This window comes from Canis lupus, chromosome 17 (genome assembly GCF_048164855.1).
Source record: "Canis lupus baileyi chromosome 17, mCanLup2.hap1, whole genome shotgun sequence".
In the NCBI taxonomy this organism is placed as follows: domain Eukaryota; kingdom Metazoa; phylum Chordata; class Mammalia; order Carnivora; family Canidae; genus Canis; species Canis lupus.
Genome location: NC_132854.1, coordinates 27,748,382 through 27,820,470, shown reverse-complemented (window position 1 = coordinate 27,820,470; position 72,089 = coordinate 27,748,382). Strand labels below are relative to the sequence as shown.

Below are 72,089 nucleotides of genomic sequence, written 5' to 3'. Positions count from 1 at the left end.
GGAGCTTGTCCCACTTGGTTGGTAGATGTAAAGGAGTAGGACAGGAGTGTTAGCTTCCTCTAAAAGGCCAAGGTTAAGATGCCCTGTTCATGCTATTTCTGTACCTTTGCTGAAGTATGAAATCTATACACATTTTAGCAGAAAACTCTTTGTGACAGGATAACATTCCTTCTTTCTTTTGTTACAGTTCTTTAATTTTCTTTACTTTTTCTAATTTTATGTTAACCCTACCCCTTTGAATCCAGATGGATGGATATGATCCAGGAACAGACAATTAGTGTATTCGGCCACAGTGATTCAGAGATGGCAGTGAGACTCAGTGAAGCCCATGAGTCTCAATACTGGAACATTCATTTGAGCCTTTGAGAAAAAGGTCATACTTACAACTAAAGTTTCTGGAATGGCTGGCAGGCATTTGTCATTGTTTAAATCTGCCAGCGAATGGAGCCAATGCAGAGGAAATCAATGTTATTTCTAGATTTTTCACTTTAATGAGGAAACCATTTCTTTTCTTTCCTTCTTCCTTCCTTCTTTCTTTCCTTCCTTAGTCCTTTTATTTTTTTAACTTAGGTTACACTTATGTCACTCTTGGCTAATAAAAGTTTGCTACACATCATGTTTACCAGATGAACTACCTATTTTAATTGCACATATTTGGAAAATGCTTTACGTATTTTATTCACATATGCTATTTGGGGGAATCTATAGGTTATGTTGGGCACAGAGTCCAGAGCCCACTCTCAGTAATCAAGGTTATGGAAAAGAACTCTCATAAGTAGGGAACTTAAGCTCCAGAGTAGCATTCATTGATTTCAGGAAATTTACCCTGATGTATTTGTCATTTCTGTCATTCTTCTAAGATTAATGTTACTTTTGTTACTCTCTTCTCTTTGAGGTTTTCTCTTCTATGAAATAGCAGAACTACCTGCATCTCAGTTTCATTCATTAACTGAATTTGTTCAATATAGCCCAGAGGACTGTTTTGCTGTCATTTGTGGTACAACCTTTGGAAAATGTTCCAGATTATTATTATTTTTTTTGCACTCTCTATTATGCCATTAAATTCAATTCTCTCATTATATGATCCACTCTGTGCGAAGCTTGGGACCCATGAACAAGCATCGGTATCTATATTGCTTTCCTCAGGCCTTGAACTTAGAGTTGGCAGGACATCTAACCAACACTTAATAGAGTATATGCCTGTGAGACATATATCCATGGTGAACAAGTGAACCTTAAATACGTGCTTGAAGCTTTTCAATGAATTGGAACCAAGAACTTCAACTTGTGGGTGCATTAAGTCTCATAATTTTGAGTCCCCGGTTGGCAAAACTGAAGGGTTCCTAGAGGCATTGTTTTCTGAATAAAATGCTTCTCTCCAAAACCTTGTAACAGCTTAAGTTGCTTTCTTGGACACAGGGGAAACATAATGTCAGGAGTGAACTAAGTTATCTTAAACTCTGAAGACTTGCCTTTCTGTCCAGAATATTCTGCTTGCCAGGGTCACTTGCCGCACTCTGCTCTCTTTGTCTGAGTGCTCTTCTCTGCCCTAATCCTGCTTCTCTCTGTTCCTACAGTTAATCTGACAGAGAGTTAGAAGCTTCCTCTCACTTTATAGAAAAGCTTCCCCCATAGACTACCCTAAATTTGCAGTAGAAAACCAGACCAGCCCATATTATTTGCTCTGTAGTAAATAACATGGGAATTCTGTGAGCTTTGGGGTTTGGTGAATGCCCTGATACTCCAGCACCCTGAAAAATCAGCCAAAGTTCTCTCTTAACTTCCTACTAAGCCTGAATTTAGAACAGTCTAAATCATCAGTTTCCAATATTTCTATTCCCCAGATACTCCTTGGGGGATTTTGGATTTCATGAGCTTAGAAAAATCACACAGAGAAGCATATGATTTTTCCATTCTTCCACATATTTGTTCATATTTTAGACATAAGATGTCAACACAGCCTGAAGCAGCCCCCTCATCACTGAAAAAGGGGCCTCCAAACCTGCTCTTCTGTGGACTTTTGCATTTTCTATGTATACAAGTCCTCTAACAATTTAGATTTTATTTTGATATATTATGTCCTATTATCATACATATTGAAGGAACAATAAAGCTAGGATCACATATTATTTTAAAGCTAGTAAGATATGCTTATCCAATATTGTCTTTTGTGAAACAAAAATATAAAAAAAATTTAAGTGATTTCATGCCTGTAAAACTTAGTCATATGATTTTTTTTCATGTGTTTATGTCATTAACCAGGTAAGATTTGAGTATTTCTATTTTGTAGCAAAATCTGACCTTTAGGACCCATTCTCTTATCTCAAAGTTTTACTATTAGGTTTACATAGCATCCTTCAGGTTTTTTTTTTTTTTTAATTTGACTATGGAAAACTCTGTCCCCAAGTTTCCAGATGTTTGAGCCCATGACTATCTGCCCAGTAGTTTATGATGAGTAGTGACTAGAAGATATGCCAAAATAGGAAATGGGCAAATCTTTCAGGCTGACTTTCCCCCACTTGTCACTGCATAAAGAATCTGTTGTGATCTCACTTCCTGATATTTAGTCTCAATTTACTAGAATCCAGCTGTTCCAAACACTGTGCCTTCCCATTGCTTACTTGGATTCTGGAGCTTAATTCAAAATTTCCCTTGGGAGCTCCTGGGAACTGAGATCATCCTGGTTAGTGAGGTGCTGCTAGAAAACCCAAAGATGGAGTTGCACATCCCCAGAAATATGGGACTTTCATGTCTGAAGTGATCAAGCAATTCTTAAAGGCTAAGCTAGCTGCTAACTATCAGCACTGGCTTGACACCTTTGAACTTGAAATCAGAATGAACCAGATCACATGTGTTGCTTAAAATTCAAGGCCAGGCATCTTGGGCCTTGTGAAAACTAGGTGAGTGTACTCTGTTCTTCATGCACACTTACTACTGCACTGGATTCTTCATCCTGGGGCATGGGATGGGACATGTGGATTTAGAGGGAAATGCCTAGTTGAAGAAGACTAAGTGTTATCAAAGATCCTTCCAAGTCTTAAAGAAATATGTGGGGTTATTTGGATACAAGTTGGAAAGATTTTAGAAACCCTTTTTTCTCACTAATAAATGCTCACTGTAGAAAATGCAGGGGGAAGGAGCTAAATCTCATTAGGATATATCTTTATTTTTTTTTTCTAAAAGAAAGAAAAAGAAAAAGCCTATCTCTTTCTTTTTATAGCCCACCTTGTACCCAAGAGGCAATGTTGTAGTGAAGAAAATTAATGTCATTGAGAATAATATGCTGAAGTTAGCATGAGTCCAAACTCATTTTATGACTTCAACCTTCATGTCCAAATGGAAAGAAAAGATACATGGACTTACTGCTCAGCAGTATCAAGTAAGTACTGTACATTGAGTTGTATGTCTAAGATGTAAGATATAAGAAATTTCTGGAATAAGAGTCACTGTTTAGTGTTTATTATTGGGAAATTATTGGGACAAAGTAGCTAAAGCAGTCCTTGGAAAATCTGGTGAGCAGTGCTACCATATTGTTGATGAAAGAGATTCAGAGGGGTTGATATATCTTTACCATGACACTACTACAGTGCAAAGTTTGTGATATTCTATTGGTTAATTAAATCTGTAGATCTAGAAGTAAAGTGTTATTCACAGAGAAAATAGGTGTCAGGCTTTGGTTTCCCTTTAATTTGCTTTTATTCATTTGTTCTCATTCATTTGACCATTCATTCAAAAATATTTACTAAGTGCCTCTTACAAGGCAGATTATCTGAGACAAATATGCAGAAAATGGTCCTTAAACTTTGAAGGTGATCAAAATTCCCTGGGATACATGTTAAACATGCAAACACCCAGGTTCCAGATTTAGTATATTAAACATTTTAGGGGAGAGGATGCACATACCTTGACAGCAAACTCTCTAGTTGATTATGGATTACTATTACAGTAATAACATATTATAATCTCAGCAGATAAACAAAAATTTTACTAACATTTGAAATTTCATAAGTTAATGCTACCACAGCTCTTTAAGATGTTATAATATTTAATTTATGTTATACAAATTTATGCTAGTTTCTCTTCTTGGTGAATTCTTTAGCTGATAGCCTTGGTGTTTCAATCAAGCCCTCTAAAAATCTCAGTGCAGGGCACCATAGTGGCTTAGATGGTGGGGTGTCTGCCTTCGTCTCTGGTCGGGTCATGTTCTCCGGGTCCTGGGGTTGGAGGCCCACGACTGCTCCAGTTCAGCAGGGCATCTACTTCTCCTTTTCTCTCTGCCCCTCCCTCTTCTCATGCTCTTTCTCTCTGTATCTCTCTGTCACAAATGAATAAATAAAATCTATAAAAAAACAAAAATCTCAATGCAGGAAGAGAGAAAAATCATGTTACCTGTAATTTAATAAGAATCAGATTTGCTTCCAACTAAAGACACAATTCTTGTGTCTCCAAAACTTCTTAAGGAAGAATAAACTTCTTAGGGAAAAATATTTTGATCTAAAGTTCTATATTCAGCTAGACTAACTTTTAAGTGTGACAGTGTGTTTTACACATATTCAGATATGCAAGGTAAGATATGCTGCCTATTATTCTTTCTGAAAAAATGACTAGTGTAGTTACTTCATAAATATCAAAAAGAAATCCTAAAATAAGAAAACATTACCAAAACAGATGGCCATGAAAATAAATCCTAAGGAGTTACCCGAAGAATACAGGAAAATTACATAATTTGTGGTCATAGCTCAGGTCCTTATTCCAAGGGATCCACATTTCCCCTCAATTAACATAGGACTACCTTATGTTTAGAAACTTGGTCTGAAGCTATGAATTTCCACTCTAGTGACTCAGGTCACTTTCTACTCATCAGACCTAGAGTTTTGTTTTGTATCATATTTTTTTTAAAGATTCCATTTATTTACTCATGAAAGACACAGAGAGAGAGGCAGAGACATAGGAAGAGGGAGTAGCAGGCTCCCTGCAGGGAGCCCAATGCAGTACTCCATCTCAGGAGCCCGGAATCGTGACCTGAGCCAAAGGCAGACACTCAACCACTGAGCACCCAGGCACCCTGGTTTTTTATCATATTTGTCAGGATATACTTGACATATCTTCTCATGTTAGATTCTTAGAGGCATAGTGGTTAATCAGCCACAAGCACAGATCCTTCCAGATCAGAAGCTGTTTCTTCTATTATAGTAATTGTTCCTATTTTATATGTGACCGTTAGATGAGATCTCTGGTCCCTGCTTCTGTGGGATTCTCTCACACCTAATGTAATCAGTGAGCTCGATTCAGTGGTAGCATCTCCAGTACGTAGAGGACAGTCACCACTAAGCTTTACAAAGAGGCTGATGCCCCCAACCCAATGTCTTCATGAAAGAAGTCTCCTCTGAATCCTCTTGGATGGATATGATTGATGCTGCTGAATATGTTGCACATATTTGACTCACCTCAACATTTCCATTTTCTTGAGCCTTCAGATTTTCTCCTGTACAGGATGCCAAGGAAGTTTCAGTATCTCAGACACATTGAATAGAGGCCATTATTGAGACTAGGCTTCAATTAACCAACCAAACTGCCACTAATCACTATTCAAAATTTACACCTAAATCTAGAATTGCAATGAGAGCACCTATGATTTTATTCAAATAAATCTAACCTTATGCTCCATCTCATTTGATTATAATTTTCAGAAATCATTCATACACATATTCCCCAGACTTGTGTTGATATATATTAATGAGGTCTTATAAGCTCTTTGGCATATTCACTATCTTTTACTGGATAGCGTATATACCAAATCCTTTCTCCTACTGGGATATACTAGAATATGATTTTTGGTCTTAACAAATCTGAGGTAGTGAGGAGTGGTGGAACCTGAATGAGAAGTTAGGATAAGGCTTTCTTTGGGGGCACAACTAATGAAAGTATTTAATGAAAGGAAAGCAGTTTCACTTGGGCATGTGAGGAGGTGGCTGCTTCTGGCAAAGGTGGCTTGGATAGATTTGGGAGAAAATGTTTCTCAGACTTGTCTCTGACTGCCCAAATGTTCTCATTCCAAGAATAAGGGCCATATTCCTTTGAAACCAGTGCCCATCCTTGGTATGGAAGACTTGGTGAGTCAGACATTTAACAAGCTTGTAATTTTGCAAACTACATAATTATATTTGGAGCTTTATCCTTAGCCATTATGTAGATAGAATAATGGTCCTCAAAGATGTTCATGTCCTTATGCCCAAAATTTGTGAATTTGTTACCTTACATGGTAAAGGGATTTTGCAGATGTGACTAAGTAATGATTTTGAGATGTAGAGATTATTCAGGAGAATCAAGGTAGGCTCACTGTAATCATGAGTTCTCATGAACGAAGGAAGCATGAAAGTTAAGGCCAGAGTCAGAAAGAGAGATTTGGGATGTGACTGGCTAACTTTAAAGAGGAAGGAAGTGGCCTCTAACCTGAAATGAAGGAGGTGTTTAGAAGCTAGAAAAAGCAAGGGAACATATTTTCCCTAGACTCTCCAGAAAGAACACAGCCCTGCTAACACACCTTGATTTTAGTGCAGTCTGACCCATTTCAGACATCTGATCTCTAAATCCATAAGATAAAAAAATTTATATTGTTTCAAGTGGTTAAATTTGTGGCTATTTGTTACATAAGTAAAAGGGAACTAAATACCTCTGTGTTTTCCCTGCAGGGATTATTATCAAGCCATCATAGAAATTTTTCTGCCTTCCCAGAAGTACCTTGAGTTGGTGGTTGAAGTCTGAGGCTATCACTTTGATTTTGTCATCTTTACCGGGATAGGGAGCCTATCTCTTCTCTCTCACAACATTCGTCATCACCATTGGTGCCAAAGTGGTCTTAATCTTCCACTAGTTGGTCACCGAAAGCCTTGACCTCCACTGGTATTTTATCCCACACCAGTGTGATGATTTCTAAGTAATCACAATGCCTTGGTGCCAGAAATTTCTCATGATGCATTTTTGCTGGACAAGCGTGTCATCCTTGTGTTCACCATAAAACAGCCTTATCTTTTCATCTAATTTAAAAGACTTTGTTTCATTCCTAGAGCCCCTCCTGATACTAAATACTATGCCATTCCAGGGCTTGGCAGAAAATAGAATTCAGATGTTTTGAATGGGCTATGTTAAGGGACAAAGCACTGAGAGAATAGAAATATCAGAAAGCTGTGGATGGATGGATAGATAAAGGAACCAGGAGAGAAAAAATAGCCAATGGAATTCAAGGAAGACTGTACATGTTAAGGATCGGCTGGCTACCAGTTGGTTAGAGATTCTGGATCAATTTGGAGGGATGAATGGATAGAAAAAAGTCAGCCTCTCTCTTTTCCCACCCACTGATCTCCAATGTGTTTCTTGTTGGCCAATTTCAACCAGAATCAAGCTGGCATTTTGGTTTAAAAAAATGCATCCATGGAAATCAGCTTCAGAGGGTACAGAGAAAGACAATAAAGAGTGGGAAAAGGATCAGAAGTGTATCTTGAATAACTAGAATATTGTATAAACATACTATTTAGAATCCACATAGTAACTAATAAAATAAATAAAAACAAACATGGTAAATAGAGTGTCATCAAGAGATTGTGACTCAGAGGGTTATGGAAGCTTGAGAAGAAATGGAGCAGGGCAACTTTTATGCTTTATTTAATAGTATTCAGTAGCATTGAAAACTTTAGAAAATGCCAGGGAATGACATTTCAAATTAAGAAAATAGAAAATATAAAGGATAACTCTAGTAATATAAGAAAATCTGAGAAACACCAAAAAGCATAGAGAAGGTAAATTAAAATCATATGTAATTCCATTACTCAGAGAAAATCACTGTTGATATATTGATGTATTCCTCCATTATCTTCTCCTCTCACGTATGTGTATATATATGACATATTTATGTACACATGTATAAAAGAGGCAATGCTGCTTTATGAATTTTTAAATTTAATATACTTTCTCAGATTTAAAATATTGTTAGAAAAGATATATCAATGACTATATATATTGTTCTATGACATATATTTCTCCATACACATATCATATATGTATATATATATGCATGTAATATGTATTTCTTATATCATCTATATGTATATAGACATATAGATCACTTTAAAATTTTCAATATTATACCTGATGATACAAGTTCTCTTGTACATGAGTATTTGTGTACATTGTTGTTTCCTTACAGAAAATCTTCATATTTGCTTTTTTGTTTTTTTTAAGATTTTATTTATTTATTCATGAGAGACACACACACACACACACAGAGAGGCAGAGACACAGGCAGAGGGAGAAGCAGGCTCCATGCAGGGAGTCTGATGTGGGACTCCATCCCAGGATCTGGGGATCATACCCTGGGCTGAAGGCAGATGCTCAACTGCTGAGCCACCGGGGCTGCCCTCCATATTTGTTTTTAATTTCCCAGTCTCCAAATCCTTGTGCTCATTAATCATTGGCTTAAAGTAATCAGTATTTTCTTCTATTGCTCTGTCCGACCCCACTTCCCCAAATTGCCTTTTCAATTTGCCTCCCACCCCCCAACTCCAAGGACCTTAGGGCCAGTGACTTCACTGTTCTTCCTGGCGTTTCTCACAGCACCGAACATGATTCTGCATCCATTCTGGTCTGGTCTTGTGACGAGTACTGGCCTGGCTTGCCCTGACTGTCCTGACTGGCATCTTAGGAAAATTGATATCTTTAGAGCTTTTTATATAGCCTCTGTATTTCAAAGGGGCATAAGAAAATTTCTGGGCACAGTGCTAGTAAGAAGTATGTCACATAGACAAACCAGACCTCTCTACCCTCACCTCTTCTCAACCATAATTTCTCTTTCAAAAACTTCCTGTTACTCCATAGTTAAGACACAAAAGACAAATCTGCCTTGTTTAATATGCAAGAGCGAGTCCAGAATCAGATGGCTGTTCTCTCAGAAAATACATTTTTTCACCCTCCTTAAACCATTTTACTCTTTCTTGCCAGTGATGTTGAAATTAAAAATCACATTGTAAAAGAAACACAAACACGTATGTAATACCTAAAAATTATTTCAGATAATAAAAGGAATTAAAAAAAGAAATCAAAGGTACTGGCAATTCTGTTATATTGTAGACATTGTGTTTCATTCATTCAACCTTGTTTCAAGCACAGTCCCACAGTCCGTCAGTAAGTTTTATTGATCTTTCACATAATCGAGCTTGAGAAGAGTTCTATTATAATTTCCAGAGCTTGGGCAATTAATCACCTCCTGCCTGTTCTATGGATTCTATGGTAGCAGAAAGCTCACTTATATTGATGGTCATCCTCCCTTAGGACCCACGAAAGGAAGGCACCATGTACAAGGAGGTCATGACCGGGAAGGGAGGACCTGCCCTCAGCACCTGGGGGCCTTGTCTGGCAGGTGGTGCGGTGACCTCTGGTGGAGCAGAGGGCCCAAGAGCCATTATGCTCTGTAAGGGACAGCTGGGCTGGAACTGCTGAGGACTTGTATTTGCTAATTCCTTAAGATGCACATCCTGCAATAAAATTTACAAATTCCACTGAGGATGTATCCTATTGTATATAGTTATTTCAAATTCATATAAACACACCTGACCTCATGCTTTTCTGACTCATCGAAATAGCTCTTTTTCATGTGAGGAGGAACTTGTATATTTACTTTTGAATCATAGTGAATATTATTAATTTTGCTTACCTTTTATATTTTTTACACTTTCAAAGAGGAAACAGATATTGGCTATAAGAAGGGTACACATAATTATGGATTTAGATTAACAAGATCATTATTTGTGTGTGAAATACTTAGTGACTAATAAACTTACCAATTCCAGTCACCGTTGAAGCACTTAGTAGATATGTGAAATCCAGCTGGTTATTCATTCAGTTTCCTCATTTGTAAAATTGGAATAATAGTCACTTGCCCCAGGGGGTTGCTGTAAAGATTCAAAGAGATAATGCTGTAAAATTCAATACCTAGTGCATAGTAATTCTAGAACATGATTCTGCATCCACTCTGGATAAATATTACTATTTCTTCTTTATTTTATTTTCACAATTTTATGGTGACTATACTTGTGCATATCAATATGTTGACCAGGATTTTTACCCACATTGGGTTGTGTAATCTTTTTAAAAAATCATTTATGTTTATTATTTTCCTGATTACTAACAATAATAATAACTAATATAGATTGTTTTCTGCTTACAGAACATTTGTCTCATCCTCACTACAACTACATGATCCAGATATAAGCTTGAGTTTCCTTTAATAAGTAGAGATGGCTTAACAAGTTTATTCTCTGAGTTATGCATATACTTTAAAGTTCTAATACTAACAGCTTTTGAACTATTTTATGAACTTCCCCAACATTACAAAGCAAGGAAGTAGCAACACTAATATTCAAATTATGTTCTTCTGAATTCAAGTCCCATACCTCCATTGCCTGTTGGGGCACCCCAAAACTTGCCAGCCATCCATATTGTGGCCATGTGAAGTAATTTCAACTCATTTCCTGACTTTAGATTAGATTGCTCATAAGCTCTCTCAGAGAGGTGAGAACCTAACACTTTAAAAAGATTTCCCAACATAATTTCACAACTTCCATAGATTCTGTGTTTTTATAAAATGCCTCAAAACCCTATGATAAAAATTGTAATTGGAGCAAACTAAATTCCTCATGCTTCTGTTTCAGTGACTATGTAGCATACCAAATATAGAGACAAATAAAGCAAATGGGATAGAAAAAGCTGGGATGCTGAAGTGTTATTTTAGCCTGAAAACAGCGAGGGAAAGCATCATGCAAAGATCTGAAAGAATAGCACTCCTGGTAGATGGAACAGCAAGCAAAAGCTCCAAGAATGTTTGGAAGACAGTGAGAAGTGCCATGTGTGGGGAGCAGAATGGACGAGGAGAGTTCTAGACCCGCTCAGAGAGTCCAGAGGGAGGAGCAGATTTTTCGAAGTCTTGGGACCATTGGGAGGATTTTGTCTTACACTCTGAGCTGTGAAGACTTGGATGGTTCTGGGCTGAGGAGTGTTGAGATCCATGTAAGCTTTCAAAGGTGAGAGCCAGGGTGTAAGAGGGAGGCAGCTGCCCTGCTAGCAGGTCAGCTGCCTCCTCACTCATCTCACTCCTCACTCATCTCAGGACTTTCCTCACTCATCTCAGGACTTTCCTCACTCATCTAGCACTTTGCATAGTTATTATTTTTTAGCAGTTGTAGAAAATAATTAAAACAAAATAGTTGATGGCCTACCAAAAGCTGGCCTTCTTGACCTTTTAGGAGAGTTATGGAATCAGACTTTCTGTATCTTACAGATCTTCTGAATCTGTAAAACAGGACTCACACCACTCTCTAAGTTAGTGGTTCCCTGACTTCTTAAATATTTTACCCCTTATCGTTGTTTTCTTGGTCTACTGAGAACATTATTATCAAAGACACATATACCTATGTGTGCATTATATATACTCTTGAAAAGTAAATCTGTACTTAGTTTTTCAGTTCATATTTATTTTGTGCCATAAAGATATGATAATCTCATAGCAGACATGAAAGAAATTCTCAAGTATTGCTAACACCCAATTGTAAGCACTTTGAGAGTAGGAACCATATTTACCTAGTCTTTATATTTCTCTATCTACAGGAAAGTTCTTTGTACAAGAACTCCTTTCAAAATACCTATGAAGATCCTTTCATTAATGTGCTAATCAAATCCAATAATACTAATGACTCGATTTTGCATGAAGTGCCTTTCCAGTTCACCATGATTCTCCTTTGTCCAAAGACTACCTCCCATCAGATGGATATCATATCTCATGTTACACTGCCCCATTATTTGGGCAGAAGATAACCTTGGCCTCTCCTTATAAATAACTGGATCAGGAGGTAGTACTGAAAGGTTAAAAATAGCCTCTCTCTCATATTTAGAAGACCAAAGCTGGACTTACAACATGGAAAATCATGAACCATTTGCCCCCTAAATAAGAGAAACAAAGAAAGTTAATTTGCTTGGAAGGAATATTACAGCAGATGTCATATGGCAGATATGCAGGGGTAGTAAGGAGTCTAAACACTTTATTATCTTCTGTTTGTAGAAACTTCAGAGGCATTTACTTATTCCAAGAGAATTTTTGTGTTCTTATATTGAATTATTACTTTCTACATAAGCTAGCTCTGGATGGTTTTTGTTGCTTGTCCTAGTCAATGTAATTTTCCATTCCTCTGATAGCCCACTTAAATGTTATTAGGTCTAGTAAGATTACTGTAAGGACAGATAGAGCACACAGGATTAAGCCAAACTTTAGTAAAATCAAATATATTTAATTTTTTACTCGTTTTATTTCAGAAGCAATTTCAAATGTAAAAATGGGCAATTAATTATAAGAATAGTACTGATGATTTACAAAGACATCCTGGTTTTTGGTTAACACTTTGTCCTTGACTTTGTATCATTAATATAATATTAAAATAAATATTCTGATCTTATCAGAATCAAAATAAAAAACATTTTGAATACTATACATTTCTATGCAATACTCTATTTAAATGGTAATAAAATCTGTTTGAATATAGATAAAGAAAACAAAACATGAAAACATCAAAACGTTAATCTATAATGCATTGTTATAGTGGAATAAAGTACAAAATAAAGTTATAATACTGAGGGGTTTTCTTTACTCATGAAATCTCCACTTTTGTGAGGTTTAAATGAAGAGCTAAAAATATTCCAAAATATTGGAATTGTAACTAAGTTACAAACAAATAAATGGTCTACTTCTAGAGATCAGGAGTCTAATTGGATTTATTGACTCTCCATGGAGAGTCATTCTGCACACATTTGTTCTTTAGTTATAGGGTTACAGGCAGTTACTGTGTAGGTTTTGGTCTAGACTTATAAAAAGTTTCAATAAAGCTATGGAGACATTCAATTGCTTCCTGTCTCATGGAAAAAGTTGTAGAACCCAAGTCATGCTGCCTGTTATGAAGCAATTTTTAAATTTGTGGCCTTTCTTTTAATGCTCCATCTGAATCAAAGAAAGGAAATCAGGAATTGTTGCTATTAATGATACAGTGAAAGAATTGTCTAGAAAGTTTGTGTTGGAGGAGATTTTTATCAACTATGAAAGTGAGAAAATAAATTGTTTTATGATAAGTGGCATTATTATGAAACAGATTTTGGTGTTCATTCATTCATTTTGTGGGAGTATCTTCATAACTGTAAGAAGTAAAATTTCAGGGACACCTGGGTGGCTCAGCAGTTAAGCATCTGCCTTCAGCCCAGATAAGCATCTGCCTTCAGCCCAGAGCATGATCCTGGAGACCCAGTGTTGAGTCCCACATTGGGCTCCCTGCATGGAGCCTGCTTCTGTCTCTCTGCCTGTCTCTGCCTCTCATGAATAAATAAATAAAACCTTAAAAAAAAAAGAAGTAAAGTTTCATGGTAATAATGCTAAAAACATTACAATGGGTTAGTCAACTCAAGAGATCTGTCCTCTATAATGTTATTATTTTTTTCTGTGAATTTTTTAAGTTAATATATTCTTGGAGTTAAGATAGCATTTATACTATTGAAACATTCAAAGTAGATTACAGACAGAAGACAATTATTTCTATATCTTAGAAGAGTTTTTCATTTTACCTGTTGCACTTAATATTTTTATTTTGCTGGAACAGTTACAATAGTTATAAAATGCTCAACTCTTAATAGTTACCAAGTTGGATTCATACGCTAATTTTAAAATGCCCAGGCAGGTGAAAATGAGAGTTTAGAACAATTGGCTTTGTTTCATCTTTAATCTCCGATCAAAACAATGTTGGGAATGAGGATATAACAGAGGTTATAGAAGAGCTCCTTAAACAAGCCTATGTGTAAGGAATGAAAACATAAGGATCTATTTCAAAAGGAGAAAAAAGTCTCCAATCAGAAGGCTGTGAAAGTTTATGAAGAATTTTCATGTTTCACAGCATGCAACGTAAAATCAATAAAGCTAAGTTCATCATCCAGATGCTAGATCAAAGTAAGAATTTTTTATATAGATATATATAGAGTGAGAATTGAATATTTTCATCAAGAGTTAGTTTCCCAAGGAGGTATCTAAGGACAAATAAGCAGGATAAATTGTAGGACAGCTCAGACAAATCATTGTTGCAGTCATACAGAATTGAATAGGCCAATTCTAACGTATCTGAGATATGATCATAGTTGAGTCCTTTCTTTTCCTCCTGGACTGGTAAGTATGAACAAATTGGCAGGACAATTCCTACCCATCGTGTATAAATGACTTCTTTTCTCCTTTATACCCTAAAAGCTATGAAAAAATGTATATAATTAATATAGATGTCAAAATAAAACAACTAAAATTCACTAAGTGATTTTTGAAAATATTTCCCAAATGCCTAATATGTGTAAGGCATTGTGTTGGGTACTATATAAGATTTAAGGATATCCCTTATGTTCAATGATGCAAATGCTGGTAGATGAAACAAATATTTATTCAAATAACATAAGGTACCTGATCACTGTAGAAGTAGAAATAAGGCAATCAATTGAAAAATTCAAGAAGCTAGCCTCAAAGGTCCAAGTAAGAACCCTGTTATCTATCCCATGGAGATCTCCCTTAAAGTGACTGCTATTAACAAAGCTCCTGAGTTTGTCACCAATTGTCACCCTCAAATTATACCTACAAAATCAATTATGTTTGCCTCACTAGAGGATTCAATTTGTTTATAACCATTTGTGAAAGTGCCTGAAAATATAGATAATTTCTGACCAAATGGCCACTCTCTTTATATTGTATAGATGTAATAAAACCACTGCTAGGAATAATCTTAGAAATTGACATTTTGCAACAACATCAAGCCACAAAATCCAAGAAGGATATTTTTTCTCTTTACAGACTTTTGACATTTTTATTTCTGTGATTCATAACATAATAATGAGAAAAAACTTTTCATATGATACAAACTATTGAAAATTTTAGTTCAAAGTATATTAAAATCATTACTAAAGCAAAATTATTGACTTATTCATCAGAGTTCATGTGCTATGATACAGCAGTTTTTATATTATCACCATTCCCTATAACAAGAACTAATTTGAATGACAATATTTCTAGTCAGTATTTATAAAATATGAGAAACATGACAGAAAGATTATTATGAAACCCAAGCATCACCTTATATAATTTTTTATTATTTTTTAAAATTTAGATAAACATAATGTTAGGTGTAAAAAAATCTCTTATGCTTTTAACATTGATATAACTAAAAATTAAAAATTAAGTAAAATGAAACTATAAAAACAGAAAATTGAAACTGTCAACATTAATTTGGTATAATTGATCTTAGCAATGTGGTTTATATAAACTGCAGAGCACAGCTGAATGAAATGTTGACTCCTCCAATACAGGTATTTTAAATTTGACACACCTAAATAGCATGTGATTAGTAATGAGTAAGTCATCATGCTCCTCCACATTTCTTTTGAATTTGTGAAACATATTGCAATTCTCAATGCCATTTAAATATTACTTAGCAAAAATATGTAATTTGTCCATTGTGTTTTTTTCTATTATTTTATGGTAGTATGACTTGTTATTAGCTCAATAATAAACCAAAAAGCCAATGTGTGCACTAAAATCTCGTGGAAATGAAGTGAAGAGTATCCACAATGCCAGAAAAGGAGCTCCAGAGGATCAGGCAATGAGGTAGACAAGGATCCTGAGAGAGTGTTGTTTCAAGGAGGGAGTAAACAGTGGTGTCAAACACTACTGAGATGTTACATAAGAGAATGAATGTGGATTGACCATTGAATTTGTAATATGGAGCTAATTCAGCAAACTCACAGAAGGCTAGTCAGATCTTTTGACCTAAACAGCATCCATCACGAGAGGCATCTGGAGTTTGCTCATACACTTTTTTCAATATATCCTCTTAGCTTCTCAAAAATGTGGAGCCTTTGATCTCAGTTCTCACACTCACTTTGCCTGCCCACTCTTCTCCTTACAGGAAGGAAACCATACTTCATTCTCTTTTAGAACACCCTCTTCCCTCTCCTCCTTTTTAACTGCTATACTTCATTCCATTGGGGCTGCACTGCTTCCCCTTTTAGCCTGAAGTTGTTACTCGTTTTGTCATTTAGCTCCACTATTGGATGGATGTAGGTATATAAGGGTAGAGGTATATAGGTATATAAGGGTAGAGGTGGTAGAGAGGCCATTCTGGGTCCTGTGTTTGAATCATGTGCAACACAAGAAGACTTCTACTTCTAAGATGAGCATATTTACTTTAATCATTTATGCTGTAATGAAAGTGTCTCAACATTTTATTTTGAGCTACAATCTTTTTGTATCCTCTTCAATATCATTGCCTTATAGTTGGTTCAGGCTCCTGGATGTGTGGTGGTGGTAATTTGATATTTTCCAGGAAGATTTAGGAATGGAAAATCTTCCTTTAGTCACAGGCATGCAACATACAAAACACACAAGCTTAGAATTAAAATATGTCTTTATATACACTATCCCATTTTGTCCTCACCACAATCCTTTACTATGGTACATATGTGCATTTTTTAATGTGGAAAATAAGACAAGAATGAATTAAATAAAAACTAAGATCCAGACTTTTGAAGGAAAAGCATAGTTTAAAGCATATGCGGACAAAAGCTCACATATTTATCAAAGTATGTGGCAGTCCAATGGCAAAGATATGCATAGATATTTAATATAGGTTATATATTTAATATTTAATATAGGTTATGAGAGTTCAAGATGTGGTAGACTCTACTTTTTACAAAAAATCTTACTAGTTTCTTATAAAGGATACAAATGAAGCGCCAGATGAAGTATATAGGGAAAGGTCCAGAAGGTCTTGAGTGCAAGAGCTATGCTGCCTCCAGCCAGGTGGTTTTGTTTGCTTGTCTACAGTTTAGTCAAGCTGAGAGGGACATTAAATTCAGCAGCTTAAATGAAGCCCCTCCAACTCCCATCCCAGAAGGCCAATCAACTACAAGAAAAGAGTGGAACCTGAGTTACACTGACAAACATGTTTTACTGCAGTTACCTGTGTTAGACAATCCAGGCTATCTACTGATGATCTGCTTTCTTCTTACCCTGCATACTTTAGAATTTTCAGTTTCCACCACTGGGTCAACTTTCGTTAGTTTATTGATAATATCTAAATGAATCCTCCCATACATTCCAGACAATTATTTCATATTTTCATGGCCTATCACTATCTCATATTCAACATTTTCAAGATCACATTTATCTCTTCCCATCCACCTATTCTGGCTTCTCTCTTCTGGATTTCAGTGAATATTAAGACTTGTTAGAGCCAGAAGATAGGGGATCATGCTGACACCTCCATCTCTTTCATCCATAAATCTGATCAGTCTACTGACACTAATGGAGGAGCCTTTTACTAAAGTCTTGTATTCTTGTGCATGCTGCTTTGGACAATGGCAAGCTGTGCAAAGAAAATGGCTCCAAGAAGAGGCTAGCTAAATATGGAATTAAGTTTTATTTATTTATTTCTTAAAGATTTTATTTATTTATGAGAGAGAGAGAGAGAGAGAGAGTATGAACAGGGGGAGGAGCAGAGGGAGAGGGACAAGCAGACTCCAAGCTGAATGTAGAGCCCAGTGTGGGGCCTGATCTCAGGACCCTGAGATCGTGACCTTAGCCAAAACCAAGAGTCAGACACTTAACTGACTGCACCCCCTGGGCACTTGTAATTAATTTTTAAATTAATCTGATAGGTAATGATCAAGTACCTATCTTATGGTAGGAATTGTGCTATGATCTTAACTACTGACTGAATAGGACACACATGTAAACTTGTACTACCAAGTAAATTTTCAATTCATTCAAGGAGTTCAATAAATATGAAATTTTAATTGTAAAATTCACATTGTCATTATTGCAACACAAGTATTGATCAATTAATATTGATTAATTAATATCAATTAATATTTAGTTGTGATGCTAGAGGTTTTTTTTATATTGGACACTGGTAGTGGCCCTTAATATTCACTTAATGGAAGATATTACTGTTTTTTCAGAGAGGCAAGCCCGAGCCATCTGTGAGTATCTATTGATATGGTCAGCAAAGAGAAAGAAAGAAATTCCATCATATAGCTTACCTCACAAAATGAAGCTGACTAAACTAGGCAGAGTTGGAGATGCTGAAAAGCACGGTTCAGATATATTAACTTCTACAAAATACAATAATGTTTAATCAGATGTATGATACAGATATATGTAAGAATGTGACTCAAAAGAGAAGGCCACCCATTAAAGACTGGTGTAAACACCATCTCCATTTAGAAGCCTTTCCTGAGCCCATCTGGATTTAATCTCTTTCCTCCAAGTAATTAATCCTAACTGGTATGGCAATGATTACTTTTTATCATGCTCCATCTCCCACACTGGACTGTGTCATTTTTTTACAATACAATAAGTATTGTCTATGGCACCCAAAACTATACCTCATGTCATGGAAACACTCCTTTGTAACTGCAAAAAAAAATGCATAGAAATTTATTTGGTGCATACTATTACTGTAAGTAAGATGATAAAAATTCTTGCTAAAAAGTTTTTTTGTTTTTTGAAAAGCATAGATTTTAAGGTATTTTGCAAAGATTTTCTCAGCTTTTTTCGTTTTACAGTGAACTATTAATAGGATATTTTGTTAGTTCTATTTACTCATTATGGCCTTAATAATTTAACAAATAGATGATAAGTGGTATCAATATAATATACTTTCTCATAAATATACACTAATCAATGACAAATATAAGTCAAAATAAGCCTGGATATAATTATGAAAAACAAAGCACACTTGTTATGAATGTCCAGATATCCCTTGTGAACAATGTATACCGGAATTGTATCTCATGTCTCCTGGGTGACATTTGTCAGCTTAATGAAGTTATAAAGGTCCAGAGTATGGCTGTCAGATCTGAAGGCTCTGACACAGGTAAAAGACGTATTTTCACCATACCATACCATGAACCAGGGACTGAAGAGTGAGGTATAATACAGAATCCTAGCAAATTAATTTGCAATGTTATGTTGCAGCCGTGGTAACTTGCTTCGATGGGCCTTCTCAGCCTCAGTTTCTCATATTTTCCTTTAAATATGCTCATTACCTCTCTAAGGCCTCAATATATCATTGGCTAATATTCAACATACAAACTCAGAGCATATACCTAAAGAGTGATCAAGTTCATCTTTCCTTCATATTATGTCGATTTTTTTGCTTCTTATGAAGTCTTACATGACAATAAAGGATTTTGAGATAAACAAAGTAGAGGGAAAATTAAACTCCTAGAAACAGAGTAAGAAAGTGGTTGCCAAGGGCCTGGGGAGTAGAATGGGAAAAATAGAGAATGCTTGGTAAAATGCTAAAAACTTGCAGTTATAAAATGAATCAAGTCTGAGGATCTGACATACAACTTGATAACTATAATTGGAATTGTATAATTGAAATTTATTGAGAGAGTAGAGTTTAAATGTTCTCATCCTCCCTATCCCCAAAGGTAAGTATGTAAGATCATAAATGTGTTAATCAATTTGTTTTTAGGAATCCTTTCACAACATATATGTATATCAAATCATCACATTATATAGTTTAAATATCCTAAATTTTTGTCAATTATCCCTTAATAGAGCTGAAAAAAATCCAAAGAGAATGTACTTTAATAAAAAAATGTTAATGGAGAATAAATGGGGATTATTTTTAATTTTATAAATAATTACCTTTTCCTCTCTATTAACAAAGGGAATTTTGGTGTCCAATTTAGTGATGAGTTACACTACCTTCCCTATAAAGGCATAGGGTATAATATTAAAAAATAACTTTATCTCGACTAATATTTAGCATTCTTGTGTACTTTCTTTAAAAGTAGGAATAGGAGTAGGAAAGATTTACATTGAAAGTTTGGAGTTGATGCTTCTAACAATCTTGTATTAATGTGGCAATTTTTAAACCATTGATAACTAGGTGATGGTGTCAATTTATTTATGCTCAAATACCTATTTTACGTAATAAAATTTTAGTTTTGTTCATAAGTGAAACAAATGAGATCATACAAAATGGAAGATTATCACGCTGAATTTTCCAGATCCTATGTGTTGTTAAATGTTCATTTAGTAGTTGCTTCATATTTTTTTATCTTCTTTTCTATTTTTGGAATATAACTTGGGCTCCAGAGCTCAATGGACTAAGCATATCAAGATTTCTCCACTGAAAAGGCTACTGTCCTTGATAAAGAGATTTAGCCCTTCTGTGTCCCTATTTTCCCATACGTAGAATAGGAAAATAATAGCAGTCACCTCATTGGGTTATTGTGATATAAAAGGCTGAGGTAACACATATAAGCCATTTAGCATTATACCCATTATAATAAATAATGAATGTTAGTAAGTGTTGTAATGGTCATTTTCACATAGTTCGCATTTCTTTTCTCCTCAGAAAACCATGTGAAATAGGCATGGTTTCCCATTTTACTGATGATAAAGATGAGAATCAGAGAAATTAAGTAAACTTCTGAATTCTGTATAAGACTAGTTTTGTAAAAAAAAAAAAAAAAAAAAGACTAGTTTTGTATGATTTCAAAATCTATCCTCTTCCCTGGTATCTGCCACACTGCCTTAAACAGAGTTTGAGTCAGCTGTCTTCTTGAATATATTTCACATCAACTTTAATAATGTGCTTAATCTAAAGGATGCAGAATTCTATTTCTTGTACTGAATAAGTTATTTTATGAAAAAAATGCCTACATTTCCTCTTCCTGGTACTTCTTGCCAAGGATTATAGACGTTAACCAGCATTATGCCTCAAGCTATGTAAAAATATTATCATGAATAAAATTCTCTAGTTTCCACACAATTCTCTCTTATTTGTAAGGTAAAAGTAATAGAAGCAGAAATTACTATCCAATGAAGTATTTTTTTATACAGAGGATAGTTTAGCAGAGTTTATCTATTTTCTCCCTCAATATGGTAAACAAATTATTTGTGCATTCTAATAAAAACATTCTTACAATCATTCCATTTTCATTCATTATTTATTAGTTTGAATCATATGGAAGCAACTCTTTGCAATATCATACTGGTCAATCTAATATTTGAGAATATGAAGACTTCAGTCATTACATTTTAAAATTTCAACCTTTGCTTCTTATGGTAAGCTAATTCTCAATAAGTCTGTGTTAGTATATAGTAAGTAGAGATACACAGATACACTCCCCTACTGTGGAACCATATTTTTGTCCCACCCATTAGCTATTCTCGCAGTAGATTCTGGTCTTCTCTGTTGAGTTTTATGTCCATTTTGAAAAAGACAGTAGGTACAACCATTAGATAATGTCAATAAAATTTAATAAAATGCTTACTTCATTTTGGCAAGCTAAAAATCTGTACGAGTCTGTTGGAGGCCATTGTTATTTATTTTTCTCATTTTCCAAGCTAACCCTTACAGTCTGTCTAAAATAATATTTTTAAAATCTTTGTCAGCTTTTATTTATCTAGCAAATCCACTAGTAATGAAGTGGTCGTGGTTAAATAGTATGAAAGTATTAAATAAGAATAGTTATTATTTATTAAGAATTCAATAGTAAACACTTTGTATTGACTCATGAAATTTCCACAAGAACTGAATCTGTTTCATAGTCAAAGAAACTGAGTTTAAGGAGTTTAACCTAAGATCACACAGCCAGCAAGTGACGGAGCAAGGGACTGCACTAGCTTTATTTGACTCTTCAGGTTGCTTTCCTGATTACTAAACCAGTGATTCTCAAGTTTGGGCAACATGATTGCTTACACAAGGAGTAAAATCATGATTTCTGGGTAATGGGCATACATCTCCTTGATTTTGCAGTGTTATCTAGATTGCTGGCCTCTGTGTATGTGTCACTGAAAATCATTGCCAGTGTCTAAGAGGTCAAGATTGCATTGGGGACATAAACCAGATATTGTCCAAACTTAGTCTAGTTTCCTCTGATTTAAATTTACAAATACTCATAGCAATTCCCATTCTCAATCATTAAAAATGAAGGAGAACAAAGAAAGGGAGGTGATAAGTAAAAGGAAGGAAATTCAAGACTGGATATATCTTCCTCTCCCATGGCAATCCTCTGTCCATCTCTTTTCAGTAAAATATCCTCTGTGAATCTATTTTTAGTAAAATATGACCATACACTTATTTGGATTGTTATATTTCTAGAATATGTTTAGATGCAAGATTATACTGTGTAAATTCTCCCTGATGAGAATTGATGCATCACCTATTTTCTTAAGTTAAAAAAATAATAATCCATTGACGCAAATTTCTAAGGGCATTTTGGTCACTTAGAAATGAACAGATTTTCTTAAACAACAAATTAATCCCAGTTTTTAGCAGATATGAACACAAATACTGCCACATTTATAGAAATTTATAGAAATTACCCGTGTTAAGTGAACATGATGGAAACAGATTGGAATGGTGGTTACCAGGGGCTGAGGGGAAGAGGACCTGGAAGGTATTAGCCAAAGGGTACAGTTTCATTTATGCAAGATGCATAAGTCCTAAATATCTACTATAGAGTATAGTGCCTATAGTAAACAATGTCCTATAGTATACTCAAAATTTTGATAAGTGGTGAATTTTATATTAAGTGTTCCTATCACTAAAAAAATGTAATAAATAAAAGTGGCAGGAGGGAACTTTTGGAGGTGATGAATATATTTATGGCATAGATGATGGTGATGGTTTCATAGGTATAGGCTTATCTCTAAACCCATCAAATCGTATCCATTAAATATGTACAGCTTTCTGTATGCTAGTTATGCTTCAATAAGTTGGGGAAAAATTTAAATATAGGAATAATCCCAAACTAAAAGTTTGGAAAGAAGCCTGGTTTAGGGTAAGCAGAGACCCACCAGGTAATCCTGAGACTCTGCACGATGCAGGAATGCTTGCACAGAGAGCTCTAATGTGAGAGCCATTACTTTGAGGGCCCAGGCAGAGTGATGATACTCCTGAGGGAAAAATGCATCACCTGTGTGCAGCCCTGCAGTCCCCCAGCTGTGCTCAGTGCCTCCACCCCCTGCTTTGCTGTCTTGTGTCAGTCAAGCTTCTAGCCTCTGGGGCCTTGACAATCTTGGCTCTTCACAAGAGAAGACTGGAGTATGGTAGAAAGGGTGATGGATAGGGAACAGGCTTAAGAAGACAAAATTTGAAAGTCACGTTTGGCAAGGTCCAGGACATAAGTGTTTCATATTTTATTAGCTTCATTCATTTACATTTGTTTTTATCCTGGCACCTGTCATCTTCCCATAACAAACTTGAGATGACACTTTCTGACAGAGTGGATGGCCTCTGCAAACAGAGCCAAATCGGGAGTCTCAGAAGTCGCATTATTTATTAATGACTTCATCTTCAAAAAGGAAATGCAACTCACTAAAGAGCATCTTTGGTGAGGGTTGCCTTAAATGGGATGCTACATCAGATGCTGTGACAGGAGACATTTATTCATTCACAATGACTTACTTTGATTTTTTTTTTTTATTAATTCCTTGAAATAAGAGGTAGAAAAAAAAAAAGTTGTGTACCTGTTTTAAATTGTTCTTATTTGAGTTGGGAATTGTGTTGTAACATTGAATAACAAATTAACAAAATGCTTTAATAGTTTGCTAAACAAATTGATTTAACAATCTCTTAAATTAACAGAGTGATTTAATTGGCCATACTATTTCATATGTATATGTAAAGATTATGTAAAATACTATCTTTTTATGTATATGTGAGTGGGAGGGGTAGTCTTTATTTTTTTTAAAGATTATTTATTTATTCATGAGAGACACAGAGAGAGAGGCGGAGACATAGGCAGAGGAAGAAGCAGGCTCCCTATGGAGAGCCCAATTCAGGACTTGATTCTAGGACCCCAGGATCAGGATCTGAGCTGATGCTCAACCACTGAACCACCCAGGCATCACTTTTTTTTAAAGATTAAAGATGCAATTTTGCCAAAGTAGAACAGTCTGTTGTCTAAAGTAAACCAATAGTCTTAAAGCCAAATACTTGATGAGCAGATTCACTTGACTTGGGTAACAAAATATTGGAGCACATTGTCTATGTGATTAAGGATTATGACTTGAATTTAAACTGTAACTTTCAACTTTCCATTCATGATATGAAAATGAGATATGGTAAATTAGAGAAGCTAAATACTGTCTGTATTATAAACATGTAGATAAAATCTATGTTAAAAACCTACTATATTTTATAGGAATCTCTATTAAAAGTAAAATATGAATATTCTGTTAACTCTTTGGTTCATATTTGTACTTTATTTTCTTACAACAGAGAGAGGTAAAGTTTTTGTTCACCTACTGTAGCTCAGATACTCTGTTAGGATGCATTGCACATATTACCTCAATAAATTCTCACAGGAACCCTGATAGAAAAGTAATTCTTCCTAACTATTCCAAGTGAGAGAAATGAAGCACAAGAAGAATATTTATTCATATCACTAAGAGGTCTAAGATTTGAAAATAGAAACTGGCTCTATATGACTCCAATGGTGGTCTTTTCTATTTGTCCAATATTATTTTCAAAATCTCTTCTCAAAATTAGTCCTTTGATTAAAAAACTTTGATGACACTCAACTCCTTATTACTCTAAAATTAAGATTTCTTAGCATGCATTTTTTTAAATTTTCTTAAGTTTTTATTTAAATTCTAGCTACCTAACATACAGTGTAATATTAGTTTCAGATATATAATTTGGTGATTCAACAATGTGGGTAGGACTACAGAATATTATGCCAACTGAAATAAGTCACAGATAGCATGACATTTAATAGCTACCCTCCTTTATCCATCTCCCTCCATGTTTTTCTAAGTCTCTCTACTTTTCTTTACTTGTCTTATTATCAATACAATATGGACTACTTGACATTTCCTTAACAGGCCCTCTTCTTTCTCTGTTTAATGGTTCATCCTATTCACTTCTAGTTGGATTGTTTTCTCTCTTATCTGTATCTGTTGAAATCCTATATGTCATCCAAGTCTCAGGATAAATGCCACCTTTTCCATGAAGCCTCCTCTCATCTTTCTTAGCCAGCCCTCATAAACTATTGCTTGAACCTCTGTTTCAGAAAGTAGGCAATCTGATCCAATGCTATAGTTATTTGTGCATCTATCTTAGTTCCTTTATCAGAACCTTAGAAGAAAGAAGCCTATCTTTATATTTTCCATAGTGCCCGGCAGTTCTTGATATGCAGTAGAGATTCCCTAATTATCTTTTGAAAGAGTGGGTTAGAGTGACAGGAAACTTAAGAGTAATTTAGATTTGATGCTTTATTAGTGAGATCCTTTTGTTGTTGATTCTCATAGTACTTTTCAGAATTGTTAAAATGAAACTTGCTCACAACACAATCTCCAAATGTTATCCCCAGGATAGGTTCTGGAATAGTAATATATAAAAACCCTCCTGTAAGCTCATGGAAATCATTTCAAAATGTCAAAGATCCTGGATTTAAAAACAATGATGATGACATTAATATGGAAAACACATGCAGTAATTAAGGACGTATATGTATGTGTGCATGCAATATGTTAGTTTTTTTTATTGGATTGATATGCCTGTTTACCAGAGTAGAACCCGTTTGTGATGCAGGATGTTAAGATAATTTGTCAGTAACACATGCATTGCCACAAGTTATAACAGTAAAAAAAAATATTATAAATTAAGGCACCCGTGGGTCATTCAGCTCAGCTGGCAATACACCTGAATAAAAAAGGAGAGCTGAACTTAATCTCCAAGCCTGTCATTTATTTCTTTCACACAAAAAGTATTGGACACAGGTGGCCAGAAGTCAAAGATCATACTCTGCCTAAATGCTTCATAAGGCACAGTACAAATGTATGAGACCTGCTGGGTGAAATCAAGAAGTCACTAGAAAGGGGTACAATTTTAGTGACCCAGGTCAAAGGCCATACTGCTTTTGGTGTTTTACAAATGTTTGACAGATTAAATACCCACCTCCTACGGATAACGAATAGGCCATGGAACTCAAAGTATTCATAAGCAATAAAGCTTCATTCAGAATTCTCCTTATGAAGGATGTAGGTCACCTAAGATTAGTAATATAGTTACAATAATTTTTTCCCATTGTCAAAACATTATACTCTGGACAATATCCCTGAGTGTAATTGCAGGTCACCCAATACAAAGTAGGAAAAAAAAAAATAAAAGAACAGAAAAAAAGTAACACTTCCACCCAGACCTGACCATCCCTGAAACATAGCATTACCTTTTATGCATTTTTTTCATATTTGCCACATTTTTATCTTATAAGCAGGTCATTTTTCACTAATTGGTATAAATTATATTACTGATATTCAGCACTTTTTATAGTTCAATATCTTTATAAAATTCATGTGTTATAAGGATTTATTTTGACAAATAATCTGTGCATGTTACCAAGGCAATAATATGTGGTAATGTATGGAAAAGTGCTTTATATATATTGCAAAAAGCCCTGAAATTAAGGTAGCATTTTTATTTATTTTCTAAAATTGATACTTTCATCATTTATTTTAAACATATTGGTATCAAATTGACAAAAAAATGGAGATTTTATGCTTCTGTACATATCATGGTTACTGTTTAGCAGCTGTTACTACTGTGTAAGAATAACCAGATAATGCTACAATCATATGCAGAATAACAAATAATTGATTTTTCCAACTGATACCAAAGTTGTAAGTGGTCCATTATTCACCACTTAATTTTTATTTTATTTGGCATTCTTTGTTTCATTGTTGCATTGCCTCTTCAAATTTAGCAAACATGGAAAATAAAAGTGGGACACTGATCAACATAAAGAATTTTCTTTAACTTTTTTTTTTTTAACTTTTTTATTTATTTATGATAGTCATACAGAGAGAGAGAGAGGCAGAGACAGAGGCAGAGGGAGAAGCAGGCTCCATGCACTGGGAGCCCGACGTGGGATTCGATCCCGGGTCTCCAGGATCGCGCCCTGGGCCAAAGGCAGGCGCTAAACCGCTGCGCCACCCAGGGATCCCTTCTTTAACTTTTAAAATCTTTTCTTTTATAGGAAATTTAGCTTATTTTTTAAAATAGCATACAACTAATTGTATGATTTATGTTTATTATTTCATGTTTCAGTGATACAGTTTGGAAAAGTTCATGTCCTTTTTTTAATGTTTCAAGTTTTTATTTAAATTCTAGTTAGTTAACATATACTGTAATATTAGTTTCAAAGTGGCATTTTTATTTAACACAGTAGCTCTTTATTCTTATTTGAACTTTTTGGGAAAATATGCTTACAAAATTAGTTTTTGTTGTAATATACCTTCTCTTTTTTAGTGTTCTTTTACAATTTTAAAATAATAATTTTACAATTTGAAAATAATTTAATTTCCTTTGTGCCTTTATGTAAACCAATGGATTAAATTATCGTTGAGTGAGGATCACCTTGAGGACTTTGTAAAATACCCACCCCAGGATGGATCCGGGTGGGCTCTAGGAACTGACATTTCTAATAAATTCCCAAAGGATGCCAATGCTGTTGGTCTGGAGATCATACTTTGCAAACCACAGATCTAAACAAAGTGCCATCATAATAGCATAAAAAGTGAAAGAATGCTCTTGGGGTACCTGGATGGTTCAGTTATTAAGCATCCAACTCTTGATTTCAGCTCAGGTCAGGATCTCAAGGCTGTGAGATAAAGGCCCACTTTGGGCTCCATACTAGTCATAGAGCCTGCTTAAGATTCTCTCTCTCCCTCTCCCTTGTCCTTCCTCTCATCCCTTAAAAAAAAGTGAAAGAATGCTGTTCATAATATGGATATGATCAAATATGCCAATATTTTCTATCTTGTAGATTTAATAGTAACACTTTAATTTCTTTTATCTTGATGTTTTATCAAATAATTTGTCTTTCTTCCTAGTTATGTATCACCAGCAACATTATTTTCTTTAATAGTGACTCTTAGATTTAAAAATCATTTTAAATTAATTTTTATTAATTAATTTTTCTGAATCTGAACTTTGCTAACAATATCATTGTTATTGTTCTTTGATATCAGAGATGATACTGATTATATTTACACAAAGAAGAATGTGACTGAAAACTCAAGCCATTCATTTTCTAAATTAAACAATGTTTGCTTGTACTCTTACAGATTAATTACTGTTTTCAAGATTTTACCATGTGTAATTTCCTCTTCATCAGAAGTGGTAAGAGCCACTTCTGCCTCCAATGCTTTCATTTTATATTGGTTATTGTCTGCTTTTTTTCTCAGAAGACAATGCTTTTGTCACATGGACTTTACATATCTTTACAGTAATCCTAGGTTACTCTAATTTTAACACAGAATATGGGCAAGACTCAGAGAAACTGCCTAAACTACTTACTTTTCACGTTCACATTAGCAGAGGTGAGATGTATTGAATCTATTGTCAATATCAGATTTTGTGTACCAGAACCTATTAATGTTGTTCTATGCAAAGAGATTGACAGAAGGAAGAGGAGGACCTAGAGATTTAGGATGTGAGAATTACTCTGCATCATATAAAATGTGGTAGTGGGTCTTGCTACTGATTTGTTAGTATCATGTCATCGGCAAAGAGGGAGAGTTTGACTTCTTCTTTGCCAATTTGAATGCCTTTAATGTCTTTTTGTTGTCTGATTGCTAAGGCTAGGACTTCCAGTACTATGTTGAACAGCAGTGGTGAGAGTGGACATCCCTGTCTTGTTCCTGATCTTAGGGGAAAGGCTCCCAGTGCTTCCCCATTGAGAATGATATTTGCTGTGGGCTTTTCATAGATGGCTTTTAAGATGTCGAGGAATGTTCCCTCTATCCCTACACTCTGAAGAGTTTTGATCAGGAATGGATGCTGTATTTTGTCAAATGCTTTCTCTGCATCTAATGAGAGGATCATATGGTTCTTGGTTTTTCTCTTGCTGATATGATGAATCACATTGATTGTTTTACGGGTGTTGAACCAGCCTTGTGTCCCAGGGATAAATCCTACTTGGTCATGGTGAATAATTTTCTTATTGTAGTGTTGGATCCTATTGGCTAGTATCTTGTTGAGAATTTTTGCATCCATGTTCATCAGGGATATTGGTCTGTAATTCTCCTTTTTGGTGGGGTCTTTGTCTGGTTTTGGAATTAAGGTGATGCTGGCCTCATAGAACGAATTTGGAAGTACTCCATCTCTTTCTATCTTTCCAAACAGCTTTAGGAGAATAGGTATGGTTTCTTCTTTAAACGATTGATAGAATTCCCCTGGGAAGCCATCTGGCCCTGGACTCTTGTGTCTTGGGAGGTTTTTGATGACTGCTTCAATTTCCTCCCTGGTTATTGGCCTGTTCAGGTTTTCTATTTCTTTCTGTTCCAGTTTTGGTAGTTTGTGGCTTTCCAGGAATGCGTCCATTTCTTCTAGATTGCCTAATTTATTGGCGTATAGCTGTTCATAATATGTTTTTAAAATTGTTTGTATTTCCTTGGTGTTGGTAGTGATCTCTCCTTTCTCATTCATGATTTTATTAATTTGAGTCTTCTCTCTCTTCTTTTTAATAAGGCTGGCTAATGGTTTATCTATCTTATTAATTCTTTCAAAGAACCAACTCCTGGTTCTGTTGATCTGTTCCACAGTTCTTCTGGTCTCGATTTCATTGAGTTCTGCTCGAATCTTTATTAACTCCTTTCTTCTCTTGGGTGTAGGATCTATTTGCTGTTTCTTCTCTAGCTCCTTTATGTGTAAGGTTAGCTTTTGTATTTGAGTTCTTTCCAGTTTTTGAATGGATGCTTGTATTGCGATATATTTCCCCCTTAGGACTGCTTTTGCTGCATCCCAAAGATTTTGAACGGTTGTATCTTCATTCTCATTAGTTTCCATGAATCTTTTTAATTCTTCCTTAATTTCCTGGTTGACCCTTTTATCTTTTAGCAGGATGGTCCTTAACCTCCACGTGTTTGAGGTCCTTCCAAACTTCTTGTTGTGATTTAGTTCTAATTTCAAGGCATTATGGTCTGAGAATATGCAGGGGACAATCCCAATCTTTTGGTATCGGTTCAGACCCGATTTGTGACCCAATATGTGGTCTATTCTGGAGAAAGTTCCATGTGCGCTTGAGAAGAATGTGTATTCAGTTGAGTTTGGATGTAAAGTTCTGTAGATATCTGTGAAATCCATCTGGTCCAGTGTATCATTTAAAGCTCTCATTTCTTTGGAGATGTTGTGCTTAGAAGACCTATCAAGTATAGAAAGAGCTAGATTGAAGTCACCAAGTATAAGTGTATTATTGTCTAAGTATTTCTTCACTTTGGTTAATAATTGATTTATATATTTGGCAGATCCCACATTCGGGGCATATATATTGAGGATTGTTAAGTCCTCTTGTTGAATAGATCCTTTAAGTATGATATAGTGTCCCTCTTCATCTCTCACTACAGTCTTTGGGGTAAATTTTAGTTTATCTGATATAAGGATGGCTACCCCTGCTTTCTTTTGAGGACCATTCGAATGGTAAATGGTTCTCCAACCTTTTATTTTCAGGCTGTAGGTGTCCTTCTGTCTAAAATGAGTCTCTTGTAGACAGCAAATAGATGGGTCCTGCTTTTTTATCCAGTCTGAAACCCTGCGCCTTTTGATGGGGTCATTAAGCCCATTCACGTTCAGAGTTACTATTGACAGATATGAGTTTAGTGTCATCATGATATCTATTCAGTCTTTGTTTTTGTGGACTGTTCCACTGAACTTCTTCTTAAAGGGGAATTTTAAGAGTCCCCCTTAAAATTTCTTGCAGAGCTGGTTTGGAGGTCACATATTCTTTTAGTTGCTGCCTGTCTTGGAAGCTCTTTATCTCTCCTTCCATTTTGAATGAGAGCCTTGCTGGATAAAGTATTCTTGGTTGCATGTTCTTCTCCTTTAGGACCCTGAATATATCCTGCCAGCCCTTTCTGGCCTGCCAGGTCTCTGTGGAGAGGTCTGCTGTTACCCTAATACTCCTCCCCATAAAAGTCAGGGATTTCTTGTCTCTTGTTGCTTTAAGGATCTTCTCTTTATCTTTGGAATTTGCAAGCTTCACTATTAAATGTCGAGGTGTTGAACGGTTTTTATTGATTTTAGGGGGGGATCTCTCTATTTCCTGGATCTGAATGCCTGTTTCCCTTCCCAGATTAGGAAAGTTTTCAGCTAGAATTTGTTCAAATACATATTCTGGCCCTCTGTCCCTTTCGGCGCCCTCGGGAACCCCAATTAAACGTAGGTTTTTCTTTCTCAGGCTGTCGTTTATTTCCCTTAATCTATCCTCATGGTCTTTTAATTGTTTGTCTCTTTTTTCCTCAGTTTCCCTCTTTGCTATCAACTTGTCTTCTATGTCACTCACTCGTTCTTCCACCTCGTTAACCCTCGTCGTTAGGACTTCTAGTTTGGATTGCATCTCATTCAATTGATTTTTAATTTCTGCCTGATTAGCTCTAAATTCTGCAGTCATGAAGTCTCTTGAGTCCTTTATACTTTTTTCTAGAGCCACCAGTAGCTGTATAATAGTGCTTCTGAATTGGCTTTCTGACATTGAATTGTAATCCAGATTTTGTAACTCTGTGGGAGAGAGGACTGTTTCTGATTCTTTCTTTTGAGGTGAGGTTTTCCTTCTAGTCATTTTGCTCAGTGCAGTGGCCAAAAGCAAGTTGTATTGGGAAAAAGAGAAAAAGAGAGGAGAGAAAGAAGGAAAGAAAAGAGAAAGAGAAAAAAAAAGGGAAGAAAAAAAACGAAAAAAGAAAAAAAAAGAAGAAAAAGAGAAAGAAATAGAAAGGAGAAAAAAGAGGGGGTGGGGGAAGGAAACAAATCAAAAAGCAAAACAAAAACAAAAACAAAAAAAGAACCACGGGGGAGTATCTTCCGATTCTGTGTACTTTAAGTCCCTTGGCTTCTCCTGGAAGTTGTCAGTCTAGCTGGTGTCCTGGGGGAGGGGCCTGTTGTGCTGATTTTCAGGTGTTAGCAGTTGGGGGAGCTGCTGTGCCCCGCTCCTGGTGCAGGGCTCAGTGGGTGTTGTTTACCCCATGAGGCCGCAGGAGGAACAACCCCACTGGCGGGGCCAGCTCTGGAGCCCTGGAGTCAGCCCCCCCAGTAACTCCAGAGCTCTCCGTCTGCAGGGCCTGGAGGCTCCGGGGCGGGGCCGCTGATCTGCTCAGCTGGGGCAGGAGCGTCCTCGCTGTCCTGGGCCCTCCCGGCCTCTGCCTGTCCCGGGGGAGGCGGGATCCTGGGCTGTGTCCCGGCGCCCTGTGCTCCGGAGCCTGCGCTGGTGGATTCGCGCTCCCGGGCCGCAGCCCCCTCCGGGGAGCCGCCGCCCGAGCCCCTCCGAGCTGCTCTGGGTCCCGCCGTGCGCGCTGCAGCCCTTAGGGAGCTCGGCGCACTCTCCTGGGTGCGCAGTTGCTGTTACTGTCCCCGGGAGCCCGAGGGCATCCCCGCCCTCCTGGGTCCTGCTCCAACTCCCCGCGAGCCCCTTTCCGCCCGGGAAGGTCGGTGCAGCTCCTGCGTCTCCGGGACGGGGCTCTCCTGTCCTGGGGACACTCGCCCCGGCCTCAGCCCGGCTCCTCGCGGGGCCCCTCCCCCTTGGAGGCCTTTTGTTTCTTTATTTCTTTTTCCCCGTCTTCCTACCTTGATAGATGCGCGAACTCCTCTCACTGTAGCATTCCAGCTGTTCTCTCTTTAAATCTCAGGCCGAATTGATAGATTTTCAGGATAATTTGAAGGTTTTCTAGGTAATTTGGTGGAGACAGGTGATTTGGAGACCCTACTCTTACGCCATCTTGCTCCTCCCCCCCCCTGTTGAATTTGTTATTTTCTTCTGAAAATGTTATCAAATACCTCTAATCTCTATGACTATATCTGAGTTCCCCAGTCTCACTTTTCTCCACTCACTCAGACTCTTATCTGTTCTGTCAAAAATTGTAGGTAAAACCCTGTTATAATATACAATAAATGTGAAAGAATCAACTGGCATTCCTTTGAGATCATAAATTAAAAAATTTCTTCTTTACTACTATGACTATGAATTTATATGTTTCCTTTTTCAAATGATTTGTATTTTAAACTTATCTAGTTAAAAAGTTCTCTAAGATAAGTAATTCAAAACAGAAATGAGCAGAAAGAGGAAAATCATAGTCAAACACAAAGGTGTGTATATGTGTGTGTGTGTGTGTGTGTGTGTGTGTGCATGTGTTCATATGTGTTTAACTGTGTAGGGAGGTACATTACTGAGAGGAAGTCAGGAAGGGATTGCTTGTAAGAGAAGCTGAGTCTCATAGTAAGTTCCACCCTGACAGCATATGATTATTTTTCATCAATAATATAAGTAATGCTTATTTATTAACACTTAATTTTAATATGCTCCATTTTCAAACTGTGATTTATTTCCTTTGTGTTTCTTGAGTATTTTCCTCCATTAGACAATAAAGCTTGATTCTTTTTCTTCTGAAAAAATCATAGATCCAGTATTACACATATGGGATCTAGACAACAAATTTTTGACAAACAGATTTATTGTCCCATTTCAGTCTTACAGTTGTATTCTTTAAGGAGATAACAAATAGAATTCTAATACAGTTGTATTAGATGGTTAGATATTCTCAGTCAAAAAAATAGGTATAAGGAATAATGTTAGTAAATGGAATATTGGGCTATATTCACATCATGGAATTTCTCTCTTGCTTCACCCACATTCTTCCTGCATCCAGACATCCAAATGGATGGACACTTTTTTCCAAAACTTGAAAGTTAATGTTAAAACTGATTTAAAGAAACAGTTATGATTTTCAGATTCAATATTTCTTTAAAAAAATATATTTATTTGTTTTAGAGAGAGGGAGGGGCAAGGGGCAAAGGGAGAGGGAGAGAGGAAAACTCAGGCAGACTCCGCATCAGCCCATAGAACCACACAGGGCTGGATCTCACAACCTGGAGATCACAACCTGATCTGAAACCAAGAGTCAGATGCTTAATCAACCACCATACCCAAGTGTTCCCAGGTTAAATATTTCTAAGAAAAAATAGGGAATCATTTTTTATCTAACTCATGACTCAGTATACTATTTTCTAATAAAGAAGTTTCCTGTGAATCAATGAAAAATATTTGGAATGTGATATCATTTCATAAATTGGCTCTCCAAGCATGGGATTCCATTTTTCAAAATTAAGAAAATAAAATCTGCCTAAGTAGGAAGCATATTGACTACTGTTGTTCTTATATAGTATTCTGAAATATCACTCACTGAGGTTTGAATACCTAACTCTTAAGCTATCTTTTCTCTTTTTTCTGCTTCCTGGGTTGTTGTGAAAGACTGCACTTTGAACAACTGAGAAAAACTGAGAGAATTAAAATGATACCAAGCAAGGGCCAAGATGGGGTCAAAACTTTGAATTAGCTCCCCTGCGGTTGCCTGCCTCCAGGTGAATTGTTATCTCCTAAACGCATTTTAAAAAGCCAGTTCTCTCCTATTACTTGTCAGAAAGCAAGATTCAGGTTATTTCAGAATAATATGAGTTTGTTTGTATTTTTAAATCGATGACACAAAGCCAAAGAAGGTATCACTTGTAAAATATGAAAATAATCTGGAGTTAGATAGACATACCAAAAGAGTAAAGAAATTTGCATTTGAGTTGTAGTGTGACATTCAGGCACAGAAGCAGATACAAGATTACGGCAGAGACAGCCTGCCATTGGTAAAAACAGTTGGCCTCAGCAAATCTCTGCACTTGGTAGCAAGAAAAGTTCTCCAGTTAAGGTGAAGACATCCTAAAACCTGATTTATTACTTCTACTTTGTTTTTTCTATGTATCATGCTTCTATAGCTTTGAGCTGTTTCCCCCAATGAAAGCTGCCTAGCAGAGCAGTTAAGAGCATGGGCTTTTGACCTCTGCTTGAATGGGTCCACTGGCTCTGCCATATTAGTGACCATGTGACTTTGACACTTCAAAAAACACATAGACAAGAAAGGAGCCTACTTTGTAGAATTCAATAGAGATGAAGAGAACTAAATATAAATCTAAAGTATCTTATGCATGGTAAGCACTTACTAAATGTTAACTTACAGCATTATGAGGGAAAAGATATTCTATTATCTATTCATCTCTCATCTATCTATCTTTGTATCTATCTATATCTATCTATCTATCATCATCATCATCATCATCTGTTCATTATCCATCTGCCTTCTACCTTGTTACAAAAGGTTTCAATGTGAACAAAGTCATTCTACCAAAAGAAAACCTATATGTGTTCTGAGAGCTATTAGGGTACTCAGGAATTTCAGGCAACCACTTGAATTTGATGCTACCTGTCTTGCACTCTGCTCTGAAAATGGTCTATGCACACTTTAATGTGAAGGCCATATAAAAATAGGAATGCATCTCCATGAACTGAATAAATTACAATTTCTTCTTCCTGTGCAAAGCCTGTGGTTCTCTCCTCAGTGGAGTGGAGCATGTTTATTGACTGCCACCATCTGGATTTGTAAGATATCAAGCAAATCATTTCATTAGGTCTGCATTTCTCAGTACAGTTTTGGGGAATGCTGATAACAACTGTGATACTAAGAGAGGAAAGACAAATCAGAAAATACAAAAGCAGCCACATTAAAGGGTAGCTTAAGAAGGAAGTACAAGCTCAACAAACGTTGAAATTAGTGAGAAGTGATCAGATGATTTATGGTGGGAATCATTATTATAACTGCAATTCCACATGACACCATGCAAGTGGATCTAGATGGATGACTTTAGATATTAAGTGAGGACATATAATACTGAAAGAAGCAGCAAAATTCCAAAAGAACTTTTGTGGTCATAATGTACTTTTTTATTTTTGATATTTTTTATTTCATGGTTTGCATGTTATTAACAACTCCAGATGGGTGGATTTGCCCCAGAGCCACACTATAAATCATCATCAGAGTTAGTTGTGATAGTTACTATTAATGCTTGTTCCACACTAAAATGTCTTTTTTGTGCTGACTTTCTCTTCTTCCTTTGCATTCTACTGATCATCAATCACAAAAGCAGCTTGGCCATTTCTCTCTGTCTTGCCTCAGTGAACTTCGACTTTCCTTGACCGTTAACCCCTCCCTGGAATGCACATGGCCTGTACGCCTCTCTTGGCTCCTATTCACCTCTCCCAATGAGCCTCTCTTCCTGGTACTGAGCTGTAAGGCAATATTTTCCATCTGTTGAATGAAGAGCATGACACAGGCAGTTTGATATGGTTTCAGAGACCACAGCAAACCAACGATGCACAACTCACTTTTATTCCACAAGCCTGTGGGAGCCCAGAGAGATAAGAGACCTTTCTGCTAGGCTGAACACAGAGCCTGGTATTCAGAAACAAATATTTCTTCCTGAAACACTCAATATGTTTTATATGCAAGCCAGAAACATTGTGGGTTGGAATAATCTAAGGATAAATCTAATCGGAAGTTATCTTGAAATGTGTGAGCAAGCTTCTCTTTCATACACCAGCTGTTTTCTTTCCAAAGAATGTTTACTGGATGGGGGATCAGCCTGTTTATTATGCAGTAGCAAGAAAGTTTTGTCTGTTCTGAAAGAACCTACCAGGCCTCTCCAGGAAGGAGAGAAGAAGAATGGTTCATCATGAGTTCAGAGAAATTTTGGGGGCTCTGATAATATCACATCCTTAAATATGGGAAGATTTTTTTCTTTATTAAGCACCTAAAATATGTCATGACCACTAGTTCTCAATATCAGAATGTTTGTGGCAGGATTCTGAAAATAGCATTGTTAAGGGTACAAATATACTTTTTACAAACATTTTGGAATGCTATAAAGGATTTGTGATAATTGTTAAATATATGATTTCTTAATTTACACATTTGGGGAGAAAAATGAGGACCATTAACTCTAAGATTAAAAGGAACATTAGATTTAAAAAACAAAATAAGGAAGGCATAAACCTTGGGAAAAGAAGAAATGTTATTTAATAATGTTTACTTGTTCAAAACAGGCCAGTTGCTTTTCAGTGCATCAAGAATCATGTTATTTTTCCTGGTGTGGTTGCCAAGATTTTATGAGCAGATTTAAATCCACTTTGGTCAAACAGTACCATTTACCCATATTAAAACTTCCAAATATTCTAGCATTTTTTTCCACTGTTCTCTCTGAAATTATCTTTTCCATCAATTTTACATATTAAAATTCTAATCACCTACTGAGTATACTTCTATTAGTTAATATATCTAAGTCTTCATTCTTTCATCAAGTTTTTTCAACCTTCTCCTCCAGAAGTAATCACAGTTTAATTGTTTTTGTGCTGTGAATGGCAGTTGTGTTTGTGTATTTCTCTCTCTCTCTTTTTTTTTTTTTGACAGTTCAGTTTGCAACAATGCGAAAGCTACTTTTTATTATAACTACTTTTAGACTCTGTGCTAGATGTAATGCATGTATTGCCTCATTCTATCTGTACAACAATTTTTTAAGGTTAATATTATTATAACAATTTTCAAATTAGAAAACAGAGTTCAATAAAGGCTAGGAAGCTTACTTGAGGTTACTCAATATTAAGTGGTGAAACTGGAATTTGAACCTGAATATGCCTGATTTCAAAGTCAAATTTTCTTCATCTCTGCCCTAGTTCTGTGGGTGTTTTTATGGACATGCACCAACTGGGAGGCCTGGTCTTAATCTTTTTAGACTCCATCTAGTTCTGTACCGATGTTGCAATCAGTTTTACTGGACTAAATCAAATGTGTAAAATTTATTGAAAAATGGATTATAAAACTACCATTAGTTTTATTTAGATATTTGTCTCAGATTCCATAAGTGCTATATATTAAACAACAATTCCAATGTATACACACAAAATACCCAGGCAGATGAGGTTTATGTGTGCATATATAGGTGTGTGGTATAATCATCCACTGATTTGCAGGCAAAAGACAATTTATTCTTTTAATACCTGTCACAGTTTCTCTAATTCACTGAATTCTTCATGCTAATTTTGGTAGTTAAAGCACTGAACTACGTTTCTTGTAGACAAATAATACTAAGATCTTTGAGAACCTCAATGTAATCCTAAGAAGTACTGGGGCAAAGTAGGTTAGAGACTATGCCAACTATGGCTGTTGGACCAAAAAAATCTTACAAAATTTTCTCTACTGAAAGTCAATGTGGCATGTGGTGCCTCCCAGTTATTAAACAATTATAATTATGGTTACATGGATGCTTAATACATTTAATTGTCCTTTTTAAATTTTTTTATATTTGTCCTTTTAAAGTTTAACAAAAATGTACTTTTGTCAAATTCAATGTAACACGATATGTGTGTATTGTGGGTGTTTAAGAAGGAAAGTTATTGAATTGTCGAAAGACCCACAATATTATAGTTCCTCTCCACTTTAAAATGTAATAAATAAAATTTATGTAGATCATCACAGTTTAGTATCTTTACAAGTATACTTACAAGTCACTTGGCAATAAAATCCTTACATATAAGATGTAATCTATTCCATTAAAACACCTGCAGTTGTGTTTTTTTTTTGTATATATGTATAATTATTCAAAGAAATAAAATATTTCCCCTGGCTCCAGTCTTTCTTTCTTGCTTCCAGTGTATCCTTTATTTTTTGTTAGAGTGATTTTTCTAAGATTCAGGTAACAATATAATATGTTCTTACTCAAAGTCATTTACACACTCCATGACTTTCATAATAAAGTTCAAATAGATTGTGTTAGCAATCCAGATAGTTCCTGCCTACATCTTTAGCATCAATATCATTTTATACCCTCAATATCAAGACAAACATCTTCCTGCTTCCTGAATTCATGTTTTGGGGAAGATCTAGAGATACTTAATGAAGAGGAAGAGCTATGCATGGGCAAGTAGCAGAAGAGGGGGGTGGAAGTGTGCTGGGGATGAGGTATTAGGATGGCATGAGCAGAGGGGGAAGTATGGGTTGCAGAAAAAAAAGGAGATTTACTATGAAAGTAAGTGGAACTAAGAACTAGAATCTGGAGGAAGGCGAGGTTCTGCTGTTTCCTAACAAACAGATCATTCTACATCTTTAGAGTGAGAAGGAGTCTCAGAAATTGAAGACAAGAGATGAAGGAAGAATAAAAAGGAGAAGGAGAAAAAAGTAAGCTTAACCTTCTAATAGAACTTATCTTTACAATTTCATTCTATATTAACTATATTTTAGCAAAAATATTCTTCTGTTAATATTACATCCACCTGACTTCATTACACTTTTGGTTTCTAGGTTATATCCTCAAAGGCATGCAAATCGGTTCACACTCAGTGTTGTAAAACAAATATTTCACGCTTAATCCTTGACAGTTAATAAATAAAATTCTGGGTATTTATACCCTTAATTCTTATGATTAAAACATGTCTCATAGTAACAGAAAATCACAAACCCATATTCATATTTTTAATTGCTGGACAGTGATTCAGGTCACGGTTTTCTTCTTCTGGGAATTATTTAGTACTGTCAATAGAAATAATGGAAATACATACTGTTTAAGAATGTAATAATATATTTCTTTCCCGACATCAAATTAGCATTACATAGCATCTAAAACTTCCCCAATACATTTACAAAAAGCCTTGAGATGGAACAGGCAAAGGAAACGCTGATTCTCATTACTCTTTTGAAGTTGAGACTAAAAACAAAAGATAAGAGTCGGAAATTACTTCTATCCGAGCCAGCTTCCTATCAGCATTAATGAAGTTATCTTTATCTCCATGAGTTGTTTATTGTTCTGATTTAATATAAAAAGTTGATGTTTCTTAAAGACACTGTTTTCTTTTGAGGTTAGTAAAAAGTAGATAATAAACTACCCATAAACCACAAAAATGAATATATGAATCCACTGTGCACTTTCTATCATGCTTCAGACTTTTTATATTCCTCATGCATTGATCATGAACATGTTTTCATTAAACTATTTTTCTAGGTTTTGACATTAAATTGATATTTAAAGTAGAAAAGTAGAATTTTTCAAAGGAAATTTTCCTTGGAATCGTAGAAATTAAACACAAGAAACTTTTTTTTTATATTTTGTAATAACATATTTATGTATTTATAATGCAGTTAGCAATCCAAATAGATAATATTATATTTTAAAAAGAGTAGTTAATATACAGTGTTTAAGTCACAGAGAATTCTGAGGGTGAATCCTTCAACCTATGCAAAAAGTTTGACTTTGTTTCAGAAATTCTACCCTCGTAAATCTAACCAAATGAGTTATTATTACATTTTGGTTTATCAACTAAATTATGATAGAAATAAAGCTAAGATAAAGGCAGATTTCTTTCCTTTTTAAGATTTATTTATTTACTAGAGAGAGAGGGAGCACAAGCGGGAGGGGCAGAGGGAAAGTGAGAGAAAATCTCAAGCAGATTCTGAGCTGAGCTATTGGGGCTCCATCTCACAACCCTGAGATCACAACCTGAGCCAAAACTAAGAGTCGACAACTCAACCAACTGTGCCACCCAGGCACCCCTCAAGACAGATTTCTTAAGAGAGCACTGACAGCCACCTGCTTAACACTATGCCAGTACGCTGAGAAACACAGAGTTGCATTTTCATAATGTGAAGTTTACATACAGAAAAATAAGCGGAGAATACTATCTGATAATGTATCATCAGGTACTAATTTTTGTGTAATGATTTATCATTTCTAAAAGAATTGAGCTGAAAGAAGAGGTTAAAAACTGATACTGAGGAAATCTGAACAGTTTCTAAAATTCCTCAGTAACCGAATATGAGACTTGGAGTCAAATTTTATCAAGTCCCTTTATTTTCAGTCCTGCCGCTATACCCAATTTTTTAAAGAATATAAATATAAAGGGTCATAAGCATCATGTGAAGTGTTTCTGGGTGACTTCATAGAGATTTCTTTCCCAAACATTATCTTAACATTACTTAGAGCCAAAACCTTTTCCCAATACATTTACAAAGAGCTTTAAGAGGGAACAGGAGAAGGAAAAGCTTGTAGGAAAATTTTAAAGTTTGAAATAATTTTTGAGGAAGAAGGAAAAAAAAACTCCTTAAGGAAAATCAGAGATTTTTAAGAAGCACTAAATCCCCAGGTGAGTTGACAATCACACACCTATGTTCAGGCAAATCTGTACATTTGGGAGAATTTCTTGAGAAATTCAGGAGCTGTGGTATGATAATATTAAAATTCTAAGTTCAGTAACTCATAGATGTACATTTATATCCCCAGCCTCTTTAACATTCCGGGTGCTCAATGATTTTAAAATCCAATTTGTTTTCTGATTTGCCTCTTCTCCAACCACTTAAAATCCATCCATCCACTTGGTGATTCTCAAGAAGCGTCATTTTAAACACAGTAGTGTCTCTTTCAGTGTTGTTCAGATGGCATCCATCATCACTGTGTACGGGACGCAAGACAAAGAGAACTCTTGGAGATCTCTCATATCTCCGCCTCTCTTCTTCTATCCTTGCCTCAGTCTTCTACTGAGAATGTGCTAAAGAGAGAACATCTGTCAATGTTTTGCAAGTGTAAAATAAGATAAGCAAAGGGCCCTTTGCTCAGTGAAACCTCTACCTGTTGGCATTGTGATAAATAAAATTTATCATTTGATGGGTATTTTTCATCCTTTTTTATAATTCAAATAGAGAAGGAAAGGACTAAAAGTAAATGTGAGCAGGTGTCTATACTGTTGTGGGCTCATCCATTTGCTTGTTTTCAGATCTTTCTCCAAAGGCGTATTTTACAAGGAAAAAAGGATAACATCCCAGAGTACAGCAACTATGTGTTGGGAGACACTGGGAATTGGAAGATGAGCACAGACATGGATGAGAACAGAGAAAGGCAACAGAGGCCTCTCGGTATTGCCAAAGCCAACCTCTGCCACTTCTACTACATCTGCTCCATTCTCCAGTTGCTGGCTGCTCGGATAAAGGAAAGAATTCGATCTGAGGGTTGAGGAAGATCAATTATAAGTTTTGTCTGAAGTCTGAATTTGTTTGAAGAAAAGGTGAAGCATGTGGGAGTAGACAAGATGGGGGCAGTATTGGTATAGAAGCGTATCAATAAGGTCAGAGCAGTTGTAGATGCTGGAAAACACATCAGCAGCTTAGGAAAAGTGCTAAAATTTGGAGACAAATCTGGAAAGCATTCACATCGAAATAACCTCGTTTGGGTGACGTATTCAGCGTTATTTCTGCATGGAATGAGAGGAATACTAATACTAACCGCTGTAATTTAACACAGCGATTGAAAACTCAGGTCTTGGTCTCTGAGAGTTTGCTGTTGATCACTCCTATCGATTTCTGTCACTTTGGGCAAACATGTCTTAGCCTCTGTCAGAGCTCTGATAACTAGTTGGAGATAACACTCATTTTAGAGAGTTTCAGTTGAGGATTAAATGGGATAATGCATGTAAAGTGCTGAGCAGATGCCTGGCTTTCACTATGCCCTCAACTGTTCCTTTATATTATTATTAATGTTATCATTATTACTGTATATATAAAAATTGGCAGGCTTGTCTTTCACCAATTGTTGGTTTCTCAAACAACTATAAATCATAGTTTTCGCCATTGTATACATAGGATACTTGATAAAAACATAAGGGAGATTTATAATTGCTTTTTTAAAAAAATGACTAGAGTCAGGAAAAAGCACCTGGTGAATGTTAGCATATTCACAGTCTACAGGAAATTCAATTCAATGAAAAAAGGAAATCCAACATCAGCCTGGAACAACTGTCAGTCTCTGAAATTGATTTTTGTGAGTGTGGAGTGATAATCTTTTACCCAAGTTTCTTAGGGCGAGGGCTTTACAAGGGGGTTGTCTGATAGTTAAGTCTGTTTTAAAAGATATATCTGTAAACATGCTAAAGTGCTTCCTGTCTCAGGCTAGCTCTTGCTGAATGACATGGCATTGTACAGTGTTTGTGCCTGGAGCTTAAAATGCAGGAAGCTATAGATCATTCTTAATGAATAAATCATCTGTGTTCCTGCTGTCAATTCTGCTAACGCTTTTGCAGAAGCTAAGGCTAGTGCTGTGGTAAACTATCAATAATTAGGACCTCCTAGGCCAGCTATTTAGTATCTTGATATAGCAGTAACAGCTGTTCCCATATATATTTCTTTCTTTTAAAGCACTAAAACACAACGTAGAAAAAAATTAGTTTCTAGTATGTATCTGGGTTTTTTTCCCACCAGTTTTGTTTTTTCATATGAGGCAATAAAGCATCCATAAAAGAAACTATTTTTGAATAATAAAGATAACCTTGTTCAAGTCATTGAATTCTCAAATTATTTATTAGATTTGGGTTGAATGCCTTATATTTGAAACTTCAGTACTTACTATAACACTCTTGTCTAAGCGTCTATGACATTAGTAGGAAAAGGAGAAATGAGCGGAGAACAACAAAAAGGAAAAGAAAAAAAAAGTGCTTTACAGTTCTCAAAGACATCTAATTGGCCAGTCCATTTTGGAGGGAAAATATATTATTAGGAATGTATAAATCAAATACATGATTATAGCTTACATTTGTTTTATGTAAGATTATATGAATTCTATGCACATCAATTTTATATAAGCAATTATTAATAATCTCTAAAGTCAGGGATACAAAAAGTAACTAAACATAGAATTGGTATCTTTTAGAATAATATTGAATGTCTACTCTTATTTTCTCCAAATCTTATGTTTATTCAGTGTTTGTTTAGTTCCTAATTACACCAGAACCTTCTTCATTTAGCGAGCATCTATGCACTTTTGAGAACTATGGCTTTAAAACAGATTTTTTTCTTTTTTCTTTTTTTTTAATAAAACATTTTTTTTTATTTTTATTTTATGATAGTCACAGAGAGAGAGAGAGAGAGAGAGGCAGAGACATAGGCAGAGGGAGAAGCAGGTTCCATGCACCGGGAGCCCGACTGGGATTCGATCCCGGGTCTCCAGGATCGCGCCCTGGGCCAAAGGCAGGCGCGCTATACCGCTGCGCCACCCAGGGATTCCAGACTTTTTTTTTTTTTTTTTCATACAGAAATGTCCATTTAACAAACATATCTGTGAAGCAAGTACTGTCGTTTTTATGAGTCTGTTTGGCCCAATAATTATGTAATCTTTATCTTAAGGAAACTTATTAAACTAGACAACACAGTTAAGTGAATACATCTTTGCAATCTAGTGGGACAATAGCTATGATAAAAGCATTTGCAGGATGCTGGGTGAACACAGAAGAGAGGCTGTTGAATCATACAGATGGGTAAAGAAAGTGTAATCTGAATAAGAATTTAGGTAGGAGAGTAACAGGAAATTAAATTAGGGTGTTAGGGTTCTCATCACTAGTGGCCTTGTGGGTTAAATTAAAGCACTTGAATTTTGACTAGAAAGTTAAAGACAGGGTATCCCTGGGTGGCTCAGTGGTTTAGCACCTGCCTTCAGCCCAGGGCGTGATCCTGGAGTCCTGGGATCGAGTCCCATATGGGTGCTCCCTGCATGGAGCCTGCTTCTCCCTCTGCCTGTATCTCTGCCTCTCTCTCTCTCTCTCTCATAAATAAATAATAAAAATCTTAAAAAAAAAAAAAAAAAAGAGAGAAAGTTAAAGTCATCAGTACAGGTTACCGAAAACCTCAGAGGAGAGAAGAGGGGCAGAAAAATCAGAGAGGTATCAACAACTGAAAGATTATAAAAGATCCAAACCAAATAGTACAATCCATTAACGTACCCTGAACCTGAGAGAGTTTGCAAAATAAAGTTTATAACATATCTCTTTACACTTTTTAATGTGTTTGAACTGTTTCATGATAAAATAGACCATATTAAAGAGAAACCACTAGTCTTTATCAACTGCCTACTGGCGGATTTTTTAAACTTTATTTTACTAATAACAGTTTACAGCTGAAAACTGGCAGTTAAACCTATCTTATTCAATCTATTATCTTACTGTTATATAAAATGGATCCCACTGTGGTTATCTAACTGTAAAATTACAGCCCTTGAGGACAAAGAACTAAACCTGTTTCTATTACATTTAAATCACACTTTGTGTGCATAACCTTTTGCCAGTGGCCCATCCTCTTCAGTTAGCAGTTCTAAATCTATCTTTAGCGCATAAACTTGTTTTTCCTGCCACATGAGACAAGGGACACTGTTTACATGCAGATGACTTACTGACAATTATTTTAATACCTTTTTTAATGATTCTCTGTGGATGTTCATATGTCTTTGTCTGAACCAACTTCCATCAACTTAACAACTCGAGTTCTGAGATGAAAGCACCCTGTTATATTGTGAGAGCACTTTCACCTAAATGCTACCCTCACCATAAAAATAACTCTTGGAAAGTTCTTGTTCCATAAGCCAAAAAATAATGAGTCCATATGGAATATGTATGTTTATTTGCTTGGCATTGGCTTATTAAGGTGAATCCGTTGAGGAATGTAATATTGATTTTTTTAACACCATGTGAGATTGCTATACTTATTTTGTTTGTCACATCCAGTGATCCTGTTATATTCTTTAAAAGTCTAGAAACCTGAGTTTTACTATTATGTGTATTTCCTTACTCTGGACTTCTCTTCTCTAAGCTGGAGGCAGTAATACTTACCTGATTTCAGAAAGCTTTATAGTATCCTAATATCTCTGATTCTGACTCTCAGGTAACAGTCTTCCTTTTTATTTTATTATTTTTTTTTAATTTTTTTTTTTATTTATTTATGATAGTCACAGAGAGAGAGAGAGAGAGAGGCAGAGGGAGTAGCAGGCTCCATGCCAGGAGCCCGACGTGGGATTCGATCCCGGGTCTCCAGGATCGCGCCCTGGGCCAAAGGCAAGCGCCAAAACCGCTGCGCCACCCAGGGATCCCAACAGTCTTCCTTTTTAAAAGGAGATATAAAGCAGAAATGTGAAAGTATTAATTAGGCATTTATTGAAGAATTCAGGTCTCTTGACTTTTCAGTTAATAGTTACATAGTACATAGTAACCCTAAAACTGGTCTCTTATTTGGGCAAATTTTAACAAGTTTTAAAATTAGGCAAGATTCCCCTCTCCACTGGAGGGAAGAAGATTTTGGAATTTAATGGCAACAGGTCTAGTAGTAGAATAATCCATATATATATATGGACCCTTGAAAGCTGATATACTGTTTCATCCACAAAGACTCATTCCCAGAAAAAATAATTTCAATCTTCTGGGTCTATGTTTCAGGGAAGTGCCAATATCTCAATACAAAATCTCTTAACATAACATTCTGTCACTGTGGAGAAAAACGACTCTAATCCACAAATATCATAAACAACAGCAACAACAAAAAATCAAGTGGTTTCCTAGAAAGAGCTATTTGGGGTAGGGTTTTCAGGATGGCAAAACCTGAAAACTTGAGCCAGATGTTTTAATAACCTAGATTGATTTGGGGTCTTTGTAGTGAAACAAAACTCAGGTAAATTTTTCATGACTCAAGATTTCATTACAAACTTTGCTGCATCTAATTACTGACAGCTGTTATTCAATCACATATCATGCTATAAATTCATACCTTCTGTTCCACTATCAAAATCAGTACCACGGGAGAGAAAATGAAAGAGAATATATTTTACACCTAGGTCCTTTTCAACCAAGACCTTGTGGCCTTATAGGAATATTAATTTCCCATCAAATGAAAGTGATATCTAGTAAGTTAACACTCATGAGAGAGGTCATAATTTGGACATTATTTACTACTGTAAAGTCTTGGAAGTGGCAAATGATGCTTTTGCCAGTGCCACATAGAAAATAATTTTATTTTTCCTTTTAAATTGTAAATAACATGAAAAATAGTTACATATGGATGATATCCATACACACATATAGGTATATGTACATACTCTGAAAAGAAGGTAGTAATTTGCCCACCTGTGACAGACAATTCTGAGAGAGAGAAAAATAGCCAAATAAAGTAGTTAGAGAACCAGAGGTAGGTGGTAAACTTTTTCTACTTGTTACTTTTCCCTAGAGTTATGTCTTTTTTAGAGTGCTAAGGATTCTATGGTTCTTAAAATGCCATAATGGGGATTAGGCTTATATTGGAAGTACCCCTTGTAATACATTTGGCTTTTTTACTAGCATGTTTGTACTTTTGGAGAACTCGATGTGGAAGTTTAATTGCCTTTGTGGCATCAAAAATCCACTTAAGGCATCAAAAATCCACCTTAAGGCAGCTAATGCACAGAGGACACACAATGTCCTGTGCTTGGAGTAGAAGCAGTAATTGTGTTAAACAATGCACATTCAAATAAATCATTGTATTTCAAAGTGATTTACCTGGCAGTGTTACACTTTTCTAGGCTTATCCTAGTGTCAAAGCATAGACTAGAAGTCTTTTTGATATCTGAACAAACCCTCTGCTGTAATTCTAGGTAATATAACATGGAGTAAGGAATATCGAGAAGTCTAGGAAAGCCATTCCACAGATTCCAAGCAATGGGATAAGTATTACTCCAGGGAGTCTTCAACACACCAAGATAACTGTCTCCTGATGCAATATGTCCTTGCTGGAGCCAGATAGAACCTGTGTCTGCAACTCTCAGTTTTAAGGAAAGAGCTATTGTGGTAAAAGGGCCACACTGTTTTCAAATAACTGGAAACAGCTTTTCTTTGCTTCAGTCCAGGGCTGTTGTCAAAGAAATAGGCTTCTCTCAGGACCAGGATGACACTGACTAGTGAGAAGGAGCTCTACACTGCTGTTTGTGTTACAAGTGAAAGTCGACAGGTGAGTCTCATCTTTTATCTTGTCTGCCCACCCAGTTAAAACTGTGACAATGTGTCTGGCAAGGACTGGAGCCCTTTAGGTAAACTGTGAATCTGATCCCTGATGCTGCGACCAAAACACTGACCATGTCAGACAGATAACCCAGCCCTTCCAAAATGTTGAAGTTCTAAGCAGAAAGCTAACTACAGGCATGGATTGCTTCTTTACGTACTGTGTTGAGGTTTACCAGAACATCACTCTGAGTAAATCAAACTTTAAAACATTTTGTTCTTGCTGCTTCAATTTTTTTTTTTTTCAAATCATATCAGTGTTACAGATCACTTGAGTAACTTTGTCTAGCTTAGAACAAAATATTCTTGGGACGAAGTTAAGCCATTTCCATGTCTATTTCTGTGATAAGTAATTCTTCCCAATTCATCTGAGAAAACATTAGCTATGTGATCTATGGCCTTTCTTAAGGAAACACTTGCCAGTTAAATCCGTAGTCATTCAGGTAGAAATAGGATACCTCTTAGAAATCAGATTTCAGGTGTAATCCATAATTACCTGATTATAATTGTGTGAAATAACCAAATACTATCAAAGGGGAAATAGACACTATTTAGAATAACAAGCCATTTGAATATGGGCATGACAAGCAATCATATTGAGAGGGCTTATTGGTAAAAGGTAAATGACTTTTAGACCAGTTTTTGTTGTTGTTGTTGTTGTTGTTGTTGTTGTTGTTTTTTGATACTTGGTTCCTACTATGTAGTAAAATTACACGAAAAAAAAAATTAAGGTTCAGCGAATATGGGCCCCAACCCAGACTTACAAAATCAGAAATATCTGAGTTTTAAAATAATACTCCAGTGATTTTTATGTATAGCCAAATTTGGAGACCCAATGACCAAAACCAAATGTGGAAGATAATCTTATTTCCATCAAAACTAGGTGAGTTAAAAACAAGTCTCATCACAATCATGGAGAGTATTTCTAGCTAAAAAAATTGCAGATATGCATGTGCCAAACACATTTTATACTAGAGAAGTTGTACCTCCTGGGTTTCTAGTATGTACAAGGGCTTAAAATAGAATAATTAGGAGAATAATTGCATTTTATATTTAAAACATGAATTTTTATCAACCACAGAAAAATTAGAATGTATCGTTAATAAGTATAGCAATTTATTTTTATTTTTTAATTTTTATTTATTTATTCATGAGAGACAGAGAGAGAGAGAGAGAGGTAGAGACACAGGCAGAGGGAGAAGCAGGCTCCAGGCAGGAAGCCTGACATGGGACTCGATCCTGGGTCTCCAGGATCAGGCCTTGGGCTGAAGGCAGTGCTAAACCACTGAGCCACCCAGGCTGCCCAAGTATAGCAATTTAAATAACAATAATAATCACTGAAATTTATGAAATATGGGGCAGTCCAGGTGGCTCAGCGGTTTAGCCCAGCCTTCAGCCCAGGGAGTGATCCTGGAGACCGGGGATCAAGTCCCACATCAGGCTTTCTGCATGGAGCCTGCTTCTCCCTCTGCCTGTCTCTGCCTCTCTCTCTCTCCCTGTGTCTCTAATGAATAAATAAATAAAATCTTAAATAAATAAATAAATAAATAATCAAATACATAAATAAATAAAATTTATGAAATGTTTACTCTCTGTCAATAATAAACTCAAAGAACATCAAAGGTCAGAGTTGGCCACATAGGAGGTCCAGAAAGCAGCAAAAGAGAATCTGGATTAGGCCAAATAAAAGCTATTATGTTAGTTATTCCTGGTTGCACACTTCATTTTTTAAAGCTTATTAGTGAGATGTTGGTTAATAATAGAACTTTGCTGCAAGATTCTGATACATCATTTATTGTTTCTGTGTATTTTTTATTCCTATATATTTACATTAGTTCTAAGTATGGTTTACTCATGCTTGATTAGCTGAGCATCCTTATAAATTATCAAGAACTCTAACAGATCGTTATAAAAAAGAGTTATCTAACTATAGAGAACTTCTCTGACATTTAAATTATATAACCAGATACAGAAAATCAGATAATCATGTTTCTTATAAAACTGTTTCTGAACAGTGTGCATTATCAATCCAGTGTGCTGCATTTTATATAAATAAAGATATCTTAGTGTTCCCCCAGGAGCAGTTGGATTTCCACCTATTCCCTTCCATCCCTCAGAAATGTCAAGCATTTTGAAATGATTCTTGTTTCCTCTCCTATGTAGTTCTGATAGGATTACTTATAACCACAGCCCATATGTCTCATGTTTAGAAAGTACAGGTAGATGTATTTATCATTATGTCATTATTTCCATAATACTGCAAATAAATAAGGAATGGCAAAGAGGATGATGACAATGTTGAGAATAACAATGATGATGATTGCCAAAAGGATAGGGAGGGAGGGAGAAAGAAGAAAAGGGTGATGAGGGAGAAGAAAAGAAAATCACAGCTTTAAAATTTGTACTTACTGATTGGTTATTATGACATAGATTCAAAGCCAAGCATTTGATATAATCTATCAAGCAGGTGCTACAGATTCCTGCTGCCATATGCAGAATTATTTATACATTTTGCTCTAATAATAAACAACAACAAAAAAGAATGCTAGATTTCAAACGCAGATCTGCCCAATTCTCTAGAATAAGTTATGAGAACTACATGCTCTTGGAAAAACTGATGAACAGAAGTAGAAAATCTAGTTAAAAAAAATCATATAGCAATAAACTCAGGTCTCTGTACAATGGAATTCTAGATATCTGCACAAATGTTCTTCCATGACATTTAATGACAAAGTAAACTGATAGCAATACTTGATAAATACTTATTTAATTTTCAGAAGAGAAGGTGCATGTCTATTGAAATTCTTGTTCCATTAATAAAAAGACATTGTATTTTGTTTTTCCATCATATAATATTATGAACAAAAATATTCTATTTTATGTGTTTTCATAATGTAATGTTAAAAGTGTTAACACTAAAAACAAGACTGTGAGACCTAGATCTTATTAAGTTGTATCAAAATGTATTATAATTTAAAGTTAAGAATGTGAATATTGTCAATATTACAGCCTACTGAGTGATGATCTTAATTTTTTTTAAAAAAGTACTAGTATTTACATTTTTTAAATGCCATAGAAGAAGTCATTATAAAGTTTTATGTTTGTTTATACCTGAAAAGTTAGATATGCTTATTAGGTGTGCATTTAACATATATTAAAAAAAAAAAGAGAGATCCCAGATGCTTTTAAGAAATATATTTTTCCAAAGAAAACTTCTTTAACACAGAATGCTTTTCTCCCTTTCAAGTAGGTCTAATATGGTATCATTAAAAAATAAATGGATTTTATGTTCAAACTTTTTTTATTTCTTGACTTCTATTTAGAAAATTCCCAATTATATGGGCCTTCCCTTAGAATTCACAGATACACATTTTGGATGTCCTGTCTGGAAATGATGCAAGTGCTGTCAAGTTTCCTAAGTTGGGTTTTATTTCCTTCAGGATAAGAATTGGAAGTACATAATTTGGCAGAAAGCAAAGTGATTATCCTGTTGCTTAAGAGGCAAATGTTTTAGTGATGTGCAAAATAAAAAATCATTACAAATTCCAAGCGATATGTGATGCTGCTCTAAGTGTGGGAGGTAAGAATATCTGGGGAAAAGGAATTGTTTGTGAAGGACGGGTGGGTCTGAATGAGTGGGATTTTGTTTCAGAAAACTAAGATGCACAGATGTAATTTGAGTTTGGAGTATGACTTAGAATGAAATGTGCATCCAGAAAAATCCACTGTCCCTCTATTTTTTCATTTTTTGATTCATTCCCTAACTTTGTTTTTTGTGTGCTTTTTGTGTGTGTGTTGCACTCCTGACCTTTCCTTTGAACTATTTTTAAAAACAATTATGCTTTTACATATCTTGATTGCTTTGTCAAAATACAAGCACAAACTGAAGTGCCTCCTATTTATACATATAAAAGCGCTAATGAACTATGAAAGGTCCAAGTGGTAAAACACTGCAGCCTGGACCAGCTGGAGAGCTTTATCTTGCTCCAGGTTTTACTCAAAGTTGGAAGATTTTAGGGTCAGCTTGATAAATGAGTCTGTTCTGGACAGTATATCCAAAGCGGTATATGTAACTTCTCAAATCCAAAGAGACATATTTAGCTGCAGTATTCAAATGTAGTATCTGTTTCTCACCTTACAGTACCTAACCTATATGCTTGAACTATTAGAACACTAGCAATTTTACAAAGGTTTCAGTTTCCAGGATTTATCTCCTTATTCACAAATATAACTTACAAAGTCATCCATGAAAACTGGTCATTATGAGTTGCCAAGTCCTATTGAAATGATATTACCGTTGGCGTGTTTGAAAGATCCGTAAATGAATAATAGGTCACGGGATCTGTGTTGATTCGCAAGTGGAGTAAACAGCTGATTAAGCTTATAATAACTGTCTGGCATATACTAGAAATAATCATCACCTACACTTGCCAATAGTCCATTTAAATGAGAGTGTAATAGGAATCCTAACTCTTGCATCTTTTAAAGTTTTAATGATGACATTAATCATTGATTCCCCCATGAATATAATATTGCTTTTAGCTTACAGTTTTGAAAGGTAGGATAAATACCAGGAACTTACAGTGGTCAAAATTGCTCTCATTCCATGAATTGGAATGGCAACTTGGGAATTATGCCAGTTATTAAAATATCCATTTTAGAGGAGTTTTTGTTTCTGTCCAATATGTGTGGCTAACATGCAACTAATATGACTGGATTTATCATCCTAAGAGAAACAAATAACTGAACAGAACAAAGCAGTGCTTTTCAAAATATTGGCCATGAGGCAACAGGAAATAGAGACTTTTGAGATAGAGAAAACAAATGGGGTGAACCCTAAAATTGCCTACGTTTACTTATTTGAGGGAACTTCCAGGTTACAGAGTGAAGAGAAAAAACCCAGGTAGAACTAGGCAGACTTCCTGAGTTAAGGTGACAGATCAAATAGTCCAGGGAAAACAAGGTAGCTAGATTTCACAAGTTGAAGTATTGGTATAACAAAGCTTCACACAGAGAGAATACTATAGATCTGTAGAGGGATCCCTCAAGGTTCATCAGAGTGCTGATCAATGCAAGCATGTAAAAACTACCTGAGGCTTGGAAATGAACCACCTAAAAGGATTAGAATACAGTAACTTGAGCTCACCCAGGCCTGAGAATAAATTCTATTTCCATCAGCCAGATTGGAAACCCTCATAATTCATTGAACATTTGGTAGTGTATTCAGAAGAATCTTGCCTTAATGCTGGGGAATAATTAGCTATAGACTGAGCACTGTTCCAGACCTTACCAAATCTCAAATATAAGTTTCTAAAGTCTCAAATTAGTTCTTAGAATCATAAACGTGTCTAAGAACAAAGATTGAGAATATAGGATTACAAAAATATCCAGCACCCAACAAGGTAAAATTAACAATGTCTGATATCCAATAAAACATTATCAGGCATTCAAACAGGCAGGAAAATGCAATTCATAATGAGGAGAATATGAGATCAATTGAAACTGACCCAGATGTTAGAATTGGCAGACAAGAACATTAAAACAGTTATTACAACTGTATTCCATATGTTCAAAAAGCTAGAGGAAAAAATGAATATTTAAGTCGTGACAGAAAAGACATAAAAATATAGCCAAGCTTCTAGAGGTGAAAACTACAGTGTCTGAGATGAAAAATGCATTGAATGTTATTAACATCAAAGTATATATTGCAGAAGAAATGATTAGTGAATTCGAAAACACAGCAAAAGAAATTATACAAAATGAAACACACAGGGAAAAATATATAATTAAAAAATTAACAGAACATTAGTGAGCTTTTGGACAAATTAAAAAAAACTTAATTATGATTGCAATTGGAAGCTTGAATTTGTCTGAGATGGGAAAAAGGAAGTGGCGGAAAAGAATATCTGAAAAATAATGACATAAAAATTTCCAGATTGATTATCCAAAAATTTTTATAGTTCCAAAAATTTCTACTAACTTCATGCACATTGCAGAAATATAGTCCAGCTAAGTGAAACATTGAAGCATCAGTTACTAAATCATCTTAGCACCATTAGTTAATGATTTGAACACTGAGTGCTGAGTGCTTCAGATACTAAACTTTATCCTGATAGTTTCTAAGGAGCAGTTAAAAGCTTTATAATAAGTAGATAGTAATGTTAAGATTATAATTAACATTTTGGACACATAAGTATATCTGTAAAAATGTTACCGGTCTTTATTAAAAGTAGAATATTTGATTTAGGATATTTCAGAATAAGTATTGATTATATAATTTTTTGAAAAAAGTAAATCACAATTAAATTGGACAAAAACAGTGATAAAGAGAAAACCTTAAAAGTAGATAGAAAAACACATTATGTTCAGGAGAACAAAGATAGTTTGCCAGAAACAAAGCAAACAACAAAGCAGCTGGGAAGGGAAGGTGACAGTGGAGTAGGACCCTAGGCTCACCTTGTTTCATGAATACAATTGGCTTGGAAAGTGAGAGAGGGTCCAAATTTTGTGAGTTCTTGCAACCAGCATAGCTTAAAGCTTGGAGTTTTAAAGGTCAGCATGCCTGGCTCTGGGAGAACTCAGAGGACATTGCAGCTGCTCTTGGAGAAAAGACAGGGCAAACAGTGTGAGACATACAGTGTGGAAACAGTGAGCTGAAGATCATTGGAGCACACATATTAGTTGATCATTGTGGAGCATGTCCCAGAAAGGCAGAGTTCACAGACAGACCCCACTGGGAACAAATGAAATGACACCAGTGCCATTTCCCTCCCTTGCCCCTCAGCATAAGCACAAAGACACTTGCAGGGACCAGTGCAGCACAGATACTGGCTACCTAACTTGCCTATACCAAGTCACCCCCCCCCCCCACATCCTGTGTTCCAGAAGAACTGCCCTTCCTACTCATAGTTGCTTCAGCCCCAGTACAGTGGGCCTCCTCCCTGGGAGACTGACCCAAACCCCTGCCAACACTGTGTCTCCCCACTTGGGAGTTTTGTGAAGCCTCAGTTCCAGTGGCTGCAGTGACAGGTCTCATTTCACAAGCAAATCAGAGTATACCTAGTTAAAACTTGCCATATTCAGGCCAGGGACCAAATACTCCCCATAATAGGTAAAGTCATCTGCAAATGACTGCCCTAAAGGATAAAGGGGCCAGGAGAAAACAACAGAGCACATGCAACACACAGGGGTATCTAGAGATACCCCTAGAAGCACCCAGCCTCAGGGAACAGGAGACACTACACAGCAGGGCACTGCAAGACTTCATCATAAAGCCATTACCCTCAAGAACAGGAGATGTAGATGTCTTTCCTAAAACAGAGAAACAGGCAAAGAGGCTTAGATAAAATGAAAAGACAGAGGAATTTATTCTGAATGAAAGAAAAAGACAAGGATGCAACCAGAGATATAAGCAAAACAGATGTAACTGACATGACTGATGGAAAATTTAAAGGAATGATAATAAGGAAATTCACTAGATTTGAGAAGAGAGTGGAGGACATTAGTGAGACCATTAACACAGAGATAAGGGATAGTAACATGGCAGAGAGCTTAATATACAAAAAAAGAAGCATACTTTCTCCAAAGTAATCAAACTGAACAAAAGAGAGAAAAAAGAATTATGCAAAACACAAATAGACTTAGGGAACTCAGTGACTCCATCAAGTATAATAACATTCATATTATAGGAGAAAAGGAGGTAGAGAATTCATTTGAAGAGACAATTTCTGAAAGTTTTCCTCATCTGTAGGAGGAAACAGATATGCAGATCCAGGAAGCACAGAGAACCCCCAACAAAAATCAAGAAAAGCCCATGCATACCAAGACATATTGTAATTAAAATGGTGAAATATAGTGATAAGAAATATTAAAAGCAGCAAGATGAAAGAAGCGAGTTACATACGAAGAAATCCTCCCCCCTCCCCTACTAAAGCTATTAGCAGATTTTGGCAGAAACTTTCTAGCCAGAAAGGAGTGGCATGATATATTCAAAATGTTGAATGGGAAAAACCTGCAGGCACAAATACTCTATCCAGCAAGGCTATCATTCAGAACAGAAAGAGAGATAAAGTTTCCCAAACAAAAACTAAAGGAGTTCATGAACACTAAACCAGCCTTGCAAGAAATATTGAAGGGATAGAAAGGAAAGACCAAAAATGACAGTATGAAGCTAGGAAACACAAAAGCAAAAAGATGAATATTTCTGTAAAAAATCCATCAAGGAATTCAAAAAATAAAAAGATATAAAATATGACACCATATACATAAAGTGAGGTGAAGAGAGGAGCAAAGAATGGGCACAAACTTAAATGACCATCAACTTAATATAGACATACTTTGTGCAGATGTTACATACAAACCTAATGGTAACCACAAAGCAATAAAATAGTTAAAGAACACCTTTAAAGAAATTAAAAAAATAAAAAACAGAAAGCTTCTCAGCCTAGAAACTATATATCTAGCAAAATATCTTTAATAATAAAGCCAAAACAAAGACAACAGAAGCAAAAAGATGTTTAAATCTTTGTTGGGATCCCTGGATGGCTCAGCAGTTGAGCCATTAATCAAAGGAAAGTTGGAGTGGTTATATTGATATTGCAGGCTGAAGAATATTACCAGGGATTAAAGAAGTTCATTTCAGAGTGTTAATGGGATGACCTAACAAACCTAAATGTTTATGTAACTAGTTATAGATCTTCAAAATATATGATACTAAAATTGAAGAACATCCAGGAGAAATGGAAAAATCCGTAACTACAAACTACAACAATAGTCAGAGATTTTAATATTCTCATCTCAATAATAGAAAAGTAGATGGAAATAAATAATCCTATGTAGGACTTGAACAACAGTATTAAACCTATTAACTTAATTGATACAATAGAATATTCTATCCAAAACCAGAAAAACATATACTGTATTTTTATTTTCATAGAAAATTTACAAAATAACCTATATCCTAGGCTATAAAACAACTCTCAATAGATTTAGAGATTCAAGTTAGATATTCTCTGAACAAAATGAAATCAGACATTATTAACAAAAATTTCTGGAAAATTTCAGATATTTGGAAACTATATAACATACTTGTAAATAATTCATATCTCAAATCTATTTTAAACTAAATAGTTCTTTTGGGGTGCCTGGGTGGCTAGCGTTTGAGCGTCTGTCTTCAGCTCAGGGCATGATCCTGGATCCAGGAATGGAGTCCCACATTGGGCTCCCTGTGAGGAGCCTGCTTCTCCCTCTGTCTATGTCTCTACCCTCTTTCTGTGTCTCTCATGAATAAATAAATAAAATCTTTAAAAAATAGTTTTTTAAAGGTATCAAAATATATGGGATATTGCATATTTAGCACTTAAAGGAAAATTTGTGGCACTAAATGCATGTATTATGTGAAAAAAAAATTGTCTCAAATTGATGGTTACAGCTTCTACCTTAAGAGTGTAGAAAACAGGGCAGCCTGGGTGGCTCAGTGGTTTAGCGCTGCCTTCAGCCCAGGGCCTGATCCTGGAGACCCAGGATGGAGTCCCACATCAGTCTCCCTGCATGGAGCCTGCTTCTCCCTCTGCCTGTGTCTCTGCCTCTCTGCCTTTCTTCCTCTCTCTCTGTATCTCTCATGAATAAATAAATAAATTTTTTTAAAAAAGTATAGAAAACAAAGTACAAATGATGCCTACTGTAAGCAGAAGAAAGGAAATGATAAACACCAGAGGAAAATACAATAGAATAAGAAATAATTTTAAAACAGAGAAAATATGATGCTGAAAGATAGTTCTTTGTAAAATTAAAAAAAAAATGTCTAGCCAGAGTAGTAAAAAAAAGAAAAGGTAGAAAAAACAAAGTACTCAAACAAGAAATGAGATAAATAACATTACTAGAGTTTCCATGAATATCCAAAGCATAATCAGGGATAGTAGAAACAACTTTATGAAAAGAAATTTGACAAAAACAATGAAGTGAATAAAGTCTTGGAAACAGGAAGAAAACTCCTGAACTGAATGCGTTTACTGGTGAGTTAAAACAACAACAACAAAAGGAAGATATAATTACTTTTTTTTTAAGATTTTATTTATTTATTTATGAGACACACACACACACACAGGCAGAGACACAGGCAGAGGGAGAAGCAGGCTCCCACGCAGGGAGCCCGACGTGGACCTGGGTCTCCAGGATCAGGCCCTGGGCTGAAGGTGGCGCTAAGCCGCTGAGCCACCTTGGCTGCCTGGAAGATCTAATTCTAATTCTACACACAATTTTCCAGAAAGTTGTAAAGAAAAGAATACTTTCCAACTCATTCTATGAGGCTAGCATTACACTGCTATCAAAAGATGGCAAGAAATATCCCTTATAAACATGATACAAAATTAATCACAAAATTTTAGAAAATAAATCCATAAATATATGAAGTGCAGCTTATTCCAGGAATGCATAAATAATTTACCATTCAATAATCAAATAATACCATTGAATACATTAACAAACTAAAAAAATGAGACTTTCGGTATATAAACCATGCCCTCTAGGTTTGATTGTACTTTCTCCTCCAGGAGAAGGTTGGAGTTGGATTCTAGTTATATGTCTGGAAGTAATGAGCAGCGGTAAAAATGGGACACTAGCAGAATTGCCCTGTCCTTGTAAGGTAAATGCTTTAGGCATTCACTACAAAGACCTCAAACAAGGCAAGAAGAAACTAGTTGCTTCCTCAGACAAGAGAATCTCCATAGAATTTAGTGGTTCAGAGTGAACTATTTTATGTAACCTAATCTTATAAATTTATTCTAATTCTCAGTTTACTGACTCCCCAATCTGCTTCCTAAGATCAATGAATATGTTTGCAAGTATTATTAATATATTATTTCGCTAACTCATTTTGCTTCCTCAAGCTTTTGCTACAAGTGATAAAGACTTATTCAATGGGGGCTTGAAGAATTAGGGTTTTGATCTTTTTGTTCTCATTCTTTAGGCCCTGCAAGTCAGTTACAAAAAGGAAGGCTGACACGACAGTTCTAGAATTTCATAATCAACATTTTATTTAATTGTAGCAGCTATTTAATCAAGACCTAAACTGTGCACAAGAGAACACATAACAAGGCACTGTTTTGCCACCACGTGTCAGGGACTATTAGAGAACTATTCTCTGATTGTGGTTGTTTACTCACTGTGTTCAGATCCATGCATTTCAAATAACCCATCTTGGATTCTTACCATGGAATGTCTACTACCTTCAATCATTTCCAGGGCCAATATTCTTTCAGTCATTTTTATAGTTTAAAAAAAATGGAAATGTGCTGATTAGTTTAAGAAAAAAATAGAATTCATTAAAGAATATTAGAATTTGACATGATAAACAGGATCATTGGAGGAAACAAAATTTGAGGTTAAACTTGTAGATGAATATATAAAAATATACTGCAAAATTCATCTCATAGAAATATCTATTCTGGGCTTCCTCTCAAAATGAAATGGTAAAGAAAAAAAATCAACTTTACTATGATGCTGTTGTCTCTCATTATTCCCCATACTGATGCCACTTTTGCATGAGAAATATAATGTTGCTACTACTACCATTCCTCAAGTCTGGATTAAAAATTTCAGTTTTCCTGCGTAGAACATGACTTATGGTATGCTGATTTTTTAAAACACAAGCAAGTTATATGAAGATGGTTGGTGCCCAAGAATATGCAATGTTTTCCCCAACAGCTAGTTTGCTTCACCTATTTCTTCATGTATAAGTAGGGCTTATTTATAATATTTATATTCCTAATTTAGTACATATACTGTATGATGTAGGATCATGACAAAAATAGAGGATGGATTATCACCTACAGATCCTGTATTCTGAGCTACAGATAATATGTATTTGGACTCTGTGTTGCTCCCTTTTTTTTTTTTTTTAAGATTTTATTTATTTATTCATGAGAGACAGAGAGAGAGGAGGGGGGGGGAGAGAGAGGCAGAGGCACAGGCAGAGGGAGAAGCAGGCTCCGTGCAGGGAGCCTGACATGGGACTCGATTGCAGGTCTCCAGGATCAGGCCCTGGGCTGAAGGCGGCGCTAAACCGCTGAGCCACCCGGGCTGCCCTGTTGCTTCCCTTTTGACGGTGTGAGAAGATAGTTTTAGCTGAAACTTGAAAGTACTATGTTATATGAAGGTCTTTACAGTAAAATGATTATGAAAACTAGAGGCATGTAACTATTGAGTTATCAAAAGATGGGATCTATTCAGGATATCTGTCGTATTGTGGCCAGCTAGTTCTGAACTACCCTCTTATTTAGGAAAAACTTTATTATGTGACTTTTGGTGAATGGGGAGCAGATAATCTCTCACTCCCTGCAGCTAAACTTTTAGACACATAATTTAGGCTAAGTCAATCATATATTCCCAGAGGGACTTTGAAATTTGAGAGTGCTCCAAAGAGAGAGGGATTTAGAATTTATTCACAGTGGCAGAGATGGAGTTGAGATTTTGTTGATCACAGCAGGGGATGTCATCATTGGGTTTTAATGAAGATTTAATAAGTTGATGTATATAAACTGGTTTGAATAATTCACAGGGCATATCCTAGATAAGTGTTTTTTATTAATAAATAAGATGCCATTTCAGGCATTGCCAAAATTGGACTTAAGAGCATTTTACTAGTCCAGGAATTCAGAATTAAAATCCTTGCTTGGTATAGTAATTTTTAGGCTTTTGTAATTTAGTTTGTATTTCCTTAGGTATGAAATAAATATTTTTTTAAATTGGATGTTTACATGAATCAAATGACTCCATATAACTTCCAATCGGTGTAACTCATTTACCCTTACAAAAGTTACCATGTGACCACTTTTTTGTGTTTTGGGAGTATATTTGCAAAAAACAACATAGAACTAGTGCACCAAATAGTTAACTTGACTCCATTAATCCTCTTATTGGGAAGAAAAGGAGAACTAGTGTGTGGTATTGCCTAAGCACAAAGCTAAATGCAGTAAGTGGAAGGCTAGCTATCCAAGGTAGCAGATCTGTTCATTTCACCATATCGAGCTTTTGAGCTACTTGGAGACAGTCCTGAAGTGTTGTGTAATGTTTCAGAAAGTCCAGTATGAGGAGTGCTGTTTGGATAGTATATACCATCTACTGCTTTGCATTTTGCTCTTAGAATTTCTGGAATTAGTATTCTTGAGTACTGCCAAACTGCAGTGTCAGTGAAGATAAATATATTTTATTTGTCTTCTCTCTGTAAATATGAGAATTATAAGTGTTTGTTTTTACTTTTTCTTATATTTATGATAGAAAAAATAGTATAATATAACTGGATAAATTCTAAAATTGATCTCAATTTTTATACTAATAGTCTTCATTTTATACATAAGGAAGCTGAAATCTAGTAATTCTAATAATTTGTTCAAGGTCAGATATATAATAAATGGCAGAAGTGGATGAAATCTGGATTTTGATAACACAGGTAATGTGCTTTTCACAATAGTCAGTTATTAAGCTGCCTCCTAACAGGGCACTTTATAGCTGACTAATGCTCATCACAAAAGAAGAGAATTTCAACAAGTCATCTGATTCCTAATTCTACCTTTTGATTAAGAAGAACTATCATTTTGCAGGAAAAACAACAGCACTATAGGCAAAGTTCATCAAGCCTCTATACCTCTTCTTTGTCAATGTTAACATAGACATATTATGAAAATGATCAACCTAATTAGCGTCTTCTCATTGTTGCCAAAGTCATGTGGTAAACAACCCATATAGACTTGGACACTAGGATGAGTCCAGCTATAATGAACACACCTAATTCATGTTACATCAACAGATTGGGAGCTATTGCTTTCCAATAAAGCACAACTAAAACAAACATTTATATTTTCAAATATTACAAATTTCAAAAATTGTATAATGTGCTTTTTTGTAAATTGTAACTATTTTTTCAGTATTGTTGATCTAAAAAGCAATTGCCATATTAGGGCAAGATTTATTACAAATTTTAAAAATTTTAACAATTTAAGGATATTGTGAATAATAATTTTATTCCTGACATTTTTTTTTTAACATTTTGGAATTATCTACTCATAAATATGTAATTCAGGAATTATATCCCACTTCCATCAGTTTCTTGTGACTCAACTTTTTTATATTTCTAAGCTTGGAATCTTGAATAGAATTCATAATTTTCAACTTTATCAGATAAACATCTGTTTGTAAGTTTATCCAAATTCTAGAATATAGAAAAAGAAGCATGGAGATCTGAAGGGTCTTTTTTCTTTCTTTCTTTTTTTTTTTTTTTTGCTATTATCTAAAGGCACGATACTATAATAACTTCCTATTCTATTCCAATTAAAAATAATCAGAAGCCAGTTTTTAAAAATTATTCTATCAATAATTTATAATTGATGTGAATTTGACAACTCCTTCATTGTATCAAGTCTCTTCTGCCCTATACCAATTAAGACATCAGAGCAAACTGAAATATTATTATTATAATCTTCTCTGAATATTTCACCTATTTGCCTTAAGTGAAACTGGATAATTCATATCATTTTTTTTCTACAGTGGAGACTGTTTGCTGTATCATATTTCAATAACCAGAGTTCATAACTGTATTCAAAGTCCCTCATGACCTCCAAACCTCTTCCAGTCCATTACTCTCCTTCCCTCCAGTCAAAACCCATTCTCATTTAAACGTGTTTAATCCAGCTATGTCTCAAATATCCTTTCATTTCTTTCTCTCACTTTACATGGCCATGGCAACTGCTTTCAGGTTGTACTGTTTTTGTCTTCTATTGCACCCAGCTTACAACAACAACAAGACATGGATCTGCAAAATCTCTCTGCTTTCCTTCTCTGAATCTACACAATGGTGATTGACTGCTGGTAGGAATACTGATCACATACACATATATTCGTAACTCAACAGTTTATGGTTCTCTCCATTAAAAAAAAATGCTTTTCTGTCATCAGCTTCCTCTCCATTCTCCAGAGTAATATTTCATATCTTCTGTATTCTTAAACTTCTGCTCTACAACCTACATCCCTCCCTTTTCTTCACAGGTAACACAACCCTTGCTGAGGTCATAAAGACTTCAGAAGTTATCATTTAATATCTCCCTCACCTTTCTTCCACTTATAAGTTATTTGTACCTATTCCCATCAATTCCTATGGGGTCATGCTACAAGGAAAGTGAAAATATAGCCTATTGCATCAAACCTTTACTATGTGGTTGTCAGAGTTCTAAGATTTTTTTTTCTCATTAGCCCTTCACATAAAAACTATAATTTATTATTACTTTCATTTTGCATGTGAGGGAACTGAGGTACAGAAAAATTGAATAACTGGTTCATATCACTCAGCTAAAGTTTTTATTTTTATTTTTTATTTTTTATTTTTATTTGTTTAACCAGGATTGTACTTGAAATTAGAACTAAATCACAACAAGAAGTTTGGAAGGACCTCAAACACGTGGAGGTTAAGGACCATCCTGCTAAAAGATAAAAGGGTCAACCAGGAAATTAAGGAAGAATTAAAAAGATTCATGGAAACTAATGTACCAAGTTCTTTTAAACAGAGTCAACACTATACTGTGACTCTTCTTACTAAAACTAACTCTTGTATCTCTCCTACTCTATATCTAATATTATCCTATATTTTCATGGGTTTTATCTTTTTAAAAAGTGTATTAATGTTTTAATGTTTCATGACATCTTAGGATTCAGTTCCTTCAATAAATGTCAATATGGGGGATCCCTGGGTGGCGCAGTGGTTTAGCGCCTGCCTTTGGCCCAGGGCGTGATCCTGGAGACCCGGGATGGAATCCCACGTCGGGCTCCCAGTGCATGGAGCCTGCTTCTCCCTCTGCCTATGTCTCTGCCTCTCTCTCTCTCTCTCTCTCTCTCTCTCTCTCTCTGTGTGACTATCATAAATTAAAAAAAAAAATTAAAAAAATATGCTGTCTATGTTTTAAAGTAGATGATACTTGACAATTAAGAGTCAAATAATGCAAATTTATTTTATCAAATAAAAAGCATAAATTAATTGAAACATAAACCTGACTTTTGTTGTTGTTGTTGTTTTGTTGTTTGTTCATTTGTTTGTTTTTTGGTAAGTATGAAAAGATAATAGTAACCTGTAATATGTGCTAGGGTGGAACAGTGTAAGACTGGAAGCTAGAGGGACCATGGTGGCGGTGGCTGCGGTAAGGGGCTGGTGGCAGGGGCTCACGGGGTCCGTGGTGCTGGCCAGGGTGGCCGGGCAACCCCTCGGTGCTGCTTCTACTGGTGAGGAGGGAAAGCACCCCACTGTCAGACCACGGAATGATGTGGCTCACAAGCAGCTCTCAGCATTTGGAGAGTATGTGGCTGAAATCCTGCCCAAGTATGTCCAACAAGTTCAGGTGTTCTGCTTCAATGAGTTAGAGATCTGTATCCATCCTGATGGGGTCATCCCAGTGCTGACTTTCCTCAGGGATCACACCAGTGCACCATTTCAATCCTTGGCTGACTTGACAGCAGTGGACATCCCCACCTGGCAGAACCATTTTGAGATTGTTTACAACCTGCTTTCTCTGCGTTTCAACTCTTGGATCTGTGTGAGGACTTATACAGATGAGCTGACACCCATTGAGTTCACTGTTTCTGTGTATAAGGCAGCTAACTGGTATGTGAGAGAGATCTGGGACTTGTTTGGAGTCTTCTTTGCTAACCACCCTGACCTAAGAAGGACCCTGACAGACTATGGCTTTGAAGGACATCCTTTCCGGACTTTCCAGTGTCTGGCTGCCTTGCGTTACAGTATGATGATGAAGTGAAGCAGGTGGTGGCCGAACCCATCCAGTTGGCCCAGGAGTTCCCCAAGTTCGACCTGAACAGCTCGTGGGAGGCCTTCCCTGCCTATTGACAGCCCCCTGAGAGTCTCAAGCTTGAAGCCGGAGACAAGAAACCTGAAACCAAGTAGCTTCAGGTAAGGCATGTGGATACTAGAGTGTTTGACCTCTAACTGAGCATCCCTGTAAATAAAACCTGTAGACCAAAATCAATCAATCAATCAATCAATCAATCAATAAGACTTGAATCTAGATATTTTAATTTTAAGGCAATTATTCACAATGCAGATGAATTTTAAAAGTCATATAAATACACATATATAAATAAATTTAAAAAATAATATAAATACACATATATAAATAAATTTAAAATCACATGAGCATTATTATTTCAAAAACATTTATTTTTTTTTTTTTAATTTTTATTTGCACTTATTCTATGCAGAATTTACTCCCGGGCCATAAGTTTTTGTTTCTTCAGTTTCTTCTGGGATATCTTTTTCTTCTGTGCAACCTCCTCTTCTGGTTTAGGAACAATCTGTTCTTTTTCAGTAAGAATCATTTCATTGTCACAGGGAGAGCTCATGTATGGATTAATCTGGCCAAGAGCCCTGTAAGTTCTATGTCACATCTTGGGGGCTTTGTTCACCTGTATGTGCTCAATGACCAGAGACTCTACATCTAAACTCTTAAGTTCAGCATTACTCTCTGCATTTTTAAGCATGTGCAATAAAAATTCAGCACTCTTCTTGGGTCATCGACCCTGTGTCCAGCCCCACTGTTTGGCCTGTGCACACCTACCAACTCCACCATTGTAGTGACAGAATGGCACACACTGTTTCTGCAAAGTGACATCTTTCAGATTCTTGGTGGCTTTTCGGATATGCATACACTTGATAGCCTGGGCAGTTTCATGTGTGTTCTTAAAGTGAACATGAAGATTTGAACCTCTCGATTTGCATGATTTTGTAGGGTTTTCTGGGTCCAGAAAGTAGCGAACTATTTTCGGAGGTCACCTCAGGCCCCGGGGGGGAGATTATTTCAAAAACATTTTATCCATCCTCTACCCTCTTCCCTCTGGCAACTGAGAGTTTGTTTCCTTTATTTGTGAGTCTGTTTCTGCCTTTTGTTTGTTTATTTCTTTGTTTTGTTTCTTAAATTCCACAGATGAGTGAAATCATATGGTATTTGTCTTTCTCTGACTGGCTTATTTCACATAATAAGCATAATATCATAATATCATCTAGGGCCATCCATTTTGTTGCAGATGGCAATATCTCTTTCTCTTTTATGGCTAAGTAATGTTCCATTGTACATATATACCACACCTTCTTTATCCATTCATAAATCATTATGGCCAAGATTAAAATCCTTTATACTAACATTCCTAATCCCAACTTCCTCTTTGCCTCCTCTTTGGGTAGTCATCTATTAAAAGGAATTTATCATTCAATATGATTTTCTAAGCATTTCTGTAATATAACTTTGTCCAAAAAGAAATGTTGGGATAATCTGTTAAAGACCCTAAACTCTAGATATTCCTATTTAATTTGCTGTGTTTAAAAAATGATGTCATAGTATCAATGGATATAATTAACTATTTGATTTCAGCAAAGCATTACATAATATAAATTTATTTGGCCATTTTCATTTTGAAGTAATTTAAATAATCTACTTTTTTAATAGTGTAAATAATAGTTCTCAAATATTGTCCTTATACATAATTTGATTATCTTTGTGATTAATTAGAGAGGGGAGGTAATTATTTTGTAAATCTCATCACTGGAGGCTATAAAAGAAATGTTGAACAGATTTTTAAATTCATGTCACTACAAGAGTGATTTTATTTTAAATCAGAGTTAACAAATGGCTAATATATTTTCTGTTTTATAATTCTGTATCTATTTTTAAAATAAACTTCAGGAAAATAATAGTCCCATTCTATTATCAGAACCAAATAAGAGAGTGCATGCAGAATAGAAGAGTCCTAAAAAAATAGTTTTTATGAGGAAATAAAAAGATTAAAAAAAATATTTTAAGACAAATGAAAAATTTAAACACAACATATCAAAACTTGTGAGATGTAATAAAAGAAGTCCAAAGAGAAAAGTTTAAGGCTATAAATACATACATTAAGAAAAAGAAACATCTCAATTTACTACCCAACATTATGCCTCAAAATCTAGAAAAAGAACAAATTAACCCCAAAGTTAACAGAAGGGAGGAAATAATAAAGACTATGGCAGGAGTAAATGGAATAGAAATGGGGAAGATTAATGAAACTAAGAGTTGGTTCTTTGAAAAGATAAACAAAGTTGGCAAACTTTTAGCCAGACTAATCATGAAAAAAAGAGAGAGGTTGAATTAGGAAAAAATAGAAAATCTGAACAGACCAATAATAAGTAAGGAGATTAAAGCAATAATCAAAAGCCTCTCAGCAAAGAAAAATTCATGATTAGATTGCTTCTTAGATTAATTCTACTGAACATTTAAAGAAGAGCAAATGCTAATTCTCAAACTCTTTCCAAAACATGAAGAGGGAAAAACACAGCTAAACTCATTTTATGAGGCCAGCAGTTACCTGGTACCAGAGCCAGATAGTGACACTCCAAGAAAAGAAAAACCACAATCCAATATCCCTGATGATTATAGATGAAAAAGTTCCCAGTAAAATATTAGCTAACTAAATTTAACAGCACATTAGAAGTATCATACTTTATGATCCAGTGGAATCCGTCCCTGGGATACAAGGATGGTTCAACACAAGAAAATCAATCAATAAATATATCACATTAATAGAATGAAAGACAAAGTCCATATAATCATGTTGAAAGATGCAGAAAAAACATTTCACAAAATACAACATCTTTTCATGATAAAAACTTGCAACAAATCGGGTATAGAAAGAATGTACCTCAACATAAGAAAGGTCATGTATGACAAACCCACAGCTAGTGTCATATTTAATCCTGAAGGGTTAAAAGCTCTTGTAAGATCAGGAACAAGACAAGGGTACCCATTCTCACCAATTTTATTCAGTATAGTAATGGAAGTCCTAGTCAGATCAATGAGGCAAGAAAAAGAAATAAAAAGCATCAATATTGGAAAGGAAAGGTAAAATTGTCTGTTTTTAGGTGACATGATTTTATATATGGCAAGTCCTAGACTCCACCAAAAATTTAGAACTAAATAATAGTATTAAGTAAAGTTGCAGAGCATAAAATCAATATTCAGAAACTAGTTGCATTTCTATACCTAACAACCAAATATCTAAAAAACAAATTAAGGGATTCACAATAGTCTTCTTTCTGCTTTTCTTCAGCTTCCTCTGCTTCTTCACCATGCATAGTTCTACCTTTAGGTAACCTTCAGTGACATCTTTTTACTAGCTTTCCAGTCTAATTAAATCTCATTGCTATCTAAAATTTTACTATATCTTATACTCCTCCTTTCTGATATTGATAACACTTGTATTAATTCTTCAGTATGTATCTTCATATTAGACTGTTCAGGAACTATTCTGTTGTGCTCACGGCTGTGTGTCCAGATCTGTCACAGGGTAGAGATCAATGATTAATTGTTGCTGATTTAATATCTTCACTATTTCAAACTTGGGTGACTTGGAATATGAAATAATTATTAAGAGAAATATGAATCTAGGGATCCCTGGGTGGCTCAGAGATTCAGCACCAGCCTTCCACCTGGGGCGTGATCCTGGAGTCCCGGGATCAAATCCCACATTGGGCTCCTTGCATGGAGCCTGCTTCTCCCCCTGCCTGTGTCTCTGCCTCTCTCTCTCTCTCTCTCATGAATAAAAAAGATCTTTAAAAAAAGAAATATAAATCTAAAAGAAAAAGCCATTTTTTTCAGGAAATAAATGTATGTTTTCATGCTCAATTTTAACTTATATAGGACTTCCAGGTATAGTCATTTAGAGGCAATTATAAGCATGAAGCTTAAAAAAAAGTAGAAAAAGAAACATTAAAATGAATACAAAACTTAAAATACGAGTAGTCTTATACTGATAAGGAGAAAAAAAAACACATGTGGCAGAGAACACAAAGCATGTTGTGTTCTGTGCTGTGTGCTCACTAAGCATGAGCATCCATTATGGGAATCTAATCATTAAGGCTATGATAATTAATATGGTTGCTCAGGAAAAATACAGGAACAAAGCCAAGGACTAAACTTTTAAGAATGGCTAAATTTTGGCAATAGAATGGATAATAATAGCAAATAAAGGATATAGAGAAAAAAGAAGAGAGCAATGTTTATATGAAGTTACAGAAGCCAGAGAAGGGAGTGCATGAGTCGGAACAAGAGCTACAAAAGAGTTTGGGGCTGGAGACTGAGGAAATGATGGTGTTTGGTATGTAGGAGTATGAGTTCAATATGTTTTTCAAGAAGAAGTTTGGGTAAGGTAGGAAAGTTATGTTAAAGACTTTTAAGAAATATATGGAAAAGATCAAATGGGAGCTAAAGCACAAATTTGTTCAAGGATTTTGGTCAAAAGTTGGAAAAATGGAGTTTTAGCTTGAAAAGAGGGCAGGCTTGTTATTTTTCTTTCAAAGGAAAAGGAAGGTTTTACCATGTATAAGGTAGAAAGAATAGCCAATGAACTGGGTGAGTTAGAGAATTAAGAAATAAAAGAGATAAATGAGGAAGAAACTTACTAGAAAACACATGGGGATTATTATTTACTTTTATCATCATCATCATTATTATCATTGCCATCTTTATTAGGATGGACAAAAATGCAGGTTAAAAGCTTCAGCTTTTCAAATAATAATAATAGCTGTAATTTGTTAAATGTTTACAATCTGCCAAAAAATCTGTTAATTACCCTTTATTACCCTGTAAGGTAGAAAATTGCACATCCATTTTGGAGATGATGACATTGAGGCTGTGAAGCTGGAAAACATGTCAGGGTCACACCATGTCAACAAAGAATATTTAACTTTGTCTGACTCCAAACCCTAAGCACTCCACCACAGCATGATGCTGTTTTCCTGTAAAAGAAATGATTTCCTCAAATAATGCAAAAGCAAAGAGGGATTGATGCACAGATATTTTTTGAGTAGGAGCAGAAGCAATTGGTTAAGCTTAGGTTGGGATGGTTTCAATTTTCTCAGTAGGAGGTGAGGTTATGTGCGAAGAGGGGAGGGAGGAGCATTGGGATTAGGGACTCGAGTGCAGCGGAAACATTTGGAACAGCTGTAGTGAGGAATGCAATAGGGAGTCAACAAGTGATAAATAAAAGATTTGCTGAGATACAGTGAGAGCCTAGTTAAGGTCACTTGACTTGGTCACTATAGTCTAGTGACTTGCTTCGGTTTACAAACATGGGAAGAGAAACCAGGCAGGCAGTAGGGGTTACTGAAATGTGGAGATTGGTAAAGTGGAAAGAGCTGAAGAACAAAGAGGAGGGAGATGTAGGTGGATTGAAAGTACATTATTGACCTGATTAATCGCATGCATGTTGGCAGAGTAGAGAGGAAGTGTGTGGCTCAGGGCCAAGAAGAAGCATGCATGATGAAGCCACTAAACAACATGATGAAGATGAAGACAGAAAAGACATCAGACAGAGGATAGCAGCCCATCAGTGGTTTAATAATGATAAAATAATTTAAAAAATAACTGCTAACATTTTTTGATTGCCCATCTTGGGCTAGAATCAGTTCTTGTGTTACGGCATTGAATTCTCATAGTAGCACCATCAATTTTATATTATAATCTCAACTTTATATGTGGAGAAACCAAAGCTGAATAAATTAAATAACTTGAAGAGGATTTTAATCCTCCTGCTAATGGAAGAAAAGGGATTTGAGGATAAGTTGGAGGGCATTCAGAGCCCAATGATCTTATCCAAGAAGAAATCTTTGATGAGGGTTGAGGTGCCTGTTTGTAACATATATATTTTTTTTTTTTTTTTTTTTTTTTTTCATATATTTACATGGTTGAATAACTCCAATTCTTTGAGATCCATTAGTAAGAACAGATATATATTTGCTTATGTGTAATTCTTATAAAATCAAAGTATTCTACTTTATGCATTTCATGTCATATGAAAACTTTCTGGAGAAGGTACACACCTGCTAATTGTTACTAACACCCTCAGACATATTTTATTGGTCAGGCTGTAGCGCTCTTGCAAAGTTTTAGTTCTTGCAGCTGGATGAAGCTGCACGTTTGGAAGGCCTGAAATTTGACCTAAATGGTGTTGACATTACAGTGACTGTGAGTGATGGAAAAGGAAACAAAAATCTTGGATTTTTTTCCTCTACAGAGACCTCTTCTCCTCAAATTAATAACAACAACAGACTTAGAACATATCTCGTGAACTGTAGACTGCAGCCAGCGGTACAGCTGCAGAGTTCTAAGAGGCCCACAGAGACTTCTGCCTTTCAGCCTAAAGCCTTCCACTCATAAAAATCCCCTTGTTGTTTTGTTAAAGTGTCCTCTCTGCTTGTTATTTTATTTATTTATTTTGGTTTTATTCTATTTTATTTAAGTTTAAATATCAGTGGAAAATATCTCCAAAGCTTGACACACATAGCTTTAGGAATCTATACTTGTTATGCTATGATTTCGCCGAAACAGAAAGAGGGAAAGACCACTGAATTCAATAAGTGTATATTGACAAGTACATTAATGAGTGAAGTTCCAGATTGCTAGGGAGATTACAACATGATTGAAGCACAATCTCTGTCCTCAGAAGTGACATGGTTTAGAGAGACAGATAGGCAATATTGAGTAATGATTATAATATGAATTACAAAGTCATATTATTTTAAAAAGTTGTTGAAAACAAGTTTTGGTAATATAGATGAAATGATTCTACATATGGTTAGTGGAACTGAAAAGTGATTGAGGCATTAATAGCAAGTAAGATTTTGATAGGTGTATGTAAGATTAAAACTCAATCCAGGTGGAGTATCCCAGTATTACAGTCAGCAAGGCAAGACAGTGAAGATAATTTTCATGAAACAATGCAGACTGTTCTGTAGAGTAGCTCGAACTGTATGAATGAGAAACATGCATTGAGACTGTTTTTGAGAATTTCTTAAAGATTTATTTATTTATTTAAGATAAAGAGAGAAAGAGCAGGGGGAAGGACAGGGAGAAGGAGAGAGAGAGAGAACCCTCAAGCAGACTCCCCACTAAGCGCAGAGTTCGACAAGGGGCTCAGTTTCATGACCCTGAGATCATGACCTGAGCTGAAATCAAGAGTTGGCTATTTAACTGACTGAGCCGCCTATGTGTCCCGAGGATTTTTTAATGTATGATTGAGGAGGACAAGAAGCATTCTTCATTCGACTGAGCTGTGAAAGATTTATGAACAATTAAGTCACATAATCTGATATATTCATTAGGCAACACATTTACTTAAAATATGAATGAAGCAATTATCTGGAACATTACAAATTAATTACTTTTTTGTTTACTTATACA

At 35.6% G+C, this 72,089-nt stretch overlaps 1 long non-coding RNA gene and 1 pseudogene across 3 annotated transcripts; both read left to right on the top strand.

Moving 5' to 3' along the window:
- The first annotated feature begins 39,076 nt into the window (after positions 1–39,076).
- On the top strand, positions 39,077–63,856 carry LOC140607972 (uncharacterized). 3 transcript variants are annotated; one of them, XR_012009917.1, is made up of 5 exons: positions 39,077–39,181; positions 41,767–42,054; positions 47,674–47,779; positions 51,270–51,409; positions 63,220–63,856. It is a non-coding gene; the product is annotated as an uncharacterized lncRNA (long non-coding RNA). The 3 variants fall into 3 exon arrangements; XR_012009918.1 differs by lacking the exon at positions 51,270–51,409; XR_012009916.1 differs by lacking the exons at positions 47,674–47,779; positions 51,270–51,409; positions 63,220–63,856 and having other exon boundaries at positions 41,767–42,304.
- A 136-nt stretch (positions 63,857–63,992) lies between these two features.
- On the top strand, positions 63,993–64,768 carry LOC140608346 (NADH dehydrogenase [ubiquinone] iron-sulfur protein 3, mitochondrial pseudogene; annotated as a pseudogene).
- The last annotated feature ends 7,321 nt before the right edge of the window (positions 64,769–72,089 follow it).